At 38.6% G+C, this 60,948-nt stretch overlaps 2 protein-coding genes across 3 annotated transcripts in view; one reads left to right on the plus strand and one right to left on the minus strand.

Moving 5' to 3' along the window:
- LOC308258431 (lysine-specific demethylase 4D-like) overlaps nucleotides 1-1,454 on the minus strand; it is a gene marked incomplete at both ends in the record, with an annotated part of 1,506 nt that extends 52 nt beyond the window's left edge. Inside the window, one exon of the mRNA XM_080689012.1 lies at nucleotides 1-1,454. This exon is cut by the window's left edge and continues 52 nt beyond it. Within this exon, the coding sequence (XP_080545138.1) occupies nucleotides 1-1,454 (1,454 nt within the window).
- Nucleotides 1,455-32,514: 31,060 nt separating this feature from the next.
- On the plus strand, nucleotides 32,515-47,499 carry CWC15 (CWC15 spliceosome associated protein homolog; the record flags this gene model as incomplete). Of its 2 annotated transcripts, none has more annotated exons than XM_080715130.1 (6): nucleotides 32,515-32,645; nucleotides 33,196-33,308; nucleotides 33,868-33,956; nucleotides 36,095-36,202; nucleotides 39,640-39,758; nucleotides 47,370-47,499. In XM_080715130.1, the coding sequence occupies 6 exons, from the start codon at nucleotides 32,515-32,517 to the stop codon at nucleotides 47,497-47,499; spliced, it is 690 nt and encodes a 229-aa protein (XP_080571256.1). The 2 variants fall into 2 exon arrangements, with proteins under 2 accessions (XP_080571256.1, XP_080571257.1); XM_080715131.1 differs by having other exon boundaries at nucleotides 36,098-36,202.
- Nucleotides 47,500-60,948: the final 13,449 nt, after the last annotated feature.

Consider the following 60,948-nt stretch of genomic DNA (forward strand, 5'->3'; position numbering starts at 1 on the left):
CCCGGGCTCAAGGGTACAGGGTTGGCCACCAAAACTCTACGAGTGGTGCGCTCTGCGCCTCCCAACAGGCGCCTCTTGGCTGGAGCCTGGAGGCTCTGATCCTGAAGCCCTACTTCCCGGGGGCGACGAACAGGACCTCGTCTGCCAGACAGACCCAGGTTGGGTGGCGGGGCTGGGTCGGGCTCCTCGGAGTTGTGGACTTCGGCTTTAGACTGGGCAGCCTTGTCTCTGGCAGCTGATGGTAGCTCTGTCTCAGAGCACAGCTGGGCGCTGCAGGGAGTCTCGCTGCCTGAGGCCTTGGGCAGAGGAGTCTGCGGGGCCTGGCGGACTGGGAGGTGCTTCAGAGCCGGGGAAGGTCTCTTGGACGCGAGGGCGTCCCTCCAGGTGCTCAGCCCCTGTTTGGTGGGCGCCGGGGGCTCCGCGTGGTCCACGACCGTCCGGTCTCGCCCGCGTTTCCACAGCGCGTAGCGCTCAGGCTGCAGGATGCGCACGAAGGCGTCCATGGAGAAGCTCACCCCGGCCTCCCCGCAGCGGCACCGAGACGCCACTTTGCCATAATCGACCCACCGCGGCGTGGCGAAGTTGATGGCCTCGGCGCAGTTGAAGCCATGGTTGAAGCCCGCGTGGTAGCCGAAGGGAAAAGTGACCATGAACTCGCCGGCCTCCTGGGTCACGCGGCTGAACGGGATGCCATTCTCCTTGAGCACCGTGGGCGAGATGAGCGCCACCTTGTGGCGCAGGAAGGCCTCGCAGCCCCGGGAGCTGCCCGGGAACAGCGCCCTGGCCAGGCGCTCCAGGCGCTGCCCATGCTCCGGGGGCACCGCGTACCACGTCTTGGGCGACCCGAGGTGCAGGTAGTTGATGCTGTAAAGGTCCATGTCCTCCGTGTGCCAAGCAAAAGTGGTCTTCCACATGCCAAAGTACAGGTAGGGGGTGTTCACGCCCTCGATCACCACTCCACACTCCTGCTCCAGCAGGTCCTGGATAGTTCCCAGGTGTGCCAGGTTCCACTCCTTGGTGTTGGCATCAAATAAAGAGCCGCTGACATCAGCGCCATAAATGGGCGAGTCGTAGAGACGGTTCTTCCAATACTTTCTCTCCAGATCCTCAAAATTCAGGTGTGGGGGAGTCTGGTGTTTTGGGCTGTTGGCCAGTAGGCGATACTCCCCCACTGTCATGGCTTTCTTCTTTTTGTGGTACTGAGTAAATACCCCTGCCTGCCCAGAGACCACCTGCTGCAGGGGAGCTGCTATTAAGATGTCACTTATATCATCGTAGGACTGCCTGGCCCCCCATCCCTTTGGTGGAATTACCTTGGCAAGACCAGCCCTGTGTGCACCTTGGGATTCCATGTAAGTGATATATTTATCAAAATCATTAAACTCTTCTTTGGTTGGATGAAATATCATTATGCTACAGTTTGGATTCTGAGCACGATTGCTCTTAGGCTTCATAATACCAACTTAGTAAGTAGGAAAAATGCCAGTGTGTAAATATATGGTCTAGATAGTTGAGAATGCAAAAAAAAAATGATACTTTTAAATAATTGAGTAGCTATACATATATGGCAGCCAACTATTTAGCAAATGAGGTGAGACTCTTTCTTGGGCTTGTTGATTGACCAGCAGGTCTCCACTCAAGACAGCAGCTTAGCCCGGACACTGATGGTGACTCAGCCTGCAGCTATGAATACTTCCTCAGGTGCTACCTGGTCCGTCCTCTTGTGGTCTATTGAATTACCCAGACCTGGGTGGATGGTTCAAAGTAGGAGTGTGTCTTCAGGGGGCAGTGTCTAAACAAAATCTGAAAGAAGGAATACAGAAAGATTGAAATATATGTTCAGAAAAATATAAAGAATTACAAATTAAACATCATAATCGGATACTACTATTACAGAAAGGCTAAAATTTATAAGGTTGTCAGTACAAGTGATGATGTGGATGTGGAATGGAGCACCAGGGCTTCTCGTATCCTACTGGAGGGAATGTGAAGCACTTCAATTACTCTGGAGAGCTATTTGGACTGTATCTTCTAAAATAGAACATATGCATGTACTATGGTCCCACTGTTGTACATGCCTGCAAGTGTGTGTGGCTGTGCATTGAAAGGCACATCCAAGAATATTTATAATATTATTTCTAGTAACCAACTACTGTAAACAACCAAAATGTCCACTAATGGTAGAATGAAAAAGTGTATTGTGGCATATTCATATAACAGAACAACATATAACAATGAAGATAAACAAAAGTTACATAAAAATATGGAAATAGCTTTATATAGATGATTGAGCAAAATATTCAGACTCAAGAGACTACCTGTTACATCATTCCATTTATATAAAGATCAAAGTGAGAGAAAGTAATTTAGGTTCACAGTCAGATAGTGGTTACCACTGAGAAAGAGGCAAGGTGCTGGGCTTGTGGACCTAAAGGTGATCTCGGGAGTAATGCTAATCTGTTCAGAACCTAGGTACCAGTTATATACCTGTCAGATTAGCAAAGTGTGATAATCTACCAAACCATGATGATTTTCATGAATTTATGCATGTTATTTTTAAACTAAAATTTAGAGCAAATCCCATTAAACAAATATAAGAGGTATGTTTTCTTCTTTTTTAAATTTTTTTTTCAGTACTAGGGATGGAACCCAGGGGCATTCTACCTCCAAGCTACATCCCCAGCCATGTTTTTTATTCTTTATTTTGAAACAGGGTCTCGCTAAGTTGCAGATGGCCTCATTAAGTAGCTGAGACTGTCCGTGAACTGTGATCCTCCTGCCTCAGCCTCCTGAATGCTAGGATTGCAAGTGTGCACCACCATGCCTCGCCTATACTTGTGTTCTCAGTCTTGAGTTGTGCACCTGTCTCATCTACCATATAGTAATTTTGAGAGTATGGTCTATGTCTTGCTCATCACTGTATTTACCAAGAGATCTTAGTACTTTATACAGGGTAGGTACTTAAAACATCTTTATTAGAGAATAACTGAGGCCCTTTAGCACATGCTGCCCTCTCTCCTTTTGGTCATACACTGCTTTCTGCTTTCCTCTCATGGGAGGAGCAACAACGTTTCATGTCTGGCCTCTCCACTGGAACTCCTTAAATTGGCACCTCCCACTTGTCCCAGGATGATGGTCAATTAAATAATCACTATCATTGGTGTATTTGCTAAATCATGAGTCATCAGTCTTTTCCTCATTTAAACTACTGTCCTTTCTTTCCTTTCACCATCTTTGCAGTACCAAACATACCAAAGGCATAAACAAACACCCTCTATTCGGAAACCCGTTCCCGCATCTCTCCATCTCTCTCTCTCTCTCTCTCTCTCTCTCTCTCTCTCTCTCTCTCTCTCTCTCTCTTTATCTATCTATCTGACTCTGCCTCCACCTTCCTACTAAAATCATTCTCCATGATCATCCAATTGCCTTCCAGGGCGGCTCCACAGATTACACTTTACTGCTCCATGTCACTGATTCATAGAACACTTCTCCCTGCCTCTTAGGCCTTCTCTAACCTCTAGGGCACTTACAGTCCTCTTTATTCTATGGTTCTCCTTTTTCTCTTGGTTTCCATCTCCCCTTCCTACCACACAAATGTAGACTTATCTCAAAGTTCAGTTCTTATCCCTGTGAACTTGCTTTCTTTCTCCCTTTAAATTTCCTACTTAAGTTCAATGGTGTTTGTTAGTACTCTGCTCATTCCTTTTAAACATACTATTTATTGTCATAACTTTCTCTATTACTGATATTCCAGATATTCTCCTAAACTTCTGCTTTGATTCTCCATCTTGGATGGTCCACTGAGCCCCTAAAAGTCCACTGATGAAGTACAGATTGATCATTTTTCTCCTCCTCCTCTTTCATTCTCATACATTCTCTCTGTCTCTCTGTCTCTGTCTCTGTCTCTCTCTCTGTCCCCCATACTGGAGATTGAACTTAGGGGCATTTCACCTCTAAGCTACACCCCTAGACCTATTTTATTTTTATTTTGAAACAGGGTCTCATTAAGTTGCTGAGGGCCTCACCAAGTTGCTGAGGCTGAATTCAAACCTGCAATCCTCCTGTCTCAGCCACAGGTACTGAGATTAAAACTATTTTCTCTTTTAAATGGCTTTATTTAACGCCGGTCATGGTGGCGCACACTTGTAATCCCCGCGTTTGGGAGGCGGAGACAGGAGGATCGCGTTGGTTTGGAACCAGCCTCGCTGGCTTAAGAGACCCTGTTTCCAAATTAAAAAAAACATAAAATAGGTCTGGGTGTGTAGCCCGGAGGTAGAAGGGCTTCCAGGAACACCAGTACCAATAAATAAATAAATAAATAAATAAATAAATAAATGGCTTTATTTATATCAATGCTAATACAGTTATCCTAGTCAACATTGACAATTACAGCCCATTTTCCCCAAAAATGTGGTCAGTTACTGTAAGACAACTCCATTATAGTCTACCATGAGACCTCAAGAATATCTGTGCACCCCAGGAAGGATTCTGTAAGTGCCCAGATATGTGTATCATGTGATAGTCCCCCATTACATCCTAATTTTTAATCTTTAAAATATTCTACAATAAGTTGGTTATATTTTAATACATTTATAAAAATATAATCAAACAGTTTTTATATGTCAATATTTGCTCTTAAAATTGAAAAAAGTGAGACAACTTAGAAAAAGAGCTCAAGATCAGAAACTTAAATATCATGCTGAGGGCCTTTGCCCTAAGAGATAATAAAATGCTGACTATATCACACAAGCCCCCATTTCTTCTTGGGCATACAATTTAAATGAGCTTTGAGTGAGCACTTTGTTTGATAAGCTACATTAATTCCTTTCTATATTTGTAAGGCCTATGAGAATGTACACATATATTACACAGATCGTCTTCTGCTGTTGCACATTAGAAGGAAGCACTCTGGTTCTCTAAATTCACCTCTGTATTTACAACAAAACTGCCCCAAGATTTGCCAGGTACCGTGACAGAGTGAGCTCTCTATTCCAGTCACACGTGTCACTTTTCTACAAGTCTGAAATGGTTCCTTTCCCTGTGAGACTGCCTTCTTGCTTCTCAAGTGGAGCCACAGGTCCCAGATGCTTGCCTTCCCATCTCAAACATGCTCCTTCCTGTGTTATCCTTATCCATGGTAACAACAGTAACACGGAATCCTTCACTTAGAGTTCTTCATCTAGAGTCAGAGTTCCGACAACCGAAGTAAATAATGCCTTTTCTTATCAAAGTGACTAAAAAGTGATACTTTCTCCCTGAACTTGAAGGATTTCTGGAAACAAGAAAATCTTTACAGCTGGTGTAGTGGCACACACCTGTAATCCCAGTACTTGGGAGGCTGAGACAGGAGTATTTGAGGCTGGCCTCAGAAACTTAGTGAGGCCCTCAGCAAATTAGTGAGACTCTGTTTCCAAATAAAATATAAAATAGGGTTGGGATATAGTTCACAAGTAGAATGCCCCTGGGATCAATCTCTAGTACACACAAAAGAAGGAAAGAAAGAAAGAAAGAAAGAAAGAAAGAAAGAAAGAAAGAAAGAAAGAAAGAAAGAAAGAAAGAAAGAAAGAAAGGGAAGGACTTCTATGCCTTTTAAAATAATGCCTCCTAAGCTTCCCTGGTGTGTCAATGTGTGTGAGTGTGTCGGTTTTTTTTTTTTTAATGGGGAAAGTGAAAAGGTGAGAAGTGAAATCAGAAAGCAAGTTGAAAAGCACCTTTCACTGCAGCCTTTGCCCACACTGTAGGATGAGAGCAGAGCTTTTTGTCTCTTATGTGGCATAGGTATTTCAAATCTGTCACTTTGAATGAGAAAGGTGTTTTCAAAATGCCTTAACTTCAGCTATTATTTCTTCTAACAGTCAATATCTAAATACTGTGTTTAACACTTTCTTTTCAAGTTAGAAAATCTATTTACCATTCACTAAAATAATTTATAATCATAATACCTGATAACTGAAAAACTTCAGTTTTTTAAAGATAAATAATAATTCAACATTTTTTAGTTTATTGAACAGGTATTTTGTTTTCAGTTTTCCACAATTGTGACCAATCACTTAAAATATTTGTCCCATATTTCAGTGTCTAAAACAGTATAGCTAGTAAAATATTTGTGAAATAACTAAAATGTCTTAGGATATTTATAAGTGAAATTACTTTATTGTGAAATTAAATATTTTAAGATCTTTAATGGGTAGCAAAAACTTTCCAGCCACTTCCATTTTACATCCTTAATATTGAGCAACTTTATTTTGAAAATAAATCTTTTACTAATTTGGTAGGTGAATAAATATAGCTCAAATTATAATAATACACATTTCTTGGATTACCATTAAGTTAGTTTTTTCATAAATATTAGCCATTTGATTTCATCATACATATCGGTTCATATTTTGTGCCCATTTTTCTCTAATATGGTCCTTGTCTGTTTTCTTATCTATTTATATGAACATTTTACACATTAAGCCCTCTATTTGATGTTAATAGTTTTTCCAATTTGCCATTTTAAAGTTTATATTTATTTGGTTCAATTTAACAAAAATGTTTTATGACTTATATTTCAGTGTTTTATGTTGCTGAATATACTTTCCCATCTAGAGGCACACAAATACTATCTTAGTATTTTTTCATTTTATATCCTAATTCTATTTTTCTTTTTTGGAGGAAATTTTTACATTGCTTTGTGGGTATTGGTATGAGAACAGACATAAGGGAGATGCACATCTATTTCCTAATTCTTTGTAAATAACCTGCTCATTGTGTGTGGGGGTTATTTGTTTGTGGTGTTTGTTGTTGCTGTGGTTTGGTTTGGTTTTTGAGATAATTGGTTTTTGAGTGTTTCTTTCTCTCAAAATTTTTCTCTGTTCCAATGTTCTTAAATTTTATTAATCTCAAAAATAGGTTCTACAAGGTTAGGGAACATTTGAGTTTCTTCTTTGATAACCTTCTCCACTCCTTTTCCTCATTACATAACTCCTTTTAATTGGATATTGGAACATTCATGGATTGAAAAGCTAATTTTCCTATTTTTTGCCAAATTTTCTATTCCTTTTTCACTGCACAGTATCTTCTGAAAATTTTATTCACTTTTATCTTCCAAACTTCCTTCCATTTGTCTTTTTCATTTCTCTTATATTTTAAAATTTTAATAGGACATTTATGTTTTGGTGGGGAAATTTGTTTTGTTTTATATAGATTTCCTTTCTTTTTTAATTGTCTTGTTTTTGTTTTATAAATGCATTTATTCTTTCATTTCCTGGAAAATACTAAAATATCACTGGTATTTGAAATTTTATTTTCTGCCAGGCATGGTGGCGCACGCTTGTAATCCCCGCGCTTGGGAGGCAGAGACAGGAGGATTGCGCAGGTTCGAAGCCAGCCGCGCTGGCTTAAGAGACCCTGTTTCCAAAAACAAAATAGGTCTGGGAGTGAAGCCCGAAGGTAGAAGGGCTTCTAGGAACCCCAGTACCACCAAAAAAAAAAAAAAGAAATTTTATTTTCTGCTTTATGGCCTGTTTCCTTGAAATTGCTTTTGGTCCATTTTGTTTCTTTATGTTTGTATTGGTCTCTATCTTTCACAGTTAAGACTTTCTTTTTTATTTTAATTTTTTTAAAATTTTTATGTGGATCATATTGAAAATGGCATACATTCAGACTGTGCTTGGTGCCCTCTCACCCCCACTTCTCCTTCCCTTCTCCCAACAATGAGTGTCCAGGTTGACCATGCTACATTCATACTTTTACACAGATTTGAATGGAGCTCCTCCACTAATCAACCTCAGCCTTCTTCGTCTCCTACCCTTCCATTTCAGCTTTGCTGAGGTTTCCCTTCCATTATCTGGAGTCCCTCTGGTATTCCTAATAGTCCCTAATTTGGGCATATTAGAGAAAACTTATATCCCTTCTCTTTCTGTGCTTGGCTGATCTCACTTAATGTCCTCCAGGTCTTTCCATCTTCTTGTGAATGACATGATTTTGTTCTTCTTTAAAGCCGAGTAGACTTCCATTGTGTGTAGTTAGTTCATATTACAAAAGCATAGCTCCTAAAAGCTGGTGAGAAACTCAGGGTATGAGCATGCGTTTGGGGATTGTGCTGTCCCGCATGGTGATCTGGCTGTTTTCTGGACAAAGTCCTAATGCTGGCATCTCTAGAGCTGATCGTATTCAGTAGTAAAGGATCCACCATCTTCCTGATAGAGGCAACAGGTCTGGTTTCCCCCAACAAAAGGAAAGAGGCCTAAAAGTTTCAGTATCCAATTTGAAAACTTAATGAACTTATTTCCCCATGACAAACATAATCTCAGTGGTTTCTGAAGATTCCCACTCTGGAGACCACCTTTTCCACTTATGGTAGAAAATAGAGCTCAATCTTCTTCCAAGGTCTGAGTGTGCCAGTTTACTTGACTCGCAAAGGCAATCTAGAGCTCTACGTCACAGACTTCCAACAAATCTTCTTTTCAACAGCCACTCCCAGAGGTACTGAACGTCATGACATCCTAAACCTTTGTATCACTTCTTGACTCTCTTCCCTGTCAATTTAGAAATTAACCCTTCTTCATCTTCTTTCCAACTTTCATATTTGGCACAATATTGTCTGCTTTGTCACTTTTTCTCTTTGTGAATTTATTTCTTAAATCACAAATCCTAGCTGGAAGTGATGGTGCATGACTGTAATCCCAGAACTTGGGAGGCTGAGACAGGAGAATCACAGGCTTGAGGCCAGCCTCAGCAACTGGCAAGACCCTGTTTCAAAACAAAAAATAAAATATAGGACAAAGGGCGTAGCTCAGCGATAGGCTTCTGGAGTCAAACCCCAGCATCCATTTTTAGCTGTGCATTTCTTCATATGCTATTTTTACACATTATTGGTACGTGATAGTCTCACATCATAAAGGAGTTCATAGTGATAGTGACACATGCACACAGCACTTGGTGGGCTTTCCCCTCCTCCCTCCCAGTCCTCCCCTTCCCCATACAGGGCACTGAGATTGACATTGGTATTCTCGCACATATACATAATGTCGATGGAAGTGATCCCTTCATTTATCCTCCCTCTCCTCTGCCCTCTTCCCCTAGACCCTCTCCCTGGCTTCACTGTAGTTTCTTCTCCATTATCTGAAGTCCTTCTGGTATCCTGATACCTCCTTAGTTTCTGAGTATGAGAGAAACCATATGACCCTTAAGTTTCTGTGACTGGCTAATGTGCAGCCCTCTTTAAAAACATTTTTTTCGCTGGGCATGGTGGCGCACGCTTGTAATCCCCGCACTTGGGAGGCGGAGACAGGAGGATCGCGCAGGTTCAAAGCCAGCTGCACTGACTTAAGAGACCCCTTTCCCAAATAAAAAGTATAAAATAGGTCTGGGAGTGCAGCCCGGGGATAGAAGGGCTTCCGGGAACCCCAGTACCACAAAAAAAAAAAATTTCTTTTTGAAACTGGGTCTTGCTAAGTTGCTGAGGCTGGCCTTGAATCTGCGATCCTCCTGTCTCAGTGACCAAGTACTTGGAACAGAGGTGTGCTCCATCATGCTTGGCTTCCATAGCCATGGCTCTAGTCAACTCGGTTTATTCGTTGCCCCTGACTGTGCTCTTCTTCCTCACTCTGCTTCTTTCTCCCTCCTCCTTTTAAGTTATAACCCTTGACTTCCAGACCAGTCCCAAACTGCTGCATGAGGAATCTTTCTCAGACATTCCTAGACCTTGGTGAAGATACGATCCTTTACACTCCATGGGCATGATTTGCTTAGGCCGTGTGTGTGTGTGTGTGTGTGTGTGTGTGTGTGTGTGTGTTGATTCAAATTGTTGATGTGGGAGCTCTCCAGAGCCCATTTACTTGACAGGCGGCTTTCTTCTCTAATGGGCACTTGTCTAAGGTATAAATCTCTTCTGTGAGATGTTTTTGCTTCTTTCTCCATAATAGCAGCATGTCTCTGCCCCACAAACTCAATATTCCTTTGTTGATAAGCTGCATAGAAAAGGGAAGAAAAAAGGGTAACTTTTCCTGTACCCCTTGTGCCTACAAATGCCACTATGTGATGCGGATCTCTTAAGAACATCCAAAGGAGTACAGATATGGAGAAGTAAGGCGCATGGCAGGAAATATCAGTCAGAATAGCACAGATTAAACTTTGACATAAACCTAGGTTGGGATTTGGCCTTTAAATCCAGTATTTTTTTTTCTGGTACTGGGGATGGAACCCAGGAGAATTCTACCTCTGAGCAACAACACCTTCAGACCTATTTTTTATTCTTTATTTTGAAACAGGGTCTCACTGAGTTGCAAACAGCCTCACTAGGTAGCTGAGGCTGGCCATGAATCGCAATCCTCTTGTCTTGGTCTCCTAAATGCCGGGATTGTAAGCATCCACCACCACACGTAGCTTAAATCCAGTAATTTAAATGTCATATTTCTATTTCATTGTGACATATAAGATATTGAGAATGAGATTATTAAGCTCATTTAGATGATCTTTATTTACTTTGATGTGCTGCCTGGATACCACAACAGTAATAGTGGTATATATAGCAGAACTCAGGAGTCTTCTTGAATCTATCTATAAAGATGTACTATTTAATGAGGCAATTACTAACATATTGTTCTTTGAATTATCAATACACTTTAAATACATTTCTTGAGTAGCGTGAGGTCTGATTCTTGGATTCTCCCCAGAGATTCTGCAAACTGCTCAGTACTTTAAAGAACAGTATCTTTTGGCTTAAACTAGAGTGAATTTAGTATGCAACTAAAAGAACCTTGACCAATATACTTCCTTTTCTTTATTCCTACTCCTTGCATAAAATCATCATGAATTTGAGCTATTTTTTGTTATTTTTCCTGGTATCTTTAGACTTTGCAATTTTAGATATTGTGGACACTGATACTATAAAAAATGTGGGTTCTATTCTTTTATGACTACCCCTGCAGCTCTCATACAGTTGTATAAATTGTTTGTGTTTTTTTTTTTTGTGTGTGTGTGTGTGTGTTACTGGGGATGGAACCCAGGGGCATTCTACCTCCGAGCTACACCCCCAGCCCTAGTTTTTATTCTTTATTTTGAAACAGGGTCTCACTGGGTTGCAAAAGGCCTCACTATGTAGTAGCTGAGGCTATCTTCAAACCATGATCCTCCTGTCTCAGCCTCCTGAATGCTGGGATTACAAGCGTGAGCCACCACGCCTGGCTTGTATCAATTGTTTTGGTTAAATGAAAGGCCTTGAGTTTTACTCTGTAAAATTAGTTATAGCTGATTCATGTAGCAGTGTACTGTAATTCCACTATCACTCATGTATAAATTTTTATCTTAGTTTAAAATTACCTCATTGTTTCATTTGTTTTTATACACATTCATTTTCCAGATTTATTTCCAGAAATTTAAATCTTCTAAATGCACAAAATACACCAGGTACTGAAGCAGATTTCCCAGAAGCATTCTTTCTGGAGCCCTCTGGGCATACCTGAATCAGACTGGTTAGTCTTTGGGTTGTTGCATGGCATATATCCTAATTTTTTTCATCCACCATATTCCAGGGGAATAGCTTTCCCTACTAGTCAGATGCCTTGTTTTTCTCCATCTCAGTCTTATTCACTTGTGTTGGTAGGGCATATCTATCAGGAGCATTTTTGGAAGCTTCATTAGAGATTAAGTAGCTCATATGATCTCCAGGAGGAACAAAGACTAGGGCTTGAAGACTGTGCATCCAGGAACAATACTTAAATCATCTAATAAACACACTGAAGTATTCATTTAATACTTTTTGTCAATAGCACCAAAGACTCTGAGCAAGGGACATTTCCAACTAGAATTTCTGCTGTGCTGCTTCTGAAAGTTCACTGTCTCTTATTAATCTCCTCCAGAAACAGATCTTTTGCAAAATCTACCTCCTCATTTCTTCAAAGGAGGTTCTCCATGGAAGGGTGGGATAGGTCATATGTCTGTCTTTGCTGAATAGCTGCTGCAATAGCTGGCTTCAACTTTAGTGTGGCAGGGATAATGCAGAAACTTCCTCAGATATAAAAAGGGATCTGGTTGACACATGCCTGTAAGCTCAATACTTAGAAGGCTGAAACAGATCACAGGTTTTGAGGACAGCCTGAGTAAGTAGTGAGACTTTCATCAACCTAGCAAGACCCATTTTCAAAAATAAAAATAAAATAAGGCTGAGATTGTAGCTCAGGGGTAAAATGCACCTGGGTTCAATTCCCAATACCACTAAATAAATAAATAAATAAATAAATAAATAAATAAATAAATAAATAAAGTTTTGGGGTGGCCATAAATATCACAACTGTTTATCAGAGTTTGCACATCTGAAATACTTTTGTTCTATCTTCATGCTTTTCTTTCAGAATTCTGAAGACATTCTTCCATTGAATTCTACCTTCCTAAAAATCTAAAATCAGTCTGTTTTCTGATCCTTTATGTACAACCTATTTTAATATTCTAGACAGTATTAGTTTATTCTTTTCTTCTCATTTCCTAAGATTTCATGAAGATCTGATTGGTAAAACTTTCTTGTCAACTGTTGTGCTAGACTTTCCAGTGTTGAAACCCATGTTTTCCATTGCTGTGAAGTTGTTGCACATAATTCTTTGGTGCATTCTTTCACACTCTATTTTTAGTTCTCGTTTTCTCTCTTCCTATATACAATTAGCTGAACATAAAACCTAACTGTCCTCTGATTTCCTTATATATTTCTTATTTTCCAACATTTGGTTTTTTTTTATTTGCCAAATCTCAATTTTCTTCAGTTTTCAGAAATTATTTTTTTCTCTAAATATTCCCTTTATTATATATTTTTAAAAATTTTCCACGGCCAGCTGGGCATGGTGGCACATGCTTGTAATCTCCGTGCTTGGGAGGCAGAGACAGGAGGATAGCGCAGGTTCGAAGCCAGCCTTGCTGGCTTAAGAGACCCTGTTTCCAAATAAAAATATAAAAATAGGTCTGGGAGTGTAGCTCAGAGGTAGAAGGGCTTCCAGGAACCCCAGTACCACCAAAAAAAAAAAAAAAAAGAAAGAAAGAAAGAAAGAAAGAAAGAAAGAAAGAAAGAAAGAAAGAAAGAAAGAAAATAAGAATTCCATGGCTACATCTTATCTCTAAGAATATTATTTACAGGCATTTTTTTAAAGTTTCATTTTCTCTCTTCATTGCATCTGTTTCTTCTGCATTTGCCACTGCCATTTCAGGATGTTTTAGCCATTCATGTTAAATATATTCCTCATGTTTAGTTTTACATGGCTTGTATTAAGAATCAGGCACTAAGGAATTACATTTGTGATGTATACCTCATGAGTTTCATGAGTATGCTCTGACAAGGATTTAGTCATTTCCTGGGGGGATAGAAATCCCTGTCAGTAATTGAAAACAAATGTCTAATAAAAGGGCTCTAAATGTATACATTTATCTAATTTGAAATTGGGGCCCCAGGACTTTAAAAAAAAAAACAGAGTCTGTAACAAAAAAACCTGCATCCCGACCAGCAAGAGTTGAGACCTTCATATTTCATATTTGCTTCATGTAGTTTTTAAACTTTATTGACATAGAATTTACACAACACAAAATCCATCCATTTTCAGTATACACTTCAATGGCTTTTCATATATTTACAAAGCTGTGCAATCTTCACTGTAACCTAATTTTAGAACATTTCCACGACTTCAAAAAAAAAAGAATCTTTGTTCCCATCTGTAGTCACAGCCCACTTCTACCCTGACCCTCCAGCCAACCACTAATCTACTTTTTAATTTCTAGCAATCTGCCTACTCTTCATATTTAATATAAATGGAATCATATAATGTGATCTTTTGCGTCTGGTTTCTTTCACTCAGCATGTTTTTTAGGTTCATCATGTAGTATATATGGGTATTTTGTTTCTTTTCATGGCCAAATGATATTCTATGGTATGCCTAATTCATATTTTGCATATCCATTCATCAGTTAATGGTATCTGGTTGTTTTCATTTTTAAGATTTTATACAAAGTGCTGTTATGAACATTCATGTACAAATCTAGTCAGACATGTTATTTCTCTTGAATAGAGAACCCTAAAAACTCAATGTTTAACATTCTGAGAAATTTATATTGTTTTCCAAAGTAACTGTAACATTTTATTTTCCCACCCACAATATATGAGGGTTACAATTTCTCAGACATCCTCATCAACACTTATCTTTCTTAATTCTAGTAACTATGAAGTCGCAGTCATTATGGTTTTAATTTGCATTTACTTAAGGAATAAGTGTGCTGTGTGAGTACCATCTCATATACTTAATGACTGTTCACATATCTTTTGGAAAAAATTCTATTCAAATCCTTTACTTATTTTTTAAAATGTGTCTGATAAGCCGGGAGTGGTGGCGCACGCTTGTAATCCCCACACTTGGGAGGCGGACACAGGAGGATCGTGCTGGTTCAGAGCCAGCCTCGCTGGCTTAAGAGACCCTGTTTCCAAATAAAAATATAAAATAGGTCTGGGAGTGTAGCCTGGAGGTAGGAGGGCTTCCAGGAACCCAGTACCACCAAAAAAAAAAAATGTGTCTGATAGTTGAGTTGTGAGAGATCTTTATATGTTCCGGTCACAAATCCCTTACTGTATATATGACTCATATATATTTTCTTTAAGTCTGTGGGTTTTCTTTTCACTCTCTAGACAATGTTTTTTGAGATGTAAAAGCTTTGAGTTTTAAGAAGGTCCAAATTATCAAGTTTTAATATTGTTACTTATACTTTTGTGTTGTGTCTAAGAAATTATTGCCTAGCCTAACAAAGATTTTCCTCTAATATTTTTATAGCTTTAGCTTCCATTTAAGTGTATGATTTTTTTTTTCAGTGCTGGGGATTGAACCAGGAGCTTTAGGTATCTGTGATCAATTTTAACTTAATTTTTGTGTAGGGATCCAAATTCATTTTCTTATATGTAGATAATCAGTTCTTCCAGCACCAGTTGTTGAAGATTATTCTTTCCACAACTGAACTATCTTGTAACTTTTGTTGCAAATCAACTGACCATAAGTGTGAGGGTTTATTTTGTACTTTTAATTTGTTCCATCAAACTTATCCTTGTACCCAAGTCTTGATTATTATGGCTTGGTGGCTGTAAAATTTTCTTTTTCAAGGTTATTTAGGCTATATTGGGTTCTTTACATTTCCATACCGATTTTAGGATCAACTTTTAATTTCAGAAGAGGAAAAAAACCTTGCAGAAATGATAAGAGAGTGCACTATAGATCAACTTGGGGAGCATTACTATCTTAACTATGTTAAGTCAGTCTTCTGGCTCCATGAATAAGAAATGTCTTTCCATTTGTTTGGCTGTGTGTGGAGAGATACTGGAAATGGAACCCAGGGGCATTCTACCTCCGAATCACACCCCCAACCCTATTTTTTATTATTTTTATTATTTATTAATTTATTTATTTTTGTGGCACTGAGGATGAAACCCAAGGGCCTTCTGCCTCCAGGCTATAGGCCTATTTTATATTTTATTCAGAAACAGGGTCTCACCAAGCTGAAAGCCTCACTAAGTAGCTGAGGCTGGCTTCGAACCTGCGTGATTCTCCTGTCTCAGCCTCCCAAGAACTGAGATTACAAGTGTTCGCCACACCAGGCTGTTCTTTTTATTTAGTTTTTTTTTTTTTTTTTTTTTTTTTTTTTTTGCGGGTCTGGGGATGGAAACCAGGGACATTTGATCCCCAAGCTACAACCCCTGCCTTATATTCTTTATTTTGAAACAGGGTCTCACTGAGTTGCAAAGGGCCTCACTAAGTAGGTGAGGCTGTACACAAACTGTTATCCTCCTGTCTCAGCCTCCTGAATGCTGGGATTACAAGCTTGCGCCATCACGACCAGTTTATTCTTTTTATTTTGAAACAGGGTGTCACTATGTGTAGAGAGCCTCACTAGGTACCTGAGATTGTCCTTGAACCTGTGATCTTCCTGTCTCAGCCTCCCAAATATTGAGATTACAGGGTGCACACCATGCATGGTTTCCATTTATTCAACTTTTATTTAGCAACATTTTATGTTCCCTACTATATGGCTTTCATTCATTTTGCTAAATTTATTCCTAAGCATTTTATTCTTTTTGAAAATAGTATGAATATAATTTTTCTTAATTTTGTTTTTAGATTGTTATTGCACAGAAATAAACTGATCTTGTATCCTGAACTTTGCTGAACTTCTTTTAGTTTTAGTAAATTTTTAGTTTGCTAGGATTTTTTTTTTTTTTACATACAACACCATGTTGTCTGTAAATAGTTTTATTTCTTCCCAATCTGGATGTATTTCCCCCACCCCTTGCCTAAATGCCCCGGCAAAAAACTAACGTATCATACTGATAGAAGTAATGAGAACAGACATCCTTAAGGATCTTGTTCTTACTCAAGTACTTGTGTGTGTGTGTGTGTGTGTGTGTGTGTGTGTGTGTGTGTGTGTGTGTTTTACTGGGGATGGGACCCAGGGACATTCTACCTTCGAGCTATACCCCCAGCCCTACTTTTTATTTGAAACAGGGTCTCACTGATTTGCAAAGGGCCTCAGGCTGTCCTCGAACCGCAGTTCTCCTGTCTCAGCCTCCAGAATGCTGGGATTACAAGCGTTCACCACTACACCCAGCTTTTTCTCCAAGTACTTTTAAGTAGAAAAAAACAAATATTTCAGATGGTAGACAGCCCTTTCTGTTCCTATCTTCTTTCTCCCTTCTCATAGGTAACTACAATAACAAATATGGAACATCTATCTTTTGATATAGCTTTTCATTTGTGTATTTGTTTGTCCATTAATAATAGGATAATAAGTTGTATACTGCTATTTTTATATAAATGATAGTATACTTATATGATCATTTCCTACAACTTTAAAATTTAACATTAATGGTTATGACATAATCATATACACATATGCACATATATGCATGTATACACAGATATGTATATATAAATATATACACATACATACACAAGCTACATATAGTCTGCTTTAAGAATTATTTTCTATAATGCATTTCTCTATTGGTGGATACTTACATTACTTCCAGTGCTTTCCATTATAAGCCATGGTACATGAAAAACCTTTTGCATGTGTCTTTGAGCTTATGTGTGACTAATTATTTAGGGTAGATACTCTGAAGTATTATTTCTAAATGATATAGAGACTACATTTTATATTTTACTAGGCAATATTAAATTGCTTTATTTAGTCAAATTGCTTTACTTAAAAACATATCAACTAATAGAGCAGGATAGGATATTTTCTGTTTTCCCCCCATTTCCAGATGCACTTGATAATATCACTTTTTTGGTTTTTGGCAATTTTACTATCTTTTTATTTCATTATTAATATTATTACTATGTGGCCTATTTACCGGTGAAATCAAATACCTTTTCACTAATTTACTGAACTTTTCTGGGTTCGGTTTTGTGAACACCCAGTTATGTCTTTTACTTATTTTTCAATTAGATTGCTTTTTCTATTGATTTGTAAAAGTTCTTTACATGTTGAGAATATTAAATCTGTGTCTTTTGTATTGTTGCAAATACCTTATTCCAGCCAAACAGCACCTCCTTAAACTGTTTATGATGTTACAGATATTTTGAAACAATTAAGTCTAGTCAAATATATTAATCTGTGACTTGTTCCTTTGTGCTTTACTTAAGTAAGCTATCTCTTTGAGGTCACTAAAATCATGTCTTCCTGTAATTGTTTTGTCATTTTTGTCTCTCCCCGTTTACAACACTGTCGTGGGAAGGGATCTTACCTTTGGTTTGGACTTGTTTCTGGTGTTTTGTTTGCTTATTTGTTCATTTATTCATAAGTTCAGTTCCCTACCACCATTTTCCCCTGTGAGTTGGAATCTTCCTCTCATATAGCATGTTACCATATAAGCACAGATCTCTTTCTAAGATCTACATCTGGTCCACTAATTGGTTTGTACTTCTCTTTGCTAGTGCTATACTGTTTTAATTACTGGAACTTTATACTTAGCACTGATAGTAAAGAAAATCTTCATATCCTAATTTATCTTCTTTCTGAATTAATTTGGCTAGATTTATAGAGTTAAACTTCAGAATTCATCTTAGAGTAAATCTGTTACATTCTACAAAATCTTACTGGTTTGAGTTAGAATTGCAATAAGATCACAGAAAACTTTAGGGCAGATTTTCATAATGACTATTTTAAGCATTTGTACCCATTAACTGGCATATTTCTCCATTTATCTAGATCTTTTTGTGAGTACTTCAATAAAGTTTCAGGATTTTATCTAATCAAAACAATACTATCTGTTTCCCTATGTATATCCTTAGGAGCATTATAATTTTTTTTTTTTTTACAATACTGGGGATGGAACCCAGAAGCATTCTACCTTTGGGTTACACCCCCAGCTCTATTCCTTATTATTTTGAAAAAGGGTCTCACTGGGTTGCAGATGGCCTCAATAAGTAGCTGAGGCTATTCATAAATCGTGATCCTCTGGTCTTGGCCTCCCAAATGTTGGGATTATAAGCATGCACCACCACGTCCAGATGGAGCATTATAATTTTTTTTTAAGAGCCTTAAGATAGAGGCCCCTTCTTGTGTAGTAACAGTTTTTGGGAATAAATGAGAAATGAAGAACTCCCCTTCCTCTTTTTTTTTTTTTTTCAGTACTGAGGATGGAACCCAGGGGCATTCTACCTCTGAGCTACAACCCCAGTCCTATTTTTTTCTTTATTTTATTTTATTTTATTTTTATTATTTTTTATTTTATTTTTTAATTTTTTTATTGGTGCATTATATTTATACAACATATTGGGGTAAAAAAACTTGTGTGTACAAACATGTACTCATCGCTGATTTAACCCCTACCCAATTCCTACCCCATTCCCTCCCCATCCCTCCCTCCCTTGCATTATAATTTTTAAGTGTCATAAATAGAAATGTTTTTCTCTTCATTTTCTCATTTCTTATTGATCATATATTACTTTTTAAACCTTATAGTTCCTATGCTCTATTAATTTTACTATTTTAACCATAGATTCTAGAATTTTTCATGTAAATAATCATATTTCCTGGGAAAACATAAATTATTTCCTCTCCTCCATTATTCATTTTTCTTTTTTATTCTATTTTATTTTGATTCTGGGCAGAAATGTAAGCCTTAAATAACTAGATGTAGCCAGGCATGCTGGTACACGGTTGTAATCCTAGCATTTGGGAGGCTGAGACAGGAGGATCCAGGTTCGCAACCAGCCTCAGCTACTTAGGCCTTTTGCAACTAAGTGAGATCCTGTTTCAAAATAAAGAACAAAAAATAGGGCTGGGGGTGTAGCTCGGGGGTAGAATGCCCGTGGGTTCCATTCCCAGCACGGCAAAACAAAACACACACACACACAAAAAAAAAAAAAAAACTAGATGTGATCTTTAGTAAAATGCTGAAGATTAACTGTGTAAAATTCACACTCATTTCAGATATTAGAAAAGTGGTTCTAAACTTTAACCTTAGTATAGCCTATCATTTATTACTTAAAGGGAGACATTTTTGAGAGTAAAGGTATCTAGGCATGTCAAGCATAAACCAGAACTCTACTGACACATAAAGCAGTTAAAGAGCAAAAGGCACAGAGAACTCTATACTCCCAAACTACAGGATATTTTTCAAGTTATTATAAAAATTGTGCAAAATTTACCATAAAACTATGACCATAAAACAAGTTTTAACAAATGTCAAAGGGCTAAAAACAGAACATGTTCTCTAACCATAAAATAATAAAGTTAGAAATTAATAAATTAGAAAATTCCTAATTTTATAAAATTATCTAACTCATGGGGAAAATGGTAGTAAGTACTGGATTTTTAAATTTCTAGATAAACTTTTAATGAGAATGAAACAAAAACTAGAATTCTGAGAATACTTTCATCTACATGACAATGATACTACTACTTTTCAAATCCTATGGGATACTGGTAAGTAGTATTAAAAGAAAGACTTAAAGCCTTAAATAAATATGTAAGAAGAAGACTAGAAAACTAAATAAACTAAGTATCCATCTTAGGAAAACAGAGGAACAAAAACAAAAAGGAAAGAAAATAATAAGACCAGAAACTGATGAAAGAATAGAAAAAGATTTTTTTGAAAAGTCTTTTAAAATAAAATGTCTTTGGCAAAAATGGAGAACAAAAATAAAAGACATTAACTTGTATCAGAAAAGAACAAAAGATCATTACTATAGATGCTGTAGACATTTTAAAAAGATAGAAAGAGCCGGGCATGTTGGCGCATGCTTATAATCTCAGTACTTGGGAGGCTGAGACAAGAGGATCTCATAGGTTTAAAGCCAGCCTCAGCTACTTAGTGAGGCTATCAGCAACTTAATGAGACCCTGTTTCCAAATAAAATATAAAAAATAGGACTGTGGGTATAGCCCAGAGGTAGAAAGCCCCTGGTTTCCATCTCCAGTACTACAAAAAAAAAAGAAAGAAAGAAAGAAAGAAAGAAAGAAAGAAAGAAAGAAAGAAAGACAGACAGAAAGACTGATTGATTCATGGACTTTATGCCAATACATTTTAAAATTTAAGTGAAATTAATTAATTCTTAGAAAAATGTAACAGCAAAGTTGACAGGAGAATAAATAGAACATTAATAGAACATATATCCGGAGCTATTAAGGAAACTTAAATTGTTAAGTCCAACTATTCCCAGAAAGAAAACTTGAGGCACAGAGCTATACTACCAAGTATTACTAAATACTCAAAGAAGATGTAATTCTAATCTTAGACAAATTTCCCTAGAGAAGAGAAAAAGAACTCTTCCTAATTCTTATTATGGTACAAATTTTATGATATAAACCCTTTATATCATAATGACACTGTGAGAATGAAAAACAATAGGCCAATCTCTCTTATGAGCACAGATGCAAAAATACTAAATAAAATCTAAGCAAATTGATTTTAGAAAAATATACATCAAATCCTAATGGGTTTATTCCAATAACAAAAGGTTTGTTGAAACTTTAAAAATAATAAATTAAGCCGGACGTGGTGGCGCACGCTTGTAATCCCAGCATTTGGGAGGCTGAGACAGGAGGATCGTGGTTCACGGACAGCCTCAGCTACTTAGTGAGGCCTCATTTCAAAATAAAGAATAAAAAAAAGGGCTAGGGGTGTAGCTTGGAGGTAAAATGCCCCAGAATTCAATCCCCAATACCGCAAAAAAAAAAAAAAAAAAATTAGTAACAGACATTAACAATTAAAAGGGAATCTCAGATAATGAAATTTTGATAAAATTCATCATTTTCCAGCATATTTAAAAATAGCACAAAAATGTTTTTGTTTTGGTACTGGGGAATGAAACCAGGGGCATTCTAACAATGAACTACATTCCCAGCCCTTTTTATTTTTTGGCTTTGAATAGTCTTGCTAGGTTGCTGAGTTTCACTAGGTTGCTGAGGCTGTCCTCAAACCTGCTATCCTCTTGTCTCAGCCTCCCACATACTGGGATTACACTGCCACCACACCTAGTTTTAATAAGAATAATTTTAATAGCATAAAGCACACTTACCAAAAACTTTTAGCAAAATTGTACTTAATAGTGAAAAGATAAAGTTTTGCCTTGCAAATCAGGAAAGACAAGGATGCCTGCGATCAGCTATTTAACACTGTCCTGGAAGTCCTAACCAACATAAGGCCAGGAAAAAAAGAGAAGGAAGGGAAAAGAGACTGATGTCATTATTGGCAAACGATATGACTGGATATGTGAAAAACCCAAAAGATCTCTGAGTAAACCATCTGATAATAAGAGAGTTTGGCAAGGTGTTGGAATTTTAAATACCTGTATTTAAGTATCAATTTTATTTCTATACACCAGCAACAAACAATAAAAATTTAAGAAAGATGCCATTTACATTAGCATTAAATATTAAGTGGCACTTAAGACTACCAAAGATTTGCAAGATTTCTATGAAGACAATAATATAAATATACTTTGAAATGTAGTATATCATATATACTTTAGAATATTTAAAGATGACCTAAATAAATGGAAAGATAAAAACCTGTTAATAAATCTAAGACTCAATACTATAAAAGTGTCAATTATTCTTAAATTAATCTAAAATGAGTGCTATTCCAATTAAAATCCCAAAAGTACTTTTTGGTGGTACTGGGGGTAGAACCCAGAGGCTTTCTACTTCCGGGCTATACTCCCAAACCATTTTTTTTTTATTTGGAAACAGGGTCTCACTAAATTGCTGAGAGCCTCACTAAGTAGCTGAGGCTGGCTTCGAACCTGTGCGATCCTCCTGTCTCAGTCTTCCAAGCGCAGGGATTACAAGCGTGCGCCACCATGCCTGGCTTCAAAAGTACTTTTTGGAACCTAACAACTGGCTCCTTAATTTTATAATAAAGTCCATAGGGCCAAGCATAGCAAAGACAATCTTATAAAAAAGACAAGGTAACAAGATTTGCTTAGCCATATTTCAAGACCCCTCCCTCACACCATGTACATAAATGAATTTCTGGTGGAGCTGTGAGAGGCCTAGAAAACATTTAGAAGACAATATATGAGACTATCTGTATGACTTCAAAGTGAGGACATTTTATTTATTTATTTATTTATTTATTTATTTATTTATTTATTTATTTATTGTTGAGGTACCAGGGATGGAACCCAGGAGGGGTTCTACCTCTGAGTGACACTCCCAGCCCTACTTTTTATTCTTTATTTCAAACCAAGGTCTTACTGAGTTGCAAAAGGTCTCACTAAGTAGCTAAGACTGTCTACAAACTGCGATCCTCCTGTCTCAGCCTCCCAAATGCTGAGATTACAAGCACACACTGCCACACCCGGCAGGACATTTTCAATTGAGAAATACTATGCATGCACTGAATAAAATGAAAAGATTGATAAACTGCACCACCCTTAAAGTTTCTGTATATCAAAATCAGTATCAAAATATACTAAAAAGAGAGGAATTAGCATGCAAAGTCTTAAGAATTCATAGAAATCTATAAGAAAAAGCCAGTTCAATTTTCTGAAAGATACCTCACAAAAGAAATCCAAATAGACAATAAACATATGAACTAATAATCAAGAAAATACATATTAAGATCTTGATGATGTATCAGTATACATCCTGCCTAGTGAGGTAAAATGGAAAAGTTAGACAATATCAAATGTGGTGAAGAACACTTATTCTGTTGATAGGATATATAACTATATATATGAAATGCACATACATGCTTCTCTGCACATTTACAAAGATGTTTACAGTGGCACTACTCCTAATATCACTATGATAGAAACATAATTGTTAGAATTCATGTAGTATGTATTTTTACACAATGAAATTCTACATAGTATATCATAGCTACACATAACACACATTAAATGGGGGGAAAAATAAAAACACAAAAGAATCCATAAAATATGATTCATTTACATAAACATTTAAAACATGAAGTCAACTGCAAAAGTAATATTTAAATGCATACAGGCACTTCTTAAAATTGTTTTTGGAGTTTTATACTTGATCAATTTGGATAAATATTCAATGTTTATTGAAAGTAATGTATACTGTTTTGCATATATGATTTTATGTACATATGTAAATACAAAAAGCATACATATATAATACACATATACTTGTGCACACACATAACATTAGATCAATATTTTAGCCTGCATGATCTGCCAAGCTAAGAGAAATGTATGTTAGAGTCCCACCATGATGTCAGCTTTTCCTTGTAATTTTCTTTTTGTTTTATATTTTTCCAGTTATGTGACTAGTTGCACATGTGTTCATGATTGTACCATTTCCTAGTGGATTTTTCTTTGTGGCTTAATAAGATGTGCCTTTTTTTTCCTATTAATGTTAGTCAATAAAAAGAATACTATCACAATATTTTTCCATAAAGTTCTTTATAATTTCCCTGGTATATCTTTTTCTATTTTTTAAATTTCTATACTTTAAACTATTTTTCAATATGTTTGTTTTAATTCTCTTAATAATAATGGTCTAGCCTACTAATGAGGTAGCTATATGATGAGATTAGATGAGAGTTGGTTATATTATTATTATTATTATTATTATTATTATTTGTGGTACTGGGGATGGAATGCAGGGGAATTCTACCTCCAAGCTACACTCTCAGTCCTATTTTTTAGTCTTTATTTTGAAACAGGGTCTCACTAGTTGCAAAGGGCCTCACTAAGTAATAGCTGAGGATGGCTTCGAACCTGCGCAATCCTTCTGTCTCAGACTCCCAAATCCTGGGATTACAAGCATGAGCCACCATGCCTGGCCTGAGTTGGTTATATTATAATAATATCTTGTAATCTAGCCTGGACCATCAGCAAAGGATATTTTATACTAAGGCTATCTCTAGGATACTACCTGTCTGGACCAGAGTGTCTTCATTTAAAATCAGAATTTTATTGATAGAGGGCAAGTTATTTTATTTTTCTATTCCTTTTACTTTTCAAAACAGATTAAGATACTAGCTTCTTGTATGAGAATCAGGTTTAAATTTCAAAGCAGATTCCATTATTTATTTTATTTTTAAATGTAATTTCTGACCCATGGGCATTGTTTTTTCCTATTTCTTAGCAAAAGTTTCAAACGTTTTTAAACAAAATTTCTGACTTTTATGGAATGATAACTTTGTAAATGAAGAGTTTTACTAGAATTGGAAGTGATTCAATTTGTAGAAATGGAGAGATTAGATCAAAGTTATAATTGGACTGGGGATAGAGATGACAATTAAAATTTTGATAGTATTTATTGAACCTGATCATCACATGATTATCATATAGAGATTATCTCCTGAATGGAAATAATTTTTCCAGGTCTTGTCATATCTTCATTTGAAAACTGTATTTCAAGACTAGCAGAATAAAAGTTATTTTTCTCCCTTAAAATGTAAAACAAATTAAAACAATTGTTTACATCAGAACATTTTTCCTATTAAAACTCATCCATCCATCCATCCATTCACCCATTTATTCACATATCTGGAAAAATTTTACCTGGCAACTGTTGGTGTCAGGCATTGTTTCAGATGCTTGGTCAAAATATAGACCAAACAAAGCTTTACTGAGCAAAACAAAGATCCTTGTCTATGTAGAAAAATATTTGCATAGAAGAGGTGGAGAAACAATAAAAGTAAAATAAATGAATTATATAGGACAATGGAAGATGATTCGTGCTATGTAATAAAAGGAGAATAAGGGAGATGTAGAATGCAGGATAGTAGGGGATAGAAGGGGAAATGCAGCTGCAAAAGGCTGTCAGAGCTGGATGCTCTTATTATGAGCAAAGACAGATATGAGAAGGAAGACTGGTCTTAGCAAATATCCAGTGAAAGGAACCCGAGGCAGAAGCAGCTGAGTGTGGCCAAGCAACACAAGGAAGGCACGCAGCCTAGACAGGCATAAGCAAGTTATGAGTCAGCAGCAAGGGGAAAGCAAGACCAGAGAAAACCTTGGAGGCCACTGTGAGTACTTTGACTTTTACTATAAGAATAATGGAGAGCCCAAGAATCCCTGCTGTTTCACTGGATGTCCTTTTCTCTCAATCCCAGCCAACTCTATTAATTTTTAAAATTTCTGCTAACCTAATGCTATAACAATTCATTTTTAGTTGTTTTAATTTGCTCATTGGGAAACTGAGCATCTTTCATGTTTACTATATAATGTTGCTTTTTTTGAATAGCAGAAAACCTGTTTATAACCTTTGTCTATTTTTACTGAGCTGTTTGTATTTTTATATGATGCTATTATTAGTAGCAGTAGTAATTAACCCTTTATGTGTTATAAACATTGCAAAATTAATCTGGCAATCTGGCATTTAGCTATTGACTTTGTGTTTTGTGTCTTCTGCTTACAATTAAGTTTTATGTAGATAACTTTTTTATTAGTACTGGGGATGGAACTCCGGGGCATTCTACCTCCAAGCAACACTGCCAGCCCTATTTTTTATTCTTTATTTTGAAACAGGGTCTCATTGAGTTGCAAAGGGCCTCACTAAGTAGCTGAGGCTGGCTTCAAACCTGCGCAATCCTCCTGTCTCAGCCACCCAAATGCTGCGATTACAAGCGTGAGCCACCACACCTGGCTCTGTAGATAACTTTTTACAATAATTTATTTCAAAGCTCTTAGATTCTTTTCCTTAATCAGATGTCTTCTGAAACACCTGGTAGTATAGTTTGTGTGTGTGTGTGTGTGTGCGCATGCACTTGTGCAAACATGCACGCATGCACTGGGGATTGAATCCAGGGGCATTCTACCTACAAGCTACACCTCCAGATCTTTTTTTTATTTTTATTTTTGAAACAGAGATTCACTAAGTTGTGTGGAGGGCTTCACTAAGTAGCTGAGGCTTGCCATGAACCTGCGATCCTCCTGTCTCAGCCTCCCAAGTATTGAGATTACAAGCATACACCACCACATCCAGCAGTAGTTTCTTAAAATTTCTTCTTGAGCGTGTGTGTGTGTGTGTGTGTGTGTGTGCGCGCATGCAAGGTACTGGGAATTGACCCAGGGGGTGTTCTACCTCTGAGCCCTATACAACCCTAGTACTATTTTTTTTATTTTGAAACAGGGTCTCACTAAGTTGCCAAGGCTGGCTTCAAGCTTTTGATTCTGTCTAAGCCTCCCAAGGACGAGAATTACAGATATATGTACAGCACTGCACCCAGCTTCCTCTTAAGTTTTTATGATTTCTTTTTTTCTTTTCTTTTTCCCCCTTTTGGGTATTGTTTTTGTGCAGGCTTTGAAGCTGGAAATCACAAATTACTTCCTGTCATAAGAATAGTCACTTTTGCAAACACAATGAGATAAAACAACATTTCTGTATTTAAAAAGGAGCATTCTAGGCATGGTGGCATATATTGTAATCCCAGTACTTGGGAGGCTGAGACAGGAGGATTGCAGGTTTGTGGCTGGCCTCAGCTACTTAGTGAGGCCCTCTGCAACATAGTGAGACCTTGTTTCAAAATAAAGAATAAAAAATAGGGCTGGGGTGTACCTTGGAGGTAGAATGCCCTTGTTTTCAATCCCCAGTACCGCAAGAACAATAAAATTAAACACAATAAAAAAGGAGTACTCTTAAGATTGATATACCACAACATGTCCAAAAGCTGTTAAGAATGATCTGAAAGGGATGGCTTCATAGATGATGAGAAATAGGAAATATGTCAGGAAGTCAGTCACTAAGAAGGTGGTAGAGATTAGGGTCCAGAACACAAGGCAGGGAGCTTGGGTCATCTCATCTCTAGTAACATATATAAAAAGCTAGGATATGGGCATGGCCAGAAGCAACTTGATAGGCATGCTCAGAGATGAGGAACCCCCCCCCCCCAGTTAAGTTTCTCTTTTCCCAGAGAGGTCAAAAGCTCTTCCACTCTCCAAAAAAAAAAAAAAAATGAAGACAGAATAGGAGGTGGAAAAGAGGCACATACACTTGAAGAAATAGCAGAATGTGAAAAATGTTATTGAGGAGAGAAAATGAACACTTAGGGAACTATAAGATTGGCAAGCAGAATTAACAGAATTAAGAGCCCAGCTAGATTTTTGTGGTAACAGGATTAAAATAAGACATACTGAGAGTTTATAATTTTTTTTTTTTTGCCAACTAGGTAGCTGAGAGGGGGAATTTTTAATTTTTAGTAAACTTCTCAATTTTTAATTTATTTTTCATACTTTATTTTCTTTGTTTTAATTTTTTTTGTGTGTGTGTGGTACTGGGGTTCCTGGAAACCCTTTTCCTTCTGGGCTACACTCCCAGACCTATTTTTATTCTTTTTTTTTTTTTTTTTTTTTGGAAATAGGGTCTCTTAAGCCAGCATGGCTGGCTTCAAACCCTCACGATCCTCCTGTCTCTGCCTCCCAAGCACGGGGATTACAAGCATGCACCACCACACCTGGCTATTTTATTTTTAAACTGCTTGTTGAAAGCTTTTAGTTTAATTTTCTCATTAGTATTTACAGATCATTTAAGTAAAAAAAAATTTTAGTTATTTTCTTTTTAATACTTTCAGACCATTTTAGCCAGAAGCTTTTAACTTTGTGAGTGGGTTGATGGTGTTGTTTATGGGTAATTAATGGCATTATGGCACACTTACTTGATTACATTTGGCAGTCAAAATGTACTTGCAATAGGCTAATTAAAGAAACTGGGATGACTCACTCAGGGTTGATAAAAGCAGAACACAGAAGCTGTGGGTACTTTCTACAACTGTGACACCATCTTGCTATTGTTAGTTCATTTCTCTATTTCATACTGCATCATTCATTCATTCATTCATTCATTCAACAAATACTTACTCAGCACCTATGTGCCAGGCACTGTTCTATATGCAGAGGATACATCAGTGAACAAGAGAGACAAGGTTCCTGCTTTCCTGGAACTTATGTTCTAATACAGGAAAATAGACAATAATGATAAAAATAATATTAATAATAGTAACTAATATGTATTCAGCAAGCACTGCTTGTTGAGATAGTTCTAAGCACTTAACAAGCATTAATTTACTTAATCCTTACAGTAACATTATGAGGTAAAAACAAGAATTATCTCCAATATTGTATAAGAAAACTGCAGGCTCAGAGAGGGAAAATGACTTGCCTAAGGTTACACAGCTAGGAGAGGTCAGAACTTGAGTTTAGAACCAACATAGTTAGGCTATGTCCCTTTCTCTCAATGCCTTTGCTATGCTGTCTCTCAACATAGCAAAATCGAGGCAATACAATAAGCAAAATAAATTCAGGTAGTGTTCAGCACCATGAAAAAAATAAAACCTGAGTGATGTGATGGTGTTTGTGCATTTGGAAGGGGATGTAAATAGAGATTTTAGGGAAAATGTCACTGAGAAGGCATGTCAGTGGAGACTCAGAAGATAGCAATACAATTATCTTGAGGCAGAGGCAATTGAGAAAAGCCAGTGTGAAGGACTTAAAACAGAAGAAATCTTGCCATGTTTTGTAAAAACAAGAATGCACACTTGACTACATCTAGAGCTTAGTATATAAGAAAGTAACTGGAACAGAGTCAGTGAAGTGGGCAGGAGCCAGACTCCATAGGCTTTGATTCACATTAAAAAATGTGATTTTTTATTGTAAGTGCTGTAAGTTTTGTGCAGAATAACACTATCCGGTTAATAGTTTTTAAAGATCACTCTCACCACTATATGTTGAATCGCCATGCAAAAGAGCAAAGAGATCCTTTAGAAGGAAATTACAATCCAAGTGGAAGATGATGGGGACTTGTTTGTATGAGAGTGATGGCAGTGGATTAAAATTTTGGTTAAATTTTGAAAGACTTCTAAATGAACAGGATGTGAGGAGTGAGGGGAAAGGAATTTAAGTAGGCACTTTGGGATTTTGATTGTGTGAGATTAGAGAAAGAATACCTTTGGGAAGAAAAAGATTTTCCGGTTACAGAGTAGTTCAATGGAACAGTGCATGAAGCACAAGGCCCTACATTTTATCCCCAGCTCCAAAAGAAAAACAACAAAAATCAAGACTTTCATCATGAACTTTAAGGGGCGGGGGTAGGTCATTTTCTGCTTTTCCTCATTTTAAAATCCCAAGGAAAGAATTTAGGGAAAAAAGCATTCATTGAATCAATTTTATGAGATCCTCACATTTGAAACTAAATTGGGGAAGCTGAGTTTTAATTCGCTGAACATTTAGTGAGCATCTACTATGCACCAAGGTCTATGTGATGAGATACCAATACAAACTAGGCAAAAAAGATCTCTGCTTTCAAAATGCCTTTTCAGTCTTCTTTTTTTTTTTTTTTTAGGGTGGGAAGGTGGGAAGCATGGTTGGTGATTCCCGTCCCCACCACCCAGCTTTTCACTGTCTTATTAAAACTTCACCTAACGCTCGAGTAGCCATCTTAATTCCATCTCGTGTTCCTGGCAGATGGGCCCATCGTTTTAAACGCTTCGTGTCGTAAACGCTAATACTGACATCTCCCTTCCCACTCGAACTTAACGCTTCTTTAAAAAAAAAATAAAAATTTTAACAAATACGACTACAACCTTTGCTTCGAAGTCTAATATTTCGGCAGGAATGGTACCTTTATAAAGATCGTGGTTGCCCCCGTACATATTTGTTCTTTCTTCATATCCAATTAAATGAAAACACTAGTCTTTCCGTGGCCCAACTCCCTAGCTGGTCGGTCTAGCTCGGAGGAAGCCGGAGCCGTTGAGCTAAACAGTTTGGTACAATCCTTTTCCACGCTCTCTCCCGCTAGCCGGGGACGTGGTGTCGGCTACCCGGGGCTTCCCGTCCACGCAGAACCGGAATGAAGGAGTCTGGGAGGGGGTCGGGGAAGGAAAAGACGGAAGAGACATTAAGTAATTGGTTCTCGAAGGTATAAAATGATATTTAGGGTCTACTCTAAGGCACCGATTTCAAACGCCCGCCCCCTGGGCCGACTCGGCCCCGCCCCTTGCTGGCGTCACGCCGACTTCCCCCTGGGCCGCTGCTGATTGGTCGTTGCCGCGGCCTCTGAGGTGCAGTTACAGCGCGGGGGGGTTTTGCTTCCGGGTCTTGGGCTTTAGTCCTGGGCGCAGAGGCTTCTGGGAGCCAAGAGTTGCAATGGTGTCGGTGTGATCTTCTGAGGACTTCTGCATCGTAACTCGGCCAGAGTGAGCGGTTGGAAGGGAGCAGCTCGTTTTTTCTAAGCGAGTGGGACGGGAAAGGGAAGCGGGGGGTCGGGAAAGGGAAGCGGGAGTCGGGAAAGGGAAGCGGGGGTCTGAGTCGGCGCGGGCGGAGGGGAGCCCTAGCGGTGGGCAGGTCCGGTGCATCGGGAGCTTTGGGGCCGGCCGCGGAGATCGCGGCGCTGAGGCAGCTCTTTGCCTGCGGCTTGGACAGGCCCCAGGTGCGCCGACTGCCGGGTCCCGCTCGGGTGAAAAGGCGGCTAGTTCCCGGTGACAGTCTCTGGACCGGCTCCCGGGAGGCCGGCCGATCCTGCCGGAGGTGAGCGGGAGGTGGCGGCGCCCAGTAGACAATCTGTCCCTCTTTAGACACCTGTCTTTACCCTTGCTGAAAATTAAGACAAGTATAGAAGAAGAAAAAAATTCTCTCATTTCGCTCACACTCTCCATACCTGGTTTTCCGACCCTAATTTAGTAGCCTCTTCTGTCCGGCGGTCTTCTTTTGATTGCTATGAAGGCTGAAGGTAACATTAGAAATATGTTTCTGATTTTTGGTTATTACAATCCTTTGGGAGTGAACTTACTGGTTTTTGAGCATTCCTTAAATTATGACCTAAAAAGGTCTGATTTGTATTATGATGGTTGTTATAGGGGGAAATTGGATCAACAAAAGACTTGGAGATTTTTGCCCTTGTAGCTGTCATCTAATTTAGCACAGTGATCTCGAGTATACTCAGTTTATCAGTGGTTTAAATTTTTTTCTAACTTCTTTGTTCTGTAAAGTTTTCATAAAATTAAGATCTTAGAAATCTGCTGAAATACGATTGAGAATTTTCAAAACTTAGTTATTGGCCAACTGCTGTGGCACACGCTTGTAATTCCAGTACTTGAGAGTCTGAGACAGGAAGATTGCAGGTTCATGGCCAGCCTCAGCAATTTAGTGAGACACTGCTTTTTAAAAAAAAAATTAAAAAATAATAGGGTTGGGGGTGTAGCTTGAAGGTAAAATGCCTCTGAGTTCATTCTCCAGTACCGAAAAACAAAACAAAACAAAAAACTTAATCATGGCACTATTGTGTATTAGAAAGGCCTTGACTTGTCTTGTAATCTTCACATCTTTTGAGAATATCTTCATTCCACAGATGACAGGAACAAGCTAGGGCCATATATCAAGAACACAAACTCAGATCTTTCTGACAGTTTTTTGTTTTGTTTTGTTTTGTTTTTGAGAATCTGGGCTGGAACCCAGAGGCATTTGACCTCCGAGCTACACCGCCCTGCCCAATTTTTTATTTATTTTGAAACAGGGTCTCACTGAGTTGCAAAGGGCCTCACTAAGTAACTGAGGCTGTCCATGAACCAAGATCCTCGGGTCTCAGCCTCCCGAATGCTGGGATTACAAGCGTGAGCCACCACACCTGGCTCAGAATTTTTTATACTAAGAACTACCTGCAAGTCTGTATTCATTATTCATTGTACACCCTGCACCTTTATAATTTCTGTGTGTGTGTGTGTGTGTGTGTGTGTGTGTGTGTGTGTGCTACTAGGGATGGAACCCAGGGGCCTTCTACCTCCAGGCTACACCCCTGATCATTTTATTTTAATATATTTTATTTGGAAACAGGGTCTCACTAAGTTGCCAAGAGCCTCACTAAGTAGCTGAGACTGGCCTCGAAACTGCCCGATCTGCCTGTCTCTGCCTCCCAAGTGCTAGGATTACAAGCATGTGCCACCACACCTGGCTCATAATTTATTTTCCTGAATAGACTTTTGGGGAATGAGTTTTGGAGATTATTTCACAAAGACAGATATTGATGAATAACTTTAAAAAATGAGAGTTCTATTGGGAATAACTTAATGCTGTATTTCTTCAAAGCATAAAAGATGACAACAGCAGCCAGGCCAACTTTTGAGCCTGCAAGAGGTGGAAGAGGAAAAGGAGAAGGTGATTTGAGCCAGCTCTCAAAGCAGTATTCAAGCAGAGATCTTCCCTCTCATACAAAGATAAAATATAGGTAATAAAGACTTTCATTTTTTTTTCTTGTTCATGAAACAAGACTAAATCTATTCGGTGCCAGGACCATGATATTTGATCATAATTTGATTTATGTCGCTTAGGTTATCTATTTTCGTACAAATAGAATGTGGTAGAGGGCTTAACAGTGAATTTTGCTCTCTGATTTTTAAGTGTTACCAGATATTCCTTTAGCAGAAATTTCTGTTCACCGGGAATTTCCATATGTAGATGGATCAGTAACTAGTTTATCACCTCAGAGAAACTACACACTATCAGTACTAACGAGTATGAGATGAAAGTGGTGGTGTAATGAGCCCTTGAGTTGATATACTAACAAAAATTAAATCAATCCGCAGCCATGTTGTGGGAAAATATGTGGTTCCATTTGGGCTTGAAATATTGGAAACATCACAAGTGCCTACTAATAACCTTCAGATTAGATTATTTTGTCTTCTTTGTTTTATGCTTGCATATGTGAATTAGCTTCCATCCACATGTGATTATGTTTTCTTTGATGGGGGGTAACATTTTTGATTCTACTAATTTAGGCAGGCTACTCAGGATGCCCCTGAAGAAGTTCGTAATCGCGACTTTAGGAGAGAGTTGGAAGAGAGAGAGAGAGCTGCTGCAAGAGAAAAAAATAGGGATCGTCCAGCCCGAGGTACCAACACTGTCCCATGCATTTGTCTTAGAAACTTAAGTTGTCAATAGTATTCTTTTTTCCGTGTGGTAACTAAATAGATAATATTTTTGTGAGTTGCAATACTTTCCGAAATGATTGGAGATTGTGGTCTATCCAGTTCCATCTTTTTATGGATCTATATTAGGAACAAAGTGGACTTGGGAGACTTAGCAGCCATCAGTCATTTCAATTCAAGGCAAAGGGTTTCACTCTTTACACAGCCTCGAGGTTCCAGGATTTTTAAGAGATTCTTTTTTTTTTTTTGTAATTGGCCATTGGAGGGCATCTAGAGGCATAAATTATCTTTTTTATGTTTCCAACGTATATAAATTATTCCCTAAATTTCTTGAAAGATGCTGTAGTTCTGGTATTAAAATTAATACTTATTTAATACTTACCAAAGGCTTATTTGCCGGTCACTGTGGATAATATGATCCCTGCTCTCATGATACTTTTAATGTATCTTTGTGCCCATAGTTCCCTAATGAGAAATGTAATACTTAATTCACTAAGCTAAATGATATTTGTTTTCTGCCAGAACATACAACCTCCTCTTCAGTGTCAAAGAAGCCCAGGTTAGACCAGATTCCTGCTGCCAACCTTGATGCGGATGATCCTCTAACAGATGTATGTTTTATTTTCTCCTTTTGTCTCTATTTAGCAATTTATTACCATGTTTTTCTGAAGTACTTTTTTATCCTCTTTGGTTTGAGAAGTGACCTGTATGTTTTTTATTATTCATATGTGTTCCTGACTTCAACCCAAAATTTAACAATTGATTTTAAAACAAAAATATCTGTTAACTGTTAAGTACTTCAAGAACAAATTTGATCTCTAGAGAACCCAATATGAAAGGAATCTGTTAAAGAACATGCTTGCCTCATCCACCCCACCCACACTCCAAAAAGAATTCCCTATATTAAATTCTAAAGTTAAGCTACCCTGTTATATACCTCCACCAGACTCTTACACTGGGCTCTGCACCCTCTATACTCAAAGGGGCTTTTCTCTTTAGAAAGATGCCTCCCTTCAGTCCTGTGGGGGCAATAATGGTTCCCTCTTTAAGAAAGGGGTGTAATCTAAGCAAAAGGTTTTTAAGGATTACCATATTAAATTAACATCAAAATTCAGTGGGACCCTACAGCTTTGCAATTCGCAGTTTTCAGCATAACAGCAAAAAGAATAGTGGCCTTTCTTGAGTAATTATACACACATGTGAGCATTTAATTCTAAAGCTGACTGGTGAAGTTACAATCAATAAAACAGGAGACTCCGCTTAAAGAGCATTTATTTGAAATTATTTTCTTCTGGAACTTGGTGCCCTTTTTTTTTTTACAGGTGTGATTATCCTTACTTGCTTAAAATTGCCTTAAACTACATAAAATTATTTTTATATTTTTAGAGAGGTACACTGTATATGTACTGTGTTTCATTATGAAACATTCCTTTTTCTTATTTTAGAATACCTTCATATGGAAAATATTTGGGGGCCATGTAAATTTGAAAGCGTTTGTCAAGGGTTGACTTTTTTTCTTTTTTATTGGCGCCTTTCAATCTTAAATCTTGAAGTTCAGGGTGATGCAGGCAGAGAGGCACGCAGAAATTATTGAGCTCTTCCCTCATTCCCACCCTGTTTCCTCTTCCTCTCCTCCCTCCTGTGCTCAGCACAGTGATAGCTTTGATAAGTTTGTGTATGTGCATCATGACCATTGAGATGTTTCCCTCTCCCCCTTCCATCTCCCTCATTAGGTCCCCTGTTTAATTCAACTAAGGTTTCCCCTTCTTTGTCTAGAGTCCCTCCTATGTCTCAATTTTTCCCTAGCTTCCAGATATGAGGGCAAACAACATCTGACCTTTCACTTTTGGGGATTGACATTTTAATAAGTATTCCTAAGTATTTTTACGAGGTTTCTTTTTTGGTCAGTTGATTGGGGTAGGAGGTGCTGGGGATTGAGACCAAGGGCATTCTACCTATGTGCTACACCCTCAGACTATTTTATTTTTTTATTTTGAAACAAAGTCTTGCTTTGTTGCTAAGAATCTTCCTAAATTGCTGAGGCTGGCCTCAAACCTGCCATCCTCCTGCCTCAGCCTTCTAAGTACTAGGATTATGGGCACACACTGGCACACCATCATGCTCAGCTGTGGTTTTTTCTTTTCATATTTTTTTTCTCTTTTTATTTGAGGGGGCAGCGATAATGGAGATTGAACCTCAGGACATTCTACTTCCTGGCTACACCCCTAGCCCTTCATCATCATCATTATTGTTGTTTTGAAACAGAGTCTTGTTTTGTTGATAAGGATGTTCTCAAACCTGTGATTCTCTTGTCAGTCTCTCAAGTACTGGGGTTATGGGCATGCACCACCATGACAGGCTCCAGCAATTGATTGATTGATTTTTGCAGTACTGGGGATGGAACCCAGGGGCATTCTACTGCTGAGCTACACCCTAGCCCTATTTTTTATTCTTTATTTTGAAACAGAGTCTCACTGAATTGCAAAGGGCCTCACTAAGTAGCTGAGGCTGGTCGCGAACCACGATCCTCCTGTCTCAGCCTTCTGAATGCTGGGATTACAAGTGTGTGCCACCACGCATGGCTCCAGCTTTTTATTCTAATCATGGTATTTAGATGCATTTATTTTTCCCACCAAGAAAATTAATTCTACCTAAAATACTTGCTGAATGAAATTTTTATGGGGAAAAAAAAAGGAATACTCTGCATTTTTTCTCTAACTTCCTGGATTATCATTTTTTTTTTTTTTAGGAGGAAGATGAAGACTTTGAAGAGGAAAGTGATGATGATGATACTGCAGCTCTTCTTGCAGAACTTGAAAAAATTAAAAAAGAAAGAGCTGAAGAACAGGCCAGGAAGGTAAAGTAAAAGTGTTAAGTATTACATCTCTCCATCTTCTCATACATGCTAACATAAAACTTTTGTGTTTTGGGAGTTAAGGAGCACCAGGGATTGAGCTGAGGGGCATTCTACCTCAGAAGTACGCCCCTTGCTCTTTTTTTATTTTGAAATAGTGTCTCTGAAGTTATCACGTGCTGTCCTCAAACCTGCTATCCTTCTGTCTCAGCCTCCCAAGTACTGGGATTATAGGCATGTGCCACCATGCCCAGCTAAAGAAGAGATATTTTTTTAACTTACGTAATATTTTCTTATATTTGAAATGTTCCTCACAATGTCTAAATATCACAGCACCTAAGCCTCCTGGTTATGTTGGAAATTCTTCCCAAATAATGCATACATGCTGAATAATATGTATCATCTTGCTCATATTCACTTGTTTGTGAATATCACTGAAATTCAGCCAGTTTTTTTAAGTGTCAGAAGAATCAGAGGTAATTAAGATTTATTCATTGTCTACAAAGATTTCTCTTCTTCGCATTTCCTGCCTAGACATTTGTTGAGGCAACCTGTCACTAGATTTTATATAACCTAGGGCAAGCTACCTAACTTTTCTGAATACCCAGTCTCTCCATTTACCAAATGAGAAAAAATGGCTGCCTAAGAGATGAAACTGGAGACACAGGTACAAATCCAAGCATTAGAAGTTTGTAAACCAATGCTCAAAGAGTCTGGATTTTGTTCTGAAGGATGAGGGGAGCCAGTTGATTCCAGCAGAAGATTGGTAGAGTTGATTAAGAGAATCTTTCATGCTAGGAGCTAGTATTGAAAGAAATAAGTGCTGATGGAGCAATGGACCAGTTAAAATAACTAATTGTGGATGCAAAGATGACTCCCAGAATTTGGGTAATGGTGCCATAAGCTAACTAACAACAAAGGCAAAGAAGACATGTTTAGGCAGACAAAGATGATGAGTTCTCTTTTACATGTGTTTAATTTGACACATTATAAGACATTCAGGTAGAGATGTCTGTCTGCCTTTTCAATTAGAGCAGCACAGCTTTCTAGTGGGCTACAATGTAAGATTTCATTTGAGCCAAGAATTGTTCTGTTTCTAAAGAGGGAAAGGGTTTCAGAGAATGATGCTGATATAGGTTAATGCTAAGAATCCAGGGAAGTAGAGTTCATGTGAGTCCAGAGAATCAGGGAAAAATAAAGAAAAAATGTAAACTATGAGAGAGACTTTGAAGACTGTTAGAATTTAGATTGGAAGAAGATAAAGGTTTTTGTTTTTAGTTTTGATTTTTTGTTTGTGCGCTAGAGATTGAACCCAGGGCCTCATACATGCTAGCCAAATGCTGAACTGCATCCCCATCCCCAAGAAAAGCATTTTAATATGAAGTTCTCATTAAAGTTTGGCTTAAGAGAACATAATTCCTATAACATCTTTTAGGTTTTCTTTCTAATTCTTAAAAATAAATAACAATCAAGAACATTTCCTATATTACTTGTGTACCACTAGAGGGCAGTTGTTCCAAATTCTTTTGCATTGCCAGCTTCTCTGTATAGAAGAGAAACAGTGAATTTAAATGCTTTTGGTTGACCTTTAGGAAGGATAAACCTTTTGGACAGAAGGTCTGGTAGTTATGGGAGGTTCATCTAGTCTCTGTACAAAAATGTGTTCGTGTTTCAGGAGTTGCATGACAGCTTTATTTCCTTTGTTCCTGTTGCCCCTTTCTGTGTGTTATTTTTGTTTTGTTTTTGAGGTGCCCAAAAATAACATTTTCAAACTAATTTCCTATTTCAGGGGTCAGCACACTTCCTGTAAAAAGAGAGATACAAAATATTTTAGGCCAGCTTGTCATATATCCTTGGTTGCAACTATGTAATTGTTGTGTAAGTGCTGACCAAGCTGTAGACAATACATGAGTGAATAGGTGTGGCTGTTCCAACAAAATTTTATTCTCAAAAATAGGAGATGGGAAATTGTTTGGGTTTGACCCATAGGCTGTCTTACCACTAGCTTTTGTGCCTGGCATTTGAATATGGAAACAGTTGATGCCTTTTTCCCCAGTATTATATGTGTCAAACAAGTAACTCTAAAGGAAATAATATAAGTACTAAAAGACCAAGACCTCATATGTTATACACATCATTATTATTACAAGTTCTTATATATTTTATGTTTGAGCTCCTATTTTGCTAGCATCTCAAGAAATGGCTCTTTGCTCTAATATATAAATATGTAGTTATCCTTAATCTTTGAGAGATAGTTTCTCTTTGCTTAAGGTCTGAGGTAATCTAAAGGAGTTTTTCTGCTTATTTTCCTACAAAGTACATCTTCTCATTTCCTAGTTTTTTTGCCTTGATAAAATTAAGTCCATAGTTTACATATATATATTTAAATGAAGAGTTAGCAACTTATATGGAAAATTGAATTCATTTTAAAATTACCTCCAAGCACTCTTTTTTTTTTTTTTTTTTTTTTTTTTTTTTTTGGTCATTCCTAAAATATAAAAAATGAAATTTATGTTTGGTTTAAGATAGTATATTTTCAGGTAACTCTAGAAGTTACAGCTGAGCCAGGCATGGTGGTGTACACTTGTAATCCCAGCATTCGGGAGGCTGAGACTGGAGGATCATGGTTCATGGACAGCCTCAGCTACTTAGCGAAGCTCTTCACAACTCAGCGAGACCCTGTTTCAAAAATAAATAAATTTAAAAAAAGACTAAAAAATAGGTCTGGGAGTGTAGCTTCGAAGTACAATGACCAACACTGCAAAAACAAAAAGAACTTACAGCTAAGGATTTTGGACATTTGAAAAGGAAGTTGAAGGTGATTTAAGTATGAAGAGATTGATGCTAAAGTAAAATGAAGACAATGTTGTTGTAACTGATGAAAGATGAGAGATATAGAAAGTAATAACAAATTATAAGAACTATAGCAGACTCTAGTTATGCTACTTACTCTGTAGTCCCACCATGGAAGGTTGTGGGGCAGTTGGAGGAAAATTAACTGACAATTCGCCAGGCCTCCTGCAGCCAGTGCCTTTTTTTTTTTTAAGGGTTTAAACAAAGCAAACAGCAAGGAGGTCATGAGTTTAGGATTGTAAGTTAAGTTTCAGGGAAAGGCAATCACAAATTAGGTTTAGGCAGTGGCAGTCACAGGCCACTTTTTTTTTTTTTTTTTTTTTTTTTGGTAGTACTGGGGTTCCTGGAAGCTCTTTCAGATTGGGAGAAATTACTGACTGTCTAATGGCAAGCCTGAAATATTTATAATTAAAATGCCAAATTATCTTACATTGGCTAAACTTTTCTGGTATATTTTAAGAATCAAGAAGGGAAGGAAGGAGATAAAATTTTTCCTCATACAGTCTTTACAGTCTCCCCCACCCTTTTATGAGCTAATAAAATTGACCTGGAGTTAATATAAGTCAATTTGCATCTTCTTCTGACAGGAACAAGAACAAAAAGCTGAAGAAGAGAGGATTCGTATGGAGAACATTCTGAGTGGAAACCCTCTCCTTAATCTCACTGGCCCATCTCAGCCTCAAGCCAACTTCAAAGTTAAAAGAAGGTACCATAGATAATGGCTTTGATTCACATATACAGGTTATAAGTTCACCAGCAAAATACATTCTAAGCCTTTACTTTCCATTAATATTCTTCTCTAACAAATACTGGAATAATCAGAGAAGGAAAACAAAAGAGACTCATTTTCATTTTTATTGGTTCATTGTAGTCGTACATCCTAATGGGGTACAAGATGGTAGAGCCATACATGCACACATCACTTATTTAGCCCTTCCCCCATTTCCTCCCCCCTCCCTCCTTCTCTTGTTTGGCTAACTGATTGATATGTTTATGAATATGCTGCATGTACATTAAGGAATTTCTCTCTCCTCCTCCTCCCACACTTCTCAGTTAGGTTTCCTTATTTGCTCATCTATGGTTTCTCCTTCATCTAGAGTTCCTCTTATGACCTTTTTTCTCCCTAGCTTCCACATATTACAGAGAACATCCAGTTTTTTACTTTTTGTCACTAATTTCACATAGCATAATCTTCTTTGGTTCCATCCATTTTCCTGTAAATGACATAATTTTGTTCTTTATGGCTGAGTAAAATTCCATTGTGTACATATCCCATAGTTTTGTAACCCATTCATCTGTTGATGGACATCTTGGCTATTCCATAGTTTGGCAATTGTGAATTGTGCAGCTATGAACATAGATACACATGCATTAGTTTGGTAGTTTGGTTTCCTTTCTTTGGGGTAGATACCCAGAAGTGGTATTGCTGGATCATATGGTAGGTTCATTCTCATTCTTCTGAGGACCCTCCATACTGTTTTCTAAATTGGTTGCACTAATTTGCAATCCCACCACAGTGTATTAGAGTTTACACTTCTCCACATCCTCGCCAGCATGTATTGTTGTTTGTGCTTTTAATGATTGCAATTCTCATTGGAGTTAGGTGGAATTTCACGAAATAGATTGAGGAGTATTGGGATTACCTCTTCTATGAAGGTTTTGTAAAATTCACTGGGGAAACCATCTGGTCTTGGCTGTTTGTTTGGTGGTAGGCTCTTTATTGCTGTCTCTATCTCTTCTATTGCTATTGGTCAGTTCAAATTTTTATATCTTGGTTCAGTTTAGGAAGGTTGTGTTTAGAAAATTGTCAATTTCTTCTAAGTCTTCCATTTTGTTGGTATAGTTTTTCAAAATAGTTTCTGATAATCCTCTGGATTTCCACAGTGTTGGTGGTAATATCTCATTTTTCATCTCTTATTTAGTAATTTGGATTGATTCTTTCTTTTGGTTTAGGTGGCCAGTGGTTTATTTGTCTTGTTAACTTTTTGAGAAACCAGCTTTTGGTTTTGTTGATTTTCTGTATTTTTTTATTTTCTACTTCATTGATTTCTGCTCTGATTTTAATAATTTCCTATCATCTACTGGCTTTGGGGTTAGACTGTCTCTGCTTGTTTCAAGGGCTTTGACGTGTGTCATTAGGTTATTTATTTGGTGATTTTCTGTTCTTATTATGTGGGCACTCAATGCTATAAATTTTCCTCTCAATACTGCCTTCAAGGTGTCCCAGAGGTTTTGATATGTTGTGTCTCTCTTTTCATTTGTCTCTAAGAATTTCTTAATTGCACCCCTTACTTCTTCTATGACCCATTCCTCATTCAGCAGTGTGATATTCAGTCTCCATATATTTATGTGGCTACTCTAGGTCGTCTTAGAGTTGATTTCTAGTTTCATTCCATTGTGGTCTGAAAAGACATAAAGGAGTATGTCGCATTTTTTTAATTTGCTAGTGCTCACTTTGTGGCCCAGGATGTGGTCTATTTCGGAGAAGATTCCGTGAATATCTGAGAAAAATGTGAACTATTCTGTAGTTGAGTTTTAATATTGTGTATGTGTCTAATAGGTCTATTTGGTTGATGATGTTCTTTAGGTCTGAGGCATCTTCACTGACCTTTTGTTTAGAAGATCCATCTAGTGGTATGAGAGGAGTGTTGAATTCTCCCAGTATTAATATATTGGGATCTCCCAGTGTTCTGTTGTATTGTATTGGGATTGTGGGACTGAATGTCACAAAGAATTTATTTTATGAAAGTGGCTGCATCTGTGTTTGGGGCATAAGTGTTGACTATTGTTAACATTTTTTTCTGTTTGCTATGTGGTCTAATCTATTGTTTTTAGTTTGTATTGATGCCTTCATTTCAATGATTGCATCCTTCACTTTCTTCAGAGCTTCTTTCTGATCCTGTTCAGGGTGTCAGATTCTTTGTTTATTTGTTTCTTTATTTTTTTCAGGCTCTAAATTCTTTTGAAAATCCTGTGCCATGATTTTTGCTGGATTGTTTCTTTTACCAGTAAAAAAATGGCCTATTTGTCTCTTCTGATAAGCTTGGGCTTGAAGTTTAAGTTGTCTGGTACCATAGTTGCTACTCCTGCTACCAGTTCCATTGACATGGATTACCTTGTTCCAGTCACCTTCAGTTTTTTACTGTCTTTACATTAAGGTTATGTTTCTTGCAGACAGCAGATAGATGGATTCTGTTTTTTAATCCATTTTGCCACCTTCTATCTTTTTACTGGGGAGCTGAGGCCATTTATGTTCAGCATGATTATTGAGATGATTTTTAATTCCTAACATTTTGATTTTTAACTTCTGTTTGAGGTAGTGTTTGTCCTTAGCTTAGTTGTTCGTTTGATGGAAATTATTGTTTCTCTGGTTCTTGTGTTTATTACTTATTTTTTTAATCTCTGAGCATTTTCTCTAGTGCTGGTTTGGGAAACAAATTCAGCTTCTGTTTGTCGTGGAAGATATTTATTTCCTTATTGAATTTAAGAAATAGTTTTGCTGGGTAGGAGGTTTTTGGGTGCAAGTTGTTTTTTTTTTTTTTTTCATAGTTTGGCATATGCTTCTTCATACCCTTCTGGCTTTCATGACTTGGTTTGGGAAGTCTGGAGTGATTTTAATTGATTTTCCTCTGAATGTCACTTGGTCTTTTGCTTTTGTTGCCTTTAAGATTCTTTCCTTGGCTTCTACATTAGTCAGTTTGACTTTTATATGGTGTGGTGATCTCTTTTGAAAGGGATTCCTATAAGTTCCTATACCTCTGTATTGATCTCTTTTTCAATATTTGTTAATTTTCTGATATTACTTCTTGAAGAGATTGTTGCTTCCTTTGGTTTTACTTTCTAGTCCCTCTTCTATGCCTACTATTTTTTAGGTTAGCTCTTTTAAGATGGGCCCATATCTCTTTGATATCCAGTTCATGCTGTCGAATTGTTTTTTCTATACTATACATTCACTTTTGGAGTGATCATCTTTAAGAGTGAGATTGTGTTTTTCATGTAGTCTAATCTGTTTTTTATAATTTTGTATCAATGCCTTCATTTCAATGATTGTATCCTTCAGTTCCTTCAGAGCTTCTTTCTGATTCCTTTTCAGGGTATTGGATTCTTTGTTTAATTGTTGGTTTATTCCTTTCAGGCTCTGTCTAAATTCTTTTAGAAAATTTTGTATCATTTCTACTATTTCAGATTTGTCCTTTTGGCAATTTCTGCAATTCTATATTATATGGTTCTGTTATTGTAGTGTTGTGGGACCTCATTGCTTCCTCATTATTCCTCCTTCTCATTATTTTACATTTCTTAAGTTTGTATTTGCTTGCTTTTCATAGCTTTCTCTCACTCTGTAGGTGTCAGCTCACCTGTTATATACAAGGCCAAGTTGTGTTGTATTCAGTGATGAAGGTTGAGTAAAGAGGAACGTGATGAAGTAGTAAATGCAAGAATAGGGTAAAGTAGCAGATAGGATGGAATAGAATGAGAGTTTGGGTTTGATCAGGTAATATATAGTGGAGATTAGAGATAGTGATTATGTAGTAGGGTTCTAGTAACTAATGTAGAGTATTTAGTATAGTGATATGGACTTAATACAAGACAAAGAAAAGAAAAAAAAAGGAAAGGGATGGAGAGATGAGAGTAGATATACACAAAGGAAGAAGATTGTAAAGGGGTTGGGGAAAAGAGCAAACAAGCACACACACACACACACACACACACACACACACAAAAGAAAATTACAAAACACAAAACAAGAACAAAGTAATACAACCCCACAAATATATGAGTACTGAGCAGACTTGGCCTCTGCAGTCCTCCTGGATCTGCATGGATTCTTTCAGCTGTTCAAGGTTCACATTCTGTAATAGGTTCTAGAGCATGTTCCAACTCTCATTTGCTCTGTAACCTATAGTAATGATGTCAGGTTATAGCCCCACTTTTTGGTCTCCTTCAATGATTGGAACCCAGGCCTGGTTATCTCTCTCTGTTCATGCACCAAGTGCCACCAACACCTTTCTTGCTGCAAGCCTGGGTCTCTAAGCTCTCAAAAAGGACCTGTCTCTGAGACTTCCTCAGTCTGTGCAGGCATCCAGTATCATTGGGGCTGGATCTAGTGTTAAACACTGGTCTCCATACTTTCCACTGATGCTGAGCCCACATCTCACCCGGCCTGTGTAGGCGGCAGGTGCCACTGGGACCAAACTTAGTGTATACGTAGTTCTCCACAGCTAAGGGTGGGTTGGTCTGACTTCTCCCTAATCAGCACAATTTGGTGGTCTGTGGCAATCTCCAGAGGCCTTACTATAGCTCTGAGCCCTGGGGACTGTAAGCCTTTTTGCCTGATTGGCCTAGGGGGCTGTCTGCTAATCTGCACCACTGCTGTTTCCAACAATAGTGTGCTGCTTCCCTCGTTGCCATCTTCCCCGAAGTCCCAAGAGACTCATTTTCAATAAAAAGTTATAATAACCAGCTGTGTACCAAATAAGACCGAAACAATAGAAACAGAATAATATCTGATCCTTTTACACTATAAAAGCTTATATGTCATATGTATGTGTCAGAGGTCTCCATTCAGACATTTACCAGGAGGATTCAGGGGGCTTGGCTTATGGTTATTTTCATGGCCAAATTCGCAAAGATGCGCAGCCAGAGCATAAGGGAAAGTCACAGGCAGGAACTGGAAAAATTCACATGCAGGCTTTCTTATGCTCTATCCCTCCTAAGAAGTCAAATGGAGCAATGAAAATGCAGCAGAGTGTACACGGTTTTTTGCTTTTTTGTTTTGTTTTGTTTTGTTTTGTTGCGGTACTGGGGATAGAACCCAGGGACATTCTACCTCCAAGCTGCACCACCAACCCTATTTTTTTATTCTTTATTTTGAAACAGGGTCTCACTGAGTTGCAAAGGGCCTCACTAAGTAGTAGCTGAGGCTGTCCACAAACCGCAATCCTTCTGTCTCAGCCTCCCAAATGCTGGGATTACAAGCATGCGCCACCACGCCCGGCTTGTGCACAGTATTTCTGCCTAGAAAAACCTGTTAGAGATTCATTGAGTCTTGGGCATTGCCAAAGGTTTTAATTGGGAGCTAGTTACATGGACAACTTCTGTCTAGCACATACCAAAATCCAAAAGAAAAGTCGATGTTCAGCATAAACTTATGTTTTTTATATACTCTGGATACAGTGGTGGTGAGAAAATGCCTGATATGTAGGTTTGCAAATGCCAGCCAATATTAGCTTCATAAGCAAGCCTAAGGATAGCATTAGGCCTCTATGTTACTCTGTACTGTACTTGTATGTATGTGGAAGAGTGAGGTAGAGGGCCAAAGAGGGAGAGACTATAAATAGTAAATACTATATAAAGTACCTCAGATGATAATGTGTAGAAAATAGCTTATCATGAGTGCTGAGTTGGGAGGAAGGTTATTTTATATAAGGTAGTCAAGGAACCCTGTTCATTTAACCTTTGAACTATATTTATTAAACTATAAAGTCACAACTTTTTGTTCTAAGTCTTCAGTGGCTTTTTTAAAAATGCAATCCTTACAGTGACCTGTAAAGCCATAAAAATATACAGACACAATCATCAAAGTCAAGGGAGGATTGCTGACAAGGGGGCAGTTTGTCAGAGACAAGACTGTAGTATTTGAGCTGAGCAAGTGAAAGACTAGAGAATGTAGACTAAGTTTAGGGTGCTATATAAACTCTCAGTAAGCAACCTGATATGTCTCCACAGTTAGTCCAAGCTGGATATTATAATAAAGTTGGGAGTTGTCAGCTTACAAAAGTTTTTGAAGCCACAACACTGGGTAAAATCACATTGGGAATGATAGACGTCAGACCTGAGCCTGGTATTGTTTAGAGGTTGGATACCTGTAACGATGTTCAGGATACATTAGGTACTTCATAAATGCCATTTGAATGAATAAAACTAGGTTGAGAAGGAGCAGTTAGTGAGGAAGAAGGAGAAGAGAACAAAAAGATTGGCATCTAAGAATTCAGGTCCATGAGGTTTCAAGATGAGAAAGTGATCATGTATGTCAGGGCAAGTAAGATGTGTGCTGCCCATATATGTCAGGGCAAGTAAGATGGAGGATCCGTTTTGATGTTGGGGAGAAGGGACAGAAAGCCTACTAGGAGTGAGTTGAGAGTGTGCTTTTTTTAAGAAGTTGTGCTGATTATATACTTACTAATATTGAGGTATAGAGTTTATTCTGTCCATTTTGGATGCAAATATGAACATATTCTAGTCATTGATCTGCTGAGTTTTTATGTTTTGTGTATTGGTAATGACTTCATTACACATTATACAGACTTTATTTACTTGTGAGTGTGTCATATATGTGGGCTTGTGTTTTATGTGCTAGATGATATTCTGAAATTGTTCTTTATTTTCTGTAACACTTGTATTTTCTGTTTTATTGCCCATTCATGGTGTGTGTGGGGGGGAGGGGGGCTTTTCTACCTCCAGGCTATACTCTCAGACCTATTTTATACTTTATTTGGAAACAGGGTCTCACTAAGCTTCTGAGAGCCTCACTAAGTAGCTGAGGCTGGCTTCGAACCTGTGTGATCCTCCTATCTCAGCCTCCTAAGTGCAAGGATTACAAGCGTGTGCCACCACGCCAGGCTCCATGGGTATTTTTTAATGCCATATACTTTATGAAGTCCCACCAGAGTTCTACCGTGAACTTTAAGCAAATATTTCTCCATGGTTAATGTAGATGTGGGCCAGTATATGAGCCTTGTTGTATTTCAGTAGTTCTTTGTCATTTTTATTTTCTTATATGAATACTATAGTGGATGATTACTGAATACTAACTGATAAAAAATGAATGTATGAAATCCTTAAACCACCTAAGTTAAAAACTGTATGTTTCTTCTATATAACTTTGTTGTTTTTACCAGAAAAAATGATGTTTAATATGTTCTAGGTAGGAATTGTCCTCTCTGCTTTAAAAAAAGCATGATTATGCCGGGTGTGGTGGCGCATGCTTGTAATCCCCGCGCTTGGGAGGCAGAGACAGGAGGATCGCGCAGGTTTGAAGCCAGCCAAAGCGCGCTGGCTTAGGAGACCCTGTTTCCAAATAAAAATGTAAAACTAGGTCTGGGAGTGTAGCCCGGAGGTAGAAGGGCTTCCAGGAACCCCAGTACCACCAAAAAAAAAAAAGGCATGATGATGAATTAAAGATTATTTTTGTTCCTTTGCTGTGTCATGGTATACATGTTGAGCATCTTTCTGTGTAACGACTAAGCTTGATTTTGTACATGGTATTCTTGTCTCTGAATGAAAACATTATCAAGCATTCTGGTTTTTTCCCCTCCAGGTGGGATGATGATGTTGTCTTCAAGAACTGTGCAAAAGGTGTAGACGATCAGAAGAAAGACAAAAGATTTGTAAATGATACACTACGATCTGAATTTCATAAAAAGTTCATGGAGAAATATATTAAGTAGTACAGTTTTATGTGCTTAATTAAAGACTATGAAATGCTAAGGATCATTTTGACTTTTTATCCTGCACCTAAATTATGTAAAATAGACTCTCCTAATTTTAACTTCCAAATATCTTTTTCTTTAGTAATACCTAATTTGATAATGGACTTAAAAATAGGTTTGACCCCAATTTTCATTTGGAGTGTTTCTGATCATGTTCTCTTTTTAATATGGGAAAAAAGGAACCTGCTTGCAGTAAATGTTTTTAATCATCTAAATAAATAACCGTATATGTGTCCCCAACTTTTTGTTGTAATATGTGCAGCTTATAAAATGTTGCATACTACCTTTTCAAAAGAATAATTCACTTTTTTTGCATTGTTTCTTTATCCATTAAAGTTTGTCCCTCTTCTCTTACACTGATGTAAGGTCAATTCATTCATAAGCTTTTCATTGTGTGTTTTAAGAGTGGTGGAAAGTAGGGGTTCCATTTTGTACAAGTTGGAAATCAGGGGTTCCATTTCGTATGAGTTGGTATGGAAATGTGACCGGTCAGTGAGTGCCCAGGCATGTGTCTAGAGGGCACGAAGTAGCGCACTTCTGCAGACACTCCTTTCTTTTGGCCCAAGACAGGAGCTTGAGCATTCCAAGAAAACATTTGGCACTCACTTGTGTCCTAGATGGCGAGCTGCCCAGTTTCTCTTAAGTTTACGAATTTGCATGCTGACAAAGCTAAGTAAACTTTTTTTTTTTTTTTTTTGGTGGTACTGGGGTTCCTGGAAGCCCTTCTACCTCCGGGCTACACTCCCAGACCTATTTTTACATTTTTATATTTGGAAACAGGGTCTCCTAAGCCAACGCGCGTGGCTGGCTTCGAACCTGCGCGATCCTCCTGTCTCTGCCTCCCAAGCGTGGGGATTACAAGCGTGCGCCACCACGCCCGGCTGCTAAGTAAACTTTTAAATAAAACCTTTGGAAAGGTGTGTTCTTGAAGAGCATATCTGTGGTGAATGGGAGGGGAGTCGTAGCTTGTCTCTAGTAAAAAGCATTATTCATGGAAAATGAAGTTTCCCACTCTCAGGCTATTGCTTAAGGGTACCACTTTGATAGATAATTTGGAACCAGAAATTGAGCCTTCTACACACCTTTCTTAGGATTCCTCATCCATGCATGATCTTGAACTTTATAAGGGTAAAGATAAAACTTTTAAACAAAATAGCATATTGTCACTTGTTATTTATTTAAATCTTTTTCTTTATTCTTCATCTAGCAGGGGTACACAAAATTGAACCCAAGGGCATTTTACTTCCAAGCTATACATACCCCAGCTTTTGTTTTTTTAATTGGTCTCACTAGGTTTTTGAGAGTCTCACTTTGTTACTCAGGCATACTCAAACCTGGAATCTTCCTTTCTCTGCCTCCCAAGTACTAGGATTACAGATGTGAGCCTTAATTCTTTTTTTAAAAACCCTATTCCTCCTGTATTTTTTCAGTGAAGTTTGGACACAGGTTGTTTGTAGCCTGAGTCAGGCATAAACTGGGACTGGAGAACAAGTCTAAACTCCACATGTATGTTCTGCATTTTGTCAAACTCAGCTGTTTACATGAAATTTTGAGTACTTTCAGAAGTACTAGTAGGGGATTTTTGTTTTGTTTCGCAGTGCTGGGGGATCAGACTCAAGACCTTGTGCATGCTAGGTAAGCGCTCTACACTTGCGCTACATCCCCAGCCCTTGGCTAGTGCTTTTAAAAGGCCTGTAATAGCCCGGTTTGGTACACTCCAGTAATTCAAGTACTTGTGAGGCTGAGAAAGGAGGATTGCAGGTTAATGCTACTTAGGGAAACTGTTTGAAATTTTAAAAAGACTGAGGGTATAGTTTGGTGATAGAATGCCCCTCGGCTCAATCCTCAGTGCCAAAAAAAAGTCTTTGATAATTTTAAAACCTTATTTTTATCCATAGCTTTACTATTGATAAAGTGCCCTTATATCTATTTTCCATTATCCTGCTAGCAACTCTATTAGGAAGAAAGCACTGCATCATTCAAAGTTAAGAAAAATGAAGTGTGAGGTGCAAGCCAAGTGACTTGAGAAGGTTAATGCATGGTGGGTGGTATGTGAGGACTGTAAATCTTTATAAAATGCTTACACGTATGAGTGGCATTATTAGGTTTCCAAAACCATAGGTTTTGCTTTCCTTCTTAGCATTCAAAAGGCATTCAGCTCATATCCTAGAGCCTGATTTCCGTGTCCCATCACTCCAAGAACCACTTACTTAAATTCCCTTTTTGAGCCTGATGGATATTGGAAGACTCAGAGTAAAGCCAATTTCAGGGTGTCTTCCCCCTCCCTGTGCCTGTGCCCTTCCCTGTGGTTTCCCATGTAGAATAACATATAATCTGAGTCACAGACCCTGGCCACAAATAGGTGTCAGCTTTCAAATTTACAGCACAGCCCACAGCCTGCTTGGCTAAAATGTCTGTGTCCTCCCTGCAAAATTCTTCATTTGGAGTAATTGAGGAATCTGTCTTATCCCTTTAAGGATTGACAGTAAGTACAAAGAGCCAAGGCTCGGAAGCCAAGTGGACCCGAGTGTGAATCCTATCCTGGTCACTTTGAGCTTTGCTAGAGTAGACATTTCTTATGTTCACCAAGTATAATTTTGTAGTGCTAGGGATAGAATCAGGGGCATTCTATCTCTGAGCTATAATATACCCCAGGCCTAATTTATTTTTTATTTTGAAAAAGGGTCTTGCTAAATTGCTGACAGCCTCACTTGGTTGCAGAGGCTAGCTCCAAACCCACAACCTTCCTGTCTCAGCTTTGCAGGTACTGGGATTACAGGTGTGCACTATCACACCTGACCATCGAGTGCACTTACGTTCAATCAAGTGACACCACTTCCTATAAGTTTAGACATTTTTTTCCACATTTTATAGATAAGAATATTGGAGTTTGTAAGAGAAGTTTAAAGATAAGCAAAATCAGGCATGATGTCATATGTCTGATCTCAGTACTTGGGAGGCTGAGACAAGAACCACAGGTTGAAGTCAAAGTGTGGTTAATACAGGTCTAAACCCTGTATCAAAAACCAGTTTTTAAAAAGGGCAGGGGTGAGCTGGGTGTGGTGGTGTACACTTGTAACCCTAGTACTTAGGAGGTTGAGACAGGAGGATCATGGTTAGTGGACAGCCTCAGTTACTTAGGCTTTCTGCAAGAAACTTGGGTTCCATCCCAGGTACCACAAAAAGAAGAGGAGAGAATGAAATGGAGAGAGAGGGAAAAAAAGAAAGGAAAGAGAAAGAAAGGAAGGAAGAAAGAAAGAAAGAAAGAAAGGGCCAGGGTGTAGTTTAGTGATAGAATGCCACTGGGTTCGATCCTGAATACCAGAAAAGAAAGTAAGGAAAAAGAAAAGCAATAATAAGCCTTTATGAGAGGAAGGGCATTTATTTATTCTAAGCCTTTTCTCTATTGCTGTGCTTGGCTGCCTTTTCATGTTAATTAGCCCTTCTGTGTCTTTTCTCTTTTATGAAATATTAATAAGGTAATCTTGAGGGAATGTGTGGGGATTAAATAATTTAAGGTTTAAATGTTTGGCAGACACATTGTACAGGCTTCACGCACACTTTTACCTGCTTCTACTAGCGTACAGTAGGGTCTGGCTAAAAGCTCCGAAGCCTACTGCTTTGTTCTATCATGAAGGTTTGGTTATGAATTAATAGGTTCCCTGGTCCTTTAGGACTTGAGTTGGGCCTTAGGTATGGCCTAGACAGGAATTTCTTGGTTGCCAGGATTAGAAACCCAATCACAAAAGTGTAAGTAAAATAAAGGCCAATCATAAAAATACTTAAAGGCACCTCTGTTCCATTCTTTCTCAGTTCCTCTCTTTATCTGCTCTATTTTCTCTCAAAGTTTGTTTTCTGTAAAACTGGAGGTCATCCATGTATGCTCTAAACTTCTGGAAGAGGGTTGTCATGACCTTATGGAGCCACTGGCATAGAGAGCCAGGACATCCGGAGACAAATCTAGTGACCAATAGCTAGGAATGCAGAGCCTAGAACACTGTGGGTGGCACAGGGAGATGCTGACAGTGCTGTCTCTAGTGCAGACGTGATATGAGATGCTCAGCTACACACTGGGGAGACAAAACCTGGAAGTCAAAGATGTCACAGCTGTAACTCTGGGGGTAGTGCCTGTGGCTTCCCCAAGGATCCAGCACCATGCTGGCACACAGCAGGTCCTTTTGAAATACCGGCTGGATTGAAGTGGAACTTTACTATTTGGGAGGAAATATAGGGTAGAAAGAACACAAGGGCTGAACTGTTAACTCCCCACCCTCTTTTTTTTTTTTTTTTTTTTTTTTGGTGGTGGTACTGGGGATGGAACCCTTCTACCTCCGGGCTACACTCCCAGACCTATTTTATATTTTATTTGGAAACGGGGTCTCTTAAGTCAGCAAGGCTGGCTTCGAACCTGTGCGATACTCCTGTCTCCGCCTTCCAAGCGAGGGGATTACAAACGTGCGCCACCACGCCCAGCTTATTCTTTATTTTGAAACAGGGTCTCACCAAGTTGCAGAGGGCCTCACCTCAGCTGAGGCTGGCCACAAACCTGCAATCCTCTGTTTCAATCCCCCGAATACTGGCATTACAAGTGTGCACCACCACGCCCATCTTACAGTTAACTTTTTGTTACTGTAATGAAATATGTGAGGCAGGTTACTTTTTTTTTTACTTTCTTATGGTGCTGGGAATTAAACTCGGGGGCATCCTCCCTTTGAATTACACCCCCAACCTGATTTTATTTTTTATTTGGAAACAGGGTCTTAGCTTCACTAAGTTGCCAAGACTGGCTTCAAACCTGCGATGCTTCTGTGTAGCCTCCCAAGTACTGGGATTATGGGCATGTGCCACCACGACCTGGCAGCAGGCCACTTATGAAAAGGGGTATTGAGCTAACAGTTTGGGAAACTAAAAGCTCATACAGTAGAGCATGGACCATGACAAGTGCCCCCACTGGCTGTGTCACTTCATTGCAGATGGTTTTGCTGGCAGAATCCTGACAAAAAGTAGGAATACACATTCATGTGTATGTGTAGTCTCCCTCTCCTTACAAAATGGCCAGGATTCTCTCCACCCTAATCACCTCATCCAATCACATCCCAGAGACCTCACCTCTAAACCTCAGTCTGAAGTTTCCACTCTCTTCATACAATTAACATAAGACGGGGGTGGGGGTTAAGCTCCTACTGGAGTTGGCGATCAGGGGACAAATAAGAAGGAAACTAGCCCAAGAAACTAGATAGAATTTTAGTTCTACTGCTTACTAGCTTTATGGCTTTAACAAATTATTTTAAGTCTCTGAGCCTCAGTTTCCTCCTTTGTACAGGTCATGGATGTCACTAAGCCCCTTTACTGACTCCCGACTCCCACATACATCCTAGCTCCTGAAATCTTTTTTATACTTTTATCGGTGCATTGTAATCATATATCATAGATTCAAAGTAATCCAAACTTCCAAGCACACATTACTTGATATGTTTCTCCCCATCCCACCCTACCTCTCTCCCCCTTTCCTGTACATGATAGTGAGATTGGTAATGATACCTTCATATATGAACATTACATTATACTGGCTGAACTCTTTTTATATGGAAGGTCTTTTAGGTTTTTTTTTAAAATATTACTTATTTAAGCCGGGTGTGGTGGTACACCCCTGTAATCCCAGTACCTGTGAGGCTGAGACAGGTGGATTGTGCAGGTTCGAAGCCAGCCTCAGATACTTAGTGAGGCTCTCAGCAACTTAGACCCTATTTCCAAATAAAATATAAAATAAGTCTGGGAGTGTAGCCTGGAGGTAAAAGCCTCTGGGTTCCATCCTCAGCACCACACACACACAAAAAAAAATTATTTATTTTAGTACAAGGGATTGAATGCAGGGTCATTCTCCCTCCAAGCTACATCCCTAGAACCCTTTATTTTTTTGGAGGGGGGGGTACTGGGGATTGAACCAAGGGTGCTCTACATCTAAACTATACCCTCAGCTTTATTTTATTTTTTTTCTTTTGAAATAGGTTCTTTCTAAATCGTTTGAGGCTGGCCTCAAACCTGTTATGTGCCATCATGCCTGGCCTTTTTTTTTTTTTAATGGTCTCCTTAAATTGCTGAGGGCCTCACCAAGTTGCCAAGGCTGACTTCAAACCTGAGACCCTCTGTCTCAGCCTTCTCAGCTCGTGAGGTTACAGGAGCACACTACCATGTCTGGTTCGTGTCATTTTTTAAAACATCCTATTTTCACCTGTCGTAGCTCTCAGAAGTTCTGAAAGAGCAGAGGAGAAGAGGAGGGAGAAACCTGCAGTGTTCACACTCCTGCGAGGCATATGCCAGGATTCCTCTCCAGAGGGAATTTTTTTCACCTTACCATAATTTCAAACAGCCTCTCTTTCGACAAAGCAGAACAATTGCTTAAGGTCCTAGACTAATTGGAAGCAGCCTTCTGGGAGCTCAGCCACCTTGGCGTGCTAGAGCGTGAGGCAGGGAGACAGGGTGGAAACTTCAATAACATTTTTTTGTTTTCCACAGGGGAGGGTTCTGATGTCGCCTTGCGATTTCCTGAACACTCACATTCCCTTGAAAGTCTCACTGTTGGTCTGAGAGGCCCCTTTCCACAAGGGATGCTACATGAGAATGGGAATTGCATCACTTTCTTGAGGCATCTGATTCAAAGAAGCCACCAGGGAGGGGAAAAAAGCTGCCAGAGCTCTGCCTCTGGGAGAAAAGACGCCAAGCTCACAGAGCATCGAGGCACAGTCCCCGTGACAGCGGGGCCCTGCACACACCGGAGCTCCAGCAGGCTCAGGACGTATGAGGTCACCTGTCCTACCATTCCCCAGAGAGCATCCGCCAGCCCAGTCCCCTGCTTAAACCTTCAGTAACAATCACCACTTAAGAAGTATAATGGAGCTGGGCGTGGTGGCGCATGCTTTTAATCCCCGCTCTTGGGAGGTGGAGACAGGAGGATCACGCAGGAGGGTGGCTTAGGAGACCCTGTTTCCAAATAAAAATATAAAAAGTAGGTCTGGGAGTGTAGCTCGGAATTAGAAGGGTTTCCAGGAACCCTGTACCACCAAAAAAACACAAAAAACAAAGAAGAAGAAGAAATATAATGGAAAGACAACCCCCTTCATGATTGGTACTGAAAATGTAAAACACATAGTTATAACAGTAACAGGACATGTGTAAGGCCTCTGAAGAAAACTCTATGGTGGGACATTAAAAATAACTTCAATAGCCAGGCACAGTGGCACACACCTGTAATCCTAGCTATTAAGGAGTCTGAGACAGGAGGATTACAAAATTGGAGCCAGCCTGAGCAATTTAGCAAGGCCCTGTCTCAAAATACGATTTTTAAAAAGGTGGAGGATGGGGAATATAGCTCAGTGGTAGATTTCTTTTCTAGCATGCACTGGGGTTTAATCCCCATTACTGAAGAAAATTATTTTAATAAGTGTGAAGATCTACTCCTGGATAGGAGAACTCAGTGGTGTAAAGATAATTAGTTCACCACCCAAAAGAAATCATGAAATTCCAAAGGCTTGGTATTTCTTATTCTTTCTTTAGTGTGTGTGTGTGTGTGTGTGTGTGTGTGTGTGTGTGTGTGCGCGCGCGCGCGCACGCGCATGCATTATTGGGGATTGAATCCAGGAACATTCTATCTTTGAGCTACACCCTCCTTCATCCCTATTTTATTTTAAAAATAGAATCTCAAGCCGGGCATGGTAGCACACACTTGTAATCATAGCATTCAGGAGCCTGAGACAGAAGGATCGCTGTTCGAGGACAGCCTTAGCTACTTAGTGAGGCCCTCTGCAACTTAGTGAGACCTTGTCTCAAAATATGGAATTAAAAAAAATAGGGGCGAGGGTGTAACTTGGAGGTAGAATGCCCCTGGGTTCCATCCCCAGCACTGCAAAAATAAATAAATAAATAAATAAATAAATAAATAAATAAATAAATAATAAAATAGTCTCACTAAGTTGTGGAAGGTCTTGCTAAGTTTCTGAGGCTGGCCTCAAATCTGCGATCCTCCTTGTCTCAGCCTCTGAGTACTTGAATTACAGGCATGCACCACCACATCCAACTGGGATTTTATTTTTAATTTATACTTTGACCAAGTTAAAATTTGATTGAATAAACTTTGTCAGAACATCTAGAAGAAAGTCTGCCAAGCAAGAATAACGAGAAGGTTTTTACCCTACTAATTTTTTGTTGTTGTAGTAATGGTGAAATGTGGATCGAACCCAGGGGGACTCCACCTCTGAACTATACCCCTATTTTACTTATCATTTTTCAAATAAGAGTCTCACTAAGTTGTTGAGAGACTTGCCAAGTTGCTGAGGCTGGCCTCAAACCTGTGATCCTCCTATCTCAACCTCCCAAGTACTGGGTTTGCAGGTGTGTAACACCACACTCAGCTTTTAAATGGATTATAAGCACACTTTAGATACAAGACAGTTCTTAAAAAGAAATATATCACTGGGGGAAAATAAAGTACTCAGTAAGTGGTGTCAAAAAAAAACTACTAACCATTTTGTAGAGAATAGATTGCTAGCACCAGGCCAAGGTAAGGCTGATAGATTCCAGCTATAGAAAAACAACAAGCTCAGCCGGGCGTAGTGGCGCATGCTTGTAATCCCAGCACCTGGGATCGCCAGGTTCGAAACCAGCCTCAGCTACTGGGATCGCCAGGTTCGAAGCCAGCCTCAGCTACTTAGTGAGGCTCTCGGCAACTTAGTGAGACCCTGTTTCCAAATAAAGTATAAAATAGGTCTGGGAGTATAGCCCGGAGGTAGAAAACCTCTGGGTTCCACCCCCAGTACCACCAAAAAAGAAAAAGAAAAAGAAAAGAAAAACAAGCTCATCTTAGATTCCAATAGTTCAGTACTTAAATAGTGAAGGAAGTACTCAAAGGTATAGCCTCCTGTGGCTGCAGACAGGGCAATGCTAGGAGGAAAGGTCCCGGGTGACAGCAACATGGATGGCCGGACACCCTGGGGAAGCCATGCTCATGCTCCAGCCAAGTCCTATAGCTTCCAGCTCCACCCCAGGGACAGTGAAGCAGAAAGCTCCTACCACGTGAGAAACAGGTAGTGACAGAAAAGTCAAATGTGCCCTTGCAGCATTTCCCTGCCAGCCTCCCCTGTTCACATGTTCCAGAAAGGGCACAAGACGTTCTGTGAAGATTCAGATCAAGTTTTGCATAAGTGGTCTATGTCGAGGCTTACAAGGTCACAGGGGCCGACCCAGCGTGTCCCCAACAGCAACCTCACAAGTTCTCCAGAATACATTTCATGTGTTTAAAGAATTGAAACGGGAAAAAAACAAAAAAACATACTAGAGAATAATATAGTTAATGTGTGTTTGTGACTGAGCTGAAATGGTCTTTCTAAGCATTGTCTCAGAAACAGAAGTCAGCCATTCCTTTTGGTGTATACCTAGTTGTCATGGAAGCTGCGGTGAGGACTGCAGGAAGAAAGATTAAAGAGGGCTGGGATTGGGGGATGTAGTTCAGTGATAGAGCACTTGCCCAGCATGCCCAAAGCCCTGGTTTCGGTCCCAGTGCCATGCATACACATACAAGATAATCAGAAACTCTAAGGGAAAAAAAAAAGCTAAGAAAAGAAATTAAATCATAGGAATAGTGTTTTAAATTCTTTGATCTATAAAGTGTGTGTGTGTGTGTGTGTGTGTGTGTGTGTGTGTATGTGTGTGTGTGTTGCTGGAGATTGAACCCAGAGACACAGACTCTTTACTACTGAGGTACATCCCAATCTCTCTCTCTCTCTCTCTCTCTCTCTCTCTCTCTCTCTCTCTCTCTCTCTTTGGTGCTACTGGGGTTCCTGGAAGCCCTTCTACCTCCGGGCTACACTCCCAGACCTATTTTATATTTTTATTTGGAAACAGGGTCTTCTATTCCAGCGCGCACGACTGGCTTTGAACCTGGCGATCCTCCTGTCTCCGCCTCCCAAGCGCGGGGATTACAAGCGTGCACCGCCACGCCCGGCCTTCCCAATCTCTTTTTTAATTAATTAATTTATTATTATTATTTTGTTATTTTTATTATTATTTTTATTTTTATTGGTGGTACTGGGGTTCCTGGAAACCCTTCTACTTCCGGGCTACACTCTCAGACCTATTTTTATACTTTATTTGGAAATGGTCTCTTAAGCCAGCGCGGCTGGCTTCGAACCTACGCTATCCTCCTGCCTCCGCCTCCCAAGCGCAGGGATTACAAATGTGCGCCACTGTGCCCGGCCCCAATCTCTGTTTTGAGACAAGCCTCACTACTTGTTGAGGCTGACCCTGAATTTGTCATCCTTCTGCCTAAGTCTCCCCAAAAGCTGAGATTACAGGCATGTGTCACTCCACCTTGCTTATAAAATGTTTTTATTTAATCAATTTACCTGGTTTGTTTTTCTTTTATGATTTCTCTTTCTTTGTTCTTTCTTTTTTTTCTTTCTTTCTTTCTTCTTTCTGATTTTAATTATCTTCTACTGGCTTTGGGATTAGACATGTTCTGTTTTTCCAGGTCTTTGAGGTATGTCATTATATTGTTTATTTGGTGACTTTCTGACTTATGTGGGCACTCAGTGCTATAAATTTTCCTCTTAAAACCATCTTCAAAGTGTCCCATAGGTTTTGGTATGTCATATCCTCTATTTTTATTTAATTCTAGGAATTTTTAAAATTTCTACCGTTATTTCTACTTTGATTCAGACCTCCTTCAAGACTGTATCATTCAGTCTCTATATTTTGTTTTTGTTCTTCCTGTGTTGATTTGTACTTTCATCCCATTATGATCTAAAAAGATGTAGGGAATTATATCAGATTTTTTGAATTTGCTGATACTTTGTGGCCCAGGATATGCTCTATTTTGAATAAGGTTCTATGAGCAGCTGAGAAGAATGTGTATTTAGCTGTTGTTTGTTGGAATGTTTTGTATATGCCTAATAGGTCCATTTGGTTCATAGTGTTCTTTAGGCCTGAAGAGTCTTTACTCATCTTCTGCCTAGTAGATTGATCTAGAGTTGTGAGTGGTATGTTGGAGTCTCTCAGTCTTACTGTATTTAGGTCTATTTAAAATCTAATGTCAGCTGAGTGTAGTGGCTCACGCTTGTAATCCCAGTACTTGAGAGGCTGAGACAGGAAGATCCGGGTTTGTGGCCAGCCTCAGCTACTTACTGAGGCCTTCTGCAACTTAGTGAGACCCTGTTTCAAAAATAAAAAATAAAATAAATGAGCTGGCAGTATAGCTTGGAAGTAGAATGCCCCTGGGTTCAATCCCCAGCAGCACCAAAAAAAAAAAAAAAAAAATTTAATGAGACATAAATGTTTACTACCTTTATATCTTCTTGTTGGGTTATTGCTTTTATTAATAAGAGATTGTTGCTTTTATTAAAAGACACTTTGTGTCTTTTGATATGTTTTAGCCTAAATTCTGTTAGCTATAAGCATTGCTGTCCCTGCTTGTTTTGGGATATGTATGGCATATCTTTGTCCTTCTTATCAACTTTAAGCTATGAATATCTCTGCTGTAAGATGAGTTTCTTGCAAGCAGTATATAGCTGGTTTATGTTCTTTAATCCACATTACCAGTCTATACCTTTTAATTGAGTAGTTTAGACCTTTGACATTCAGGTTATTATTGAGATATGGTTTTTGTTTCCTGTAATTTTGATTTATATTTTATAGTGTTATTTCTCCTTCACTTGGTTGGTTATCTGGTAGAAATCACTCCTCCTCTAGTTCTGATATTTGCTTCTTTTTTCTTCTTTGTGTTTTATTTCTTTAAGTATTTTCTCTAGTTCTGGCTTGGTAGTCATGGATTTTTTTTAGTTTCTTCTTGTCTTGGAAGGATTTTATTTTTCCATGAATTTTGAATGATATCTTTGCATGATAAAACAGTGTTAGTTAGAAGTTGTTTTTGTTTTTGTTTTTGTTTTTTTTCCCAGTGTCCTGGAGTATATCAAACCAGCCACTCCTGGCTTTGATGACTCAGATTGAGAAGTTCAGAGTGATTCTTATTGTTTTGTCCCTGAATGTCACCTATTCTTGTTCTTGATGCTTTTAAGATTCTCTCCTTGCTTTTCTGTTAGTTGTTTTGATTATTATATGATGTGGGGAAGTTCTTCTTTGATCTTGTCTTGTTGGTGTTCTGATTGTCTCCTGTATGTGGATCTCCTAGTCTTTTTCTGTGTTTGGGAAGTTCTCTGGTATTATTTCTCTGAGAGGTCTCTAATACCTTTGGTTTGTGCTTCTTCTTCAATGCCTATTACCCATAAGTTAGGTTATTTCATATTAGCTCACATTTCTTGGATGCTCTGGTTCATGTTGTTATATTGTCTTCTCTATATTGTTGACAGTGTGGTCATTTTGAATAAGCTCTCTTCCAAGAGTAAGAATCTAGTTTCCATATGGTCTAGCTTGCCAGATGTGGTTTCTATTGAGGTCTTTAATTCATTTACTGACTCCATTTCACTCAAAGCCTCTTTTTGGTTCTTACTTAGGGCCTTAATTTCTCTATTTGTTTCCTATACACTTTCTCTGATTTCATCTCTGAGGCTTTTGATCATATTGAAAAATCAAAATTCTGAATTCTTCTGCATTTTCTTGGAGGTCAATATTGGTGGCTTCCCTTGTTGTTCAGTTTTGGAAGTTTATTGTTTCCTTACTGGTCTTCATTTTCATGTTTTCAGAATTTTCTGTTTTGTATTTCTGTTGTCTTGGCATCCTCTTCCTCTTTGTATGAGAGTCCGGTGTCTATTCTTTGTTCCTTTTTAAGGTCTATGCTAAGGGTATATATTTGCTTCTATGAATCTATCTCATATAATCAAACTTTTAAGTTTATCCTTCAGAGTCTCTTTAGCAATATATAGTTGTTAGTGAGGACAAGCAGGAATCTCTAATTAGCTGCAAGTTGCCATGCTTTCCAGGCCCAAACTCTGTAGGGCCAGAGACTATTATGTTCTGTTCAAAGCCTGCAACCTTCTGGTCGGGATTTAATATCCCACAGATACCACTGATACTCTGCTGATTTTGAACCCATGAAATTCTACCAAGTGCCGACCTCCAGCCTCCATGGGGGGCTTAAGCTCATCAGAGCCAGAGATTACTATGTTCAAATTTGTGGTCCATCTGGCTAAGCTTTGATGACCTAGGTATACCATTGCTGATCTGCTGGTTTTGATCACCTGGAGTGCTATCAGACACTAGCTTGCATGCAAGTCAGGCACACACTCTGCTGGTGGAGAGAGTGCTGAGTTCCCAGCTTGTAGCTGTGATCACATGAATCCTGTTGGCTCCTGTCCACCCTGCTTTCAGGCTCTAAGCTCTGGCAGGGAGAGATTGTACTGTTCTGAGCCTGGGGCTTGGGTGGCTCAGTTATTTAGCCCTGGGGACACTGCTGCTTCTCTG

The sequence above is a fragment of the Muscardinus avellanarius genome, assembly GCF_963383645.1.
Source record: "Muscardinus avellanarius genome assembly, chromosome: 1".
NCBI classification, from domain to species: Eukaryota; Metazoa; Chordata; class Mammalia; order Rodentia; family Gliridae; genus Muscardinus; species Muscardinus avellanarius.